The sequence below is a fragment of the Pholis gunnellus genome, assembly GCF_910591455.1.
Source record: "Pholis gunnellus genome assembly, chromosome: 2".
Taxonomy (NCBI): Eukaryota; Metazoa; Chordata; class Actinopteri; order Perciformes; family Pholidae; genus Pholis; species Pholis gunnellus.
In genome coordinates, this window is record NC_136536.1 from 24,165,490 (window position 1) to 24,231,268 (window position 65,779).

Here is a 65,779-nt window from a genome sequence, read left to right on the forward strand (position 1 = left end):
TACAATGCCAGTGCCAAGATGAGGCTAATACCAATAGCAATAACCATCATGTGAATGGAAGCTGTGTCCCACTGGCTGGCCGCCGCTCATACAGCAGTTAGTGCTGATATACCTTCCCATGAGCGTAACGGCCACCCGCCGATTCAAAACGGTTAGCTCGATCAGTGCTGTTGCCTTGTTTGCACTGTTAGCATCTTTAGCTGTGAGCCACCGGCTGGCATTCGCCATGTTGAGAGGCAATCATAATGCTCCCAATCTCCCATCTTGCACCTTTAAAAGGTATCAAGTACAGATACCCAGCCCTACTCATAAGTAATGATTGAGAGGGATTACGTTTGTATTGGCTTAGACACTGTTTTTCAGGAAAATCCAGCATAGCATTGAAATTTTACAAAATTACAAACTTTATGTTTGTAATTTTGTAAAATTTCAATATTATATAGGTGGAGGCTTCAAATAAGCCCAGTTGGCTTTCTGCCTCCTCCTGCACTGTGATATTCATTTATCTCTGTTATGTTTGTTTGTTTTGAATTTCATTGTTTGAATTGTGCAAATAAATAAATAAATAAAATAAAAAGCATACATTTAAAAAAATCATTTGATTTGATCAGATCTGAAAATGGTCGTGTTTCTTTGCTCAACGCAAACAAATAACTAAATGGTCTTTCTGTTGGTGCAAGAAAAAAAAAGACAATTCGATTACCAAAAACATACAACCTGTCTAATTACACATAGAGTGCAGGTGATGTAGAAGCAAACATGTTAACCCTATAAAACCATGTGAACAGATTGTAACATACACTGCTCAAAACAATTAAAGGAACAATCTTTTTTCAGGGTTTGGCATGGATTAAATTGCACTTCTCTGATAATGATCTGGTCAGGTAAGTAGCAGAGGGGTTTGTTAATCAGTTTCAGCTGCATTGGTGTTGATGGCATTAACAACAGGTGCACTAGAGGGGCAACAATGAGACGACCGCCAAAACAGGACTGCTTTTGCATGTGGAGGCCAATTCAAGTTTCTCCCTCTTGATCTCTTTGACTGGTTTTCCACTAGTGTTGGCTTTAGCTAGAGTCATTATCACTACTGGGAGCATGAGGCGATATCTTAACCCTCCAGAAGTTGCACAGATTGTCCAACTCCTCCAGGATGGCATATCCACGTGTGCCGTTGCCAGGAGATTTGATGTGTCTCCCAGCACAATCTCCAGAACATGGAGGAGATTCCAGGAGACAGGCAGTGACTCTAGGAGAGCTGGAGAGGGCCGTAGAAGGTCCTCAACCCATCAGCAGGACCGACATCTGCTGCTTTGTGCAAGGAGGAACAGGTTGAGCACTGCCCGAGCCCTACAGAATGACCTCCAGCAGGCCACTGGTGTGAATGTCTCTGCCCAAACAATCAGAAACAGACTTCATGAGGGTGGCCTCAGGGCGCGACGTCCTTTAGTGAGCCATGTGCTCACCGCCCCGCACCGTGGAGCTCGATTGGCATTTGCTATAGAACACCGGAATTGGCATGTCCGCCACTGGCGCCCTGTGCTTTTCACAGATGAGAGCAGGTTCACCCTGAGCACCTGTGATAGACGTGAAAGGGTCTGGAGAAGCCAAGGAGAATGCTGTGCTGTCTGCAACATCGTTCAGCATGACCGGTTTGGTGGTGGGTCAGTGATGGTCTGGGGAGGCATATCCATGGAGGGACGCACAGACCTCTACAGGCTAGAGGACGGCAGTCTGACTGCCATTAGGTATCAGGATGAAGTCCTTGAACCCATGGTCAGACTCTACGCTGGTGCAGTAGGTCCTGGGTTCCTCCTGATGCACGACAAAGCCCGGCCTCATGTGGCAAGAGTATGCAGGCAGTACCTGGAGGATGAAGGAATTGATACAATTGAATGGCCCTCACGATTACCTGACCTGAACCCGATAGAACACCTCTGGGACATTATGTTTCGGTCCATCAGACGCCGCCAGGTTGCTCCTCAGACTTTACAGGAGCTCACTGATGCCCTTAGACAGATCTGGGAGGACATCCCACAAGACACCATCCGTCGTCTCATTAGGAGCATGCCGCGACGTTGTCAAGCATGCATACAACCACGTGGGGGCAACACAAGATATTGAGAAGCATTTTGATTTGCAGAAATTGAATTTTGGCAAAATGGACTAGCCTGCCACATCATTTTTTCACTTTGATTTCGGGGTGTCTATACAATTAAGCCCTCTGTAGGCTGAAACTTTCATTTCCATCAAAAGATGTGGCATCCTATCGTTCCTAAGACATTAAACTGTCCATATCAGTAGATATCCAACATCATTTTTTTGAGCTGTGTATATATCCTGTGGAATAAAACTGAAAACATAATCCTCTTACAAGTGGTGTCAATGTTTATCAATGCAACCTCCCGATGACCTCGGGGTCTCCTGAGGTCATCGGGAGAAGAGCACACCGGCCCAGCAATCTAGCTACAACGTGATCGTGGAGTGATTGCAGCTTCATAGCTTAATTATTATTGGAAAATGAAGTGTCATTTATCAATAATGATTCTCCTTTGACACCGAACTTATAGTGTCAGAGAATGTACTCTCTGCAGAAAACGTGTTGTAGATGAATTTAGGATGAACGACCGCTGTCAGCACAATCTCTGGGGATTTTTCATAGTGACAATCATCATGACCCTCCCCCAAACAGGTGTGTGTATGCAATCATAGAATGTTGTATAACTGTACATTCAAGTGTGGAAATAACAGGTCCCACCCAGTGAGTGCTGCAGTTGTGGTGCTTTATTTGAAGCAGTGTCCATGTGAACGATACTTTACAGGATCACATTTCCACTACGTCTCTGACTGGCCTGTCCCGAACTCCTCTAACACACACACACACACACACACAACGCAAACTCAGCTCAAGAAAATCTCATCAGACACCAAACCAAAACCCACAGACAAGTTAAAAGGAAGTGCCCACTGACATTTAGAGGAGAACTCTGGATAGAAAGAAGCGGGCTCATTAAAAAAAGGATTGTTAAATAAAAGTGGAGACACGTCAGACCTGGAGGTGTGTGATTGTAAAAGGCTTCAGTGTGTGTGTGAGGCAGCGAGGCTGTAGAGCCCCTCCCTCCCTGTGTCAGTGCAATTCACCCCCCAACTAATAATCTCTTATACACAAAATAGAGTTGCAAAGGCAGTTTGTTACATTTCACATTATCAGCTTTTGTTGTTATACTTCATACTTCATAATTAATACAGTATGTACACTGGTTGATAGTATTGGTATGTAGCTCTATTTACATTTCTGTCTATTCACAAACACATAGAACACATGGAGGAAGTCTTCAGCAGTCGTTTAAAGACAGGAACAGTGTTTTCTACATAAACACAGACAAACCAACACTCCCTTGCATATGTTTTTATGTTGAGTGCATGGATGTGCTTTGCCAAACATCAGGTCATGTGACTAAACCAAGTGCACAGGTGTCTGATTATTCCCTTTACTGCAGTCTGTTAAAACTCGGAGGCCAACAAAAATCAATAAAAGTCATTGCCTTCTCAGGATTTCAGAGAAGTTCCTTGAGAAAAGTAATGTGATCAGGACTCGAGCAGCAAGCAGTCTTCGTTCTCACTGGCAGGCAGCATGAGCTGCTGCTCGTAGTACAGACTCTTAGCATAGTTGATTTCTTGAGAGATTTTGATGGCGAGGTTCTCACTCTTCACATGGACCTGTGGAGAGGATTGTTACACAGTGAGTAAGACTTAAGACAACCTGTACAGCAGCAAACAGCTCATTGACACGAGTCATCACTTATGTCTGAGCGCATGTCATCTCTCTGTTTGACATTCAATCCTGTGTGTGTGTGTGTGTGTGTGAAGGATATGCTGGAGTCTGTCCTCTTCCAGGTCTCCATGGTGGAGAGGAGGTCATGTGACTCAGGTCTGTCTAGCCACACCTGAAAGTTGCTTGCTTTTAGAATGACCTTCCTGTTGTTCTTCTTATTATTATTATTGTTCAGAGTAACAGTAGTTGTGTTTCCATTCAACTGTTTATATGCACATAAAAAAAAATCAGAAAGATCAGAAAGTAGTTTGTACGCTCGCCTGAAATAGAAAAGTTGATGTATTAATAAAAGCAAAACATGGAGAAGAAACATATTAAACGGATACATGACATACATGAAGCATGCAACTTCAGTTCCACTCTCTTGAAATGTGGTTAGAATTTGAGATCCATTTGGATGGAAACTTGCTTTCTAGAGACACATTCCTGTTGAATTGAATTGTTTTGTAGAAATGAGGTTGAGGTACAATCAAAGCACAACTATATCCATGGAGAGATTTAATATGCGTGTGTGATTTGGTCGTACTATACAGAGACTAATGAAGGACTAGTCAGAGGAGTGTCTCACCATGGGTTTCTGGTGGGAGGGGCCAGGCATGGCCACACCACTGCTAGTGCTCTCAGCCTTCTTGGTGAGCTGGACATATACCTTCCCATGATCCTTAGAGACCAGACAGTGGTAGAGGTCATCATACTTGACCTCCAGGAAGATGGCCTCGCGGTCCACATAGTCCCCCGGCCTCAGGAAGTAGACCACTTTGGAGGAGATGAGGACGCAGTAGCTGTCGATGGGCTCCACAGCGATGAAGCTGGGGGGAGACAGTGAAGAGTCAGTCTGATGGAACGGAAGGTAATCGGGGTAATTAGACATGCACCGTGTGTAAGAATGTAGAGAACGAGTGAGACTCTCACAACTCGGAGTGGATGTTGTCCGTGAGGCGGAAGAGCTGCTCCTGACCGTCAGCCTGTGTGCTCGAGTGTCTCGGCAGAAGACCCTGAGGTCCTTTACAGCAGCGAGGCTTCCTGACCCGCTGCACACTGAGCCTGATCAACACAGCAACCACACCAACACTCAGTTCACAGCAGACACCTGCTTAACATTCACGCTTCATGAGATGTTAACTACAAGCTGCAGCAAACTAATCTCTCAACGTTTGCTCCGAAGAGACCTAAAAACCTCTTTGACTCCGTAGAATACAGAAGGTGGAGTGACATAACAGGTGACAGACTCAACTCACCTGTGGTTACTGAGACTAGCCATGTCCCGGACCGTCTGTGCCGTCTCCGAGGCAAAGTCCAGAGCCCCAGCCACCGGTTTGGTCACGGTGCCGACCAGACCTTTACCCAGGCCAGAGAAGAAGCCGCTGACTCCGCCCTCCGTCTTCACGCCCTCCACAGTGGAAGTGATGATGCTTGTCATGCCTCCGATGATTCCTGGGGGGGTGGGGGAGGAGAACGGCTGCGATCACTGAGGGGTTAAGCCTGAAAGAACTGGGGCAGCTTTGGAGCATCTGATGAATGGGTGAGTGCTGACACAGCTCGGACACAATGAGACCATAAGAGCATACCAACATATGAACTGCAGTTTAAATGTGTGCTGATTGCTAACAGGACTGGCCTTCTTTGACACATTGTATACTTCTTCTCTGGGCTAAGGAGCAATAACTTCATTTCATATTGTACATTATAGAAGGATCAAAAAACGTTTTCCCATGAATCACTGGGTCAGTCCGACCAATGAACAGATCCAATGAAACAATCAGGGATGCACACGAACCATCAGATAGAGAAGTCATATGGTCCATGTTTTGAGGGTCTCGGATTGTCAACAGACATCAAGGTTACCACTCCGACGGCCCGCCCACGGGCTTTTGGAGTGTTAAGTGTACACTTGTGTTCTGTACACAACTGCTATGTATAGGTAGGCACTGATGTGACATGTCTTTGGAAAGCTAAGATTCTTGTGATTCTATTGATGCAAACCATTTCAAGATACAATCACAACAGCAGGTACACTCAACGCCTCTGTCAGACCACCAACCCACAAACAAACAGTTACAGAATTGAGGCAACTCACGTATGAAGCCTCATAATAATCCACTCATCCATAATATGCCGACAAAAACGGTCTTGTTACATTAACAAAGGTCCAGATGATCCAATCCAGTCAAATATTTAGTCCAAAACACATTATTACGTCCATAAACACCCACGGACTGCTGTGGCATCATTTCAAATATAACCGGCAGATATGCCTAATTATTGATGTATTTTCCAACGTAACTCCAGTTGGCATGTAAACATCACCGCTCTCTGGGTCTCTAAATGGCGGCTGCACTCTGACCTTTAGATGGACGCCTCACTGACCCAATAGGAGCTCCATGTCCTGTCCACAGCCTACAACAGCCAACGAGAGTCCGTGTTGAAGGACAGTGCCCGCCCCTCTTCTTTCGTGTAAAGACCGAGCTAATTGCAACCGATCGTTCTGAGTTCTGAGCTGAGTGTGAAGCGGCGGGGATGAGAGTCAGCACCTCCAAATCCGAGGCCATGGTGCTCTGCCGGAAACCGGTGGATTGCTCCCTCCAGGTGGGGACGGAGTGCCTACCTCAAGTGAAGGAGTTTAAGTATCTCGGGGTCTTGTTCACGAGTGAGGGTAAGATGGAGCGGGAGATCGACAGGCGGATCGGTGCGGCTGCAGCAGTAAAGCAGGCGCTGCACCGGACCGTCTTGGTGAAGAGAGAGCTGAGCCGGAAGGCAAAGCTCTCAATTTACTGGTCGGTCTACGTTCCTACCCTCACCTATGGTCACGAACTCTGGGTCGTGACCGAAAGGACAAGGTCGCGGGTACAAGCGGCCGAAATGAGTTTCCTCCGTAAGGTGGCCGGGCTCAGCCTTAGAGATAGGGTAAGGAGCTCGGACATCAGGAGGGAACTTGGAGTCGAGCCGCTACTCCTTCGCATCGAAAGGAGTCAGCTGAGGTGGTTCGGGCATCTGATTAGGATGCCTCCTGGACGCCTCCCACTGGAGGTTTTCCGGGCACGTCCAACTGGGAGGAGACCCCGGGGAAGACCCAGAACACGCTGGAGGGATTATATCTCCCAGCTGGCCTGGGAACGCCTCGGGATCCCCCAGTATGAGCTGGAAAATGTTGCGGGCGAGAGGGAAGCCTGGGTCAGCCTGCTTGGCCTGTTGCCACCGCGACCCGACCCCGGATAAGCGGAGGAAAATGGAATAATGGCAAAATAACTTATAAATGACTGGATATAGACATAAATAAGCTTTAGTTTGAATTATGAATACACATTTTTACACAGCCTAGGTATGTTACTATGGTTACCATGGGTCTCCAAATGTCCTTTTTTGGAAAGCGCCCAGACACACCCTCAGAAAAACCCTCAACACTTCATGCTGTGGTCCCATTGTGTTTTCCAGCTAATAAGTCACAGCTATAGTCATCTGCAGGCATCTGTTTGCAAAAAAAGATTCAGTGATTCTGACTGTTGGGGAAAAAACTTCAGAGTGTTACCTTTCAAAAGAGACCAAAAGCATGCATGGACTCCACATGGTTCAAGAACAGCTTTCAGTTTACTTTGGGTACGCCTTGGAGAGGCGTTTAGGCTCATTGTGCTGGAGTGGTAAGGCACAGGAGCCCCCTTACACATGAACTGTTAGCAGGTTTGAACTTCCTGCTGTTTGCCATGAAATTATAACAAGACACTAGATATAAACCATGGCTATGGAAGCCCTGAGAGGCAAGTGAGAAAAGAATGTATTCTAGTGATCCATACTCTACAGTAAGTCTGATCCATGACCTAAGATTCATGTTTTTAGGTGTTTGTAGTTGTAGTCATTTGGGCCACAAGAAGCAAAAGTGCACCAAGTTGTAAGGTACATATATGTTAATTATCCGGCCAAATCTTCATTTTTTTTATCCGGTAAAATATGTTTTTCCCCACTTTCTCACAGATGATTTTCTTTCAGGAATTTAGAGAGATTATCCTGATTAAACCGATTATCCCACCTGTTCTTAAGTCATAAACACAGCAGAGAAAACAATTTAGATCAGACTTAGAAATCATCAGAAGATCACCAATCACTCTTCCATAAATGTCTTCTCTTGTGTCAACACAGGATCTAATGACTTGTATCCATCAGCTACTGGATATCATGAGAATAAACTCTGTACACCTTCATCAAATATCGCTCTCAAGTACAACAACCGTAACAATGCAATACAGTCTTTATTCCAGTTTTTATCAGCTTCAGTTTCACACACTGAAACTGTAAAAGCTAGTTCTACTGATCACCAGAACAGTGATCACGGAGCCTGACCAACGTCTGCACAGCTTGTTCAGCCATGAACACTGAGCAGCAGAGTGAGCTGTCATTTCTCCCTCACCTGCTTCTTTCTAAAACTATCCACCAACCGTATTAAAATCCAGCGCTGAGACCAGATCCTGACACACTAATGGTTATTTCTGCTCTCTCAGCAAACCGGGAGGTTTCCTTCTAGGGGTACTGAACATTTTCCACACATTACAGTTTATGGCTGTAAAGCATGTTTTTTCTACTCGCCATGTCCATATGGATGTCATAAACTTCTCTACATCTCTGTTTCCATCAGTCTGCTGGGCAGCACAGGTACAGTGTTTCGTCCTGGCAGCCTTCTGTCTGTGTGCTGCTCCGCACCTTTCAAAATGCTAATATATTGTGTGCAGAAAAAATATTTAGTCCGATTTTTCAAACTTCCCCCAAAATGAGATTTTGGGGGTGCTAAGTGTTCATTCAGGCACCTAACACATGTTTCTTTGGCCCACTAGCTGTAATGTAACGGCTGAAACCGAACACAGAAATAGAGCCAGGTAGTACCGTGAGCCAGTCCGTGGATCCCTGCTACCAGGTGCTCTCCGCTGGTGGCTCCGTGGTATCTGATGTACTCTCGCTCGCTCTGGTGCCGGTTGTCCATGGTCTTCCCCAGCCCGTCTGATAGAGTCCCTGCAAACTGACACACAGAGAACAGGAAGATGTTCACACTACACGGCTTCTTCCACTTTGACAAGTCTCACATGCTTTACAGGTATATGCTCATGTGTATATTACACCTGTATAATATAATACAACAACGCAACATTCAAGTAATACATTAAAGAGAAAAAAGGATGTTGTAAAATATATAGCACAGTAAATACAGAACAAATATAGAACAGCACAAAAGTATTCACACAGAACAGCAGACTGTCAACTCTACTCTATGCAGAGGTGTACCTTGGCAGCAGAGTTGGACACACCGTGGGTCACATTGCGTATGAGACCACCCACATTGCCATACTTGATTAACTCAGACATGCCCTCAGTGACGTCGTTGACGAGGCCCATTGGGTTCCCCAGGAAGTCCACAGAGCCCAGGATCTGAGCTGCCTGGCTGATCAGCTCCTACAGACAGGAAACAGTCATGACCTAACAGGAGCCACACAGTGATCGGTCCATGTAGCAGCTAATAGGTGATGGAAACGATCTTTACTTTGCTGAAGTATAATGAAAAGGTATGTAGACTTTGAATATGCACCCATCATTCCATCTATTCCCACACAAGCCTGTGACTAGATGGACTGTATATGTTTGACTGATTGTAGCAAGAACAAATCTCTCTTATTGATTTTCTCACCAACAATCTTGGGACTCATTGTGGGTCAGACAGGTTCACTAAATATGAGTGAGCTAAACTAGTGCACATCTGGAAGTGTGTGGACATGTGTACATGTGGGAAAAGTATGAACAAGACCTATAGATATACACAGACGATTGCATGTAAAGAAGTTTAAAATAAAAGATATGAGGACATAAATCTAGAATGTGCACAAGAGAAAAAAAGAGCAATAATGCCAATAGTGATAATGTGAGTAAATTTGATGACAAAAAAAGAATATCAAGGAAGAAAAAATGCATTTATTTATAAAAGCTAAACAGTGTATGAGTGTATGAGTGTAGAGGTATATGCCGTTACTGTGTGGCCATTACTAGGAGTGTAACAATACGCGTATTCATATTGAACCATCCGGTAAGAGGCTTACAAACCGAACAATACCTTTGAATAATACTATTGCATTTGGAAAATACAGAAGCTTAAATTGTGGGAAATATAATGTTCTCAACATGGCAAACCACCCTACGTAACAGACAACGTGCTGTCTGACACTGCACCACGTAACAGACAACGTGCTGCCTATTCTTCTGACACGTTCAAGCATAGTGGAAGATGTCTTTAATCCATAGAAATGGGTGATTTCAGCACTATAAAGGTCTGTGTCCACATGGTGTCTTTTTCTGGCAAAAAAGTACCCGCAGGGCTCTGGGAGCTCTTCATCCCAGCGTTTCACTGAAAAGCGCTACAAACAAACAATATCTTGACAACTTATCACCATTCTAACCTCTGTTGTATGATAGACTTTGCTTTTTATTATTTTTTTGGGCTACTATGTTTTTGGTTGACTTTGTTTTTTCACCATGAGCACCAACAGGAGGATGCTTGCTTCATACTTTGTATAGGTGAGCTTGTCATCGCACAACCGTAAGACCAACGTGCACTAAAAGCAACACTCACCAGCAACATACTGCCCGGCCGATCTACTCCCACAAATGAGTGTTTTGGTCTTTGTCATGATAGTCTGTCTGAGATATAAAGTTCAGGATAGACAGACACAGCCAAAACAAGCTTCTACTCCATTTTTGACAGTAACGTCACCAGCACTTTCTGAAAAGTTCAGAGATTTTAAAGTTGAAAGGCTTAGAGTGGCCACACAACAAAGGAAGAGCGCTCAGAAAAAGGACACTAAGTGGAGCAGTTTTTCTCTTGGCTGCCGCATACGTTCTCTCCTCATTGTGAACAATTGGTAAAAAAGACGTTGATACTCAGAAAAAAAAACGCTATGCCGAAACAAATGCTACAACACCGGAAAAATGATTTGGAATGACTTGTGTAGAAGAAAGGATGCCAAACAGCTGCGGTGAATGTGCTTTGAGTCTTTAGAATCTCTGATAATGTAGAGAACTTTTCAGATGAGACTAACTTCCAAACCCTCGTACCTCTCTGAAGTGCTTGAGTATGTCGTTGATGATGATCTCCTGGGTTTCGTAGGGGTGCACTCTGGTGAATGGGTACATGTTGATGACTGCATCCTCAAAGCGAACCAGAGGGAAGCCCAGGGTGCCTTTCAGGGCCTATAGTGACAAGAAAACATCCACATGAGAAAACATTGGAAGGCAAGGCAGCTTTTTGTTTTTTGAATGTAAAAATCATCAATTATGATGTGTGACAATATGACAAAATAGAGAACATTTGGCAGCACACAGAAATACATATACCAAAACAGGCACGACTCCATTCTTACTAGGCTGACACATTTGGAAGGCTGTAGTAACAGGAAGTAACAGAGCGACATCTTGCGGTGACAGGAAGTAACAGAGCGACATCATGCGGTGACAGGAAGTAACAGAGCGACATCATGCGGTGACAGGAAGTAACAGAGCGACATCATGCGGTGACAGGAAGTAACAGAGCGACATCATGCGGTGACAGGAAGTAACAGAGGGACATCATGCGGTGACAGGAAGTAACAGAGGGACATCATGCGGTGACATGAAGTAACAGAGCGACATCATGCGGTGACAGGAAGTAACAGAGCGACATCATGCGGTGACAGGAAGTAACAGAGCGACATCATGCGGTGACAGGAAGTAACAGAGCGACATCATGCGGTGACAGGAAGTAACAGAGCGACATCATGCGGTGACAGGAAGTAACAGAGCGACATCATGCGGTGACATGAAGTAACAGAGCGACATCATGCGGTGACAGGAAGTAACAGAGCGACATCATGCGGTGACAGGAAGTAACAGAGCGACATCATGCGGTGACAGGAAGTAACAGAGCGACATCATGCGGTGACAGGAAGTAACAGAGCGACATCATGCGGTGACAGGAAGTAACAGAGCGACATCATGCTGTGACAGGAAGTAACAGAGCGACATCATGCGGCGACAGGAAGTAACAGAGCGACATCATGCGGCGACAGGAAGTAACAGAGCGACATCATGCGGCGACAGGAAGTAACAGAGCGACATCATGCGGTACTTTTTCAGAAATCTATTACAACAGGTTAAGTGATGCTATGAATTTGCTACATGTCAGCCCAAGTTTTAATGTTCCATTATTGTAAATTCCAAATTATATTTAAAAAATATGTCTGTAATAATGTTGTTCTTATGTGCCTTTTATGTACAGTATGTATTTCTCAGCAAATTAGAGCATCTGCAACCACATCTTAATGATTACTTTAACACGTTTATTGATATTACCGGAAGAAATACTTCTGCACTCATAATTGACTTTACTGAGTCCTATTACGGGGCGACTGTGGCTAAGTGGAGCGCAGGGTCGTCCCTTAATCAGAGGATCCGCGGTTCGATCCCCGGCTCCGCTAGTCGCATGTCGATGTGTACTTGAGCAAGACACTTAAGCCCAAAATTGCTCCTGTAGCTGTGCCTACAGTGTATGAATCTGATAGCATCTGATAGGCAGGTGGTACTTAGCCCCTGCATCAGTGTGTGAATGATGACAAGTAGTGTGAAAGCACTTTGAGTGATCGGAAAGACTAGAAAAGCGCTATACAAGTACAGTCCATATACCATATATTAAAGGAAGGAGAGTGGTTTCAGGTGGAGTTGCATGCTGGAACTCAATCACTTTTTTGACAAAAAATGACGAATATTGTCATTTCTGTTTGTGTAAAGATTAAATTAAATGATAAATGGGATGTACTTTTATAGAGATATTCTAGTCTTCTAGAATCTTCTAGACCACTCAAAGCAATTTAACACTACATGTCATCATTCACCCATTCATACTCTGATGACAGGGGCTACCATGCAAGGTGCCACCTGCCCATCAGAACTATTTAACATTCACATCCATTCAAACCGTCGGCACAGCCTACGGTAGCAAGTGTCTTGCTCAAGGACATAGACTAGCGGAGCCGGAGATTGATCCACCGATCCTCTGATTGGTAAATGGTAAATGATTGAAGCACAACCCCTTAGTCAGTCGCCCCCACTGCAACATGTTGATCAGCGAGCTTTAGAGGTGTTGGTAGGTGTATATTGGACAAAGCCAGGCTAGCTTTTCCCTCTCTGCATCCAGTCTTTATGCTATACGAGGCTAACCACTTCCTGACTCAGACTCTGAACATCTGACTCTCAGAAAAAGCAATTTCCCAAAATGTTGAACAATAAACTATTCTTTTAGATTAATACTAGCCCCTCAACTTTTTCTGTCTAAGAACATGCTGTTGTATGTGCTGTCAGGTGATGGAGTCAATAGAAGGAGACATGCTGCTCACTAGAAAAGGTGACGTTACTCTGCATCAGCTAGGTGCAGATTTATGAAGCGCGGCAGGACAAAGACTGATGTTGTGTAATGTTTGGTTACCTTGAGATCAGGAGGCAGCTTGTGAGAGGTGAAGACGCTCAGTTTGACCTGAGGAAGGCTGATCTTCAGGTTCTCAAAATAGTACCGTTTAGGAGGTCCTGCGTCCTCGTTGGGCCTCTCATAAATGTTTTCGTCCAACTTCTCCAGCTCTGCATTCATTACAGTTTGTTATATATGGAAGTGAAAACCACCTTCTTACTCACAGCATCATACAAATATTAACAATGACGTTCAACTGATGACCCACCAGCTTCTGTCTGTCCGTAGCCAAAGAAGCTGAGCAGCTTGAGCAGCAGTTTCTCCTCGATGATGACCGTGAAGCGCCGGGCCGTCACCATGAGGTGCTGTGAACACATCATGGTTACATCATGAATCGGTAGATTTCAGTACCTAATAGTCTCTGGCTCACTAGAAATGTCTAGTTTCAAGAAACCAGGAATTATCTGGTGAAGATCTGAAAACTGTGATTCAGCGTGTGACGCTCACCTTGAAGAGGTCAGTGAGCATGAGGCTGCTAGGAACCTTGACCGAGTTGACCTGCAGGGCTGGGCCGCTGTCGCTGACGCTGCTGTCACTGGAGCTGGGAGTCACACACAGCATCACAGGCTGGGTGGTACCCAGCAGCTGGTTGTCCACCTGATGACCAAAACATGAATGACCAAGTATTCACACAAAGTTCTTCTCTAAAGCACTGGATGGATTAGTTACTGTGAACAAAAAGATGTGATAGTTATTGAGAATGGAGCTTTAATTAAACACCTTTTTGATCATGGTTTTTGCATTTCTGAATATCTTTATGAAGCAGTGGATAGGAGGAGAACTCTAACAAATGATACGATTAATCACTGTTTTTTATGGATTGTAGACTATTGGTTTATGAACTGGATCAAATATACAGAGATACGGGAGAGGTCATCTAAATCAGCGGTCTCCAACCACCGTGGGTCATTTGGTACCGGGCCGCACTGAAACAATAAATAACTTATATTATTTCTTAATTGATCATTTGAAAATTGAAATTCATCAGAGTCTGAAAGATGTTTTATTTTGAAAAATGCCCAGATGCTCTCCCAATTTCATCTGCCTGTGTCTGGACATGTCAAGACGCTCGTCTCGGTCACGTGATACGTTACCTCAAAAGTGAAGCCCACAAGCTAGTGAAAATGAGTAAAACACATTTGGAGAGCTTCTTTGCAAAGAGGAAAAGGCCACTAAGGAGACAGAAGAAGAGCCGACAACTTCCAAGAAAAAGAAAGCTTCATTTAACAGATAATATCAGGAGTCTAATTAAATATCAGGAGTAATTCTGACGCGCCAAACCCGCTCTGCAGAATATGTGGCGACAGAGGAAGATCAGCTGCTGGAGATTGTAAATGCCGGGGGCCTTAAAAGTATATTGAGACAACAACTCTGCTGGTGCTTTGATTAAAATCAAGGCTGAATATCCTGAGATCGCCACTAAAGCACTGAAACCCTGCTTCCATTTCACACATCCTCTTTGTGAAGCAGGATGTTCTGCAGTGACAGCAATCAAAAAACGCAGTAGACTGGACGTGAGGAACACACTTCGGGTGTCATTGTGTCCCATCACCCACAGATGAGACCGTCTTGTTGCAGAGAAACAAGCTCAGGGCTCCCACTGATTGAGCGTTATTGTGAGTTGTATTTTGTATGCATCTTATATTTGTTTTAATGCCGATCGTATCGTTTTATTTCGTCGTGTTTATCCGCCACGCATTGAATGCCGGTCCGTGAACATATTGTCTTACATCAAACCGGTCCGTGGCACAAAAAAGGTTGTGGACCTCTGCTCTAAATGACTGGGGATGAAAATAAATTCACAGGAAGCTTCTGGATCAAACCAGCACAGTGGATATGGACTGCAGTAATGTAGCATCAGTGTCAATAACACTGCGTGTCATTTCCAAACTCTTTGATTCATTTGATCTGAATGATGAGTAGGACAGAAAAGGACATCGGTCAGCATTGTAAAGCAGCTGTTTTCTTCAGTGGTTTGAGTCCTCGCCGCATAATCTAAAATGAATTGTCCAGCAAACATGGCATACTGTGTGGGGTCCCATGAAGACAATCATTACTGATCATTTCACTGTCCTCTAATGACATGAACTACAACTGTAGGCTGCCTTTCACCATCTAAGACAAACCTATTGGCAGAAATGGAATATAATGTAATGAAGTATATTTTCTTTAGTGTATAATCACCTGCATATGTTGTGTTCCGCATTCTTTTTGATTACTAATTATCCCTAATTTGAACATCTTTATACAGGCTCCCCTCTAGTTTAACCATGTATTAAACATTGTATTACCATCCACGTCTGGTCCCCATCACAGCAAAGTGAAGCAGAATTTAATCTAAGTCTAAATCTAAATCTTAAGAAGCTGGTGGGTAGCATGATAGTCACCATGGAGAATGGAGATAGTGACGTGCTTTAGAGATGTGCTCCAGGAAATTGTGATCGGGACGGAAAACCTTTACAGTATTTCAATTGAGGTTCTGTTCTTCATTCCTTTTAAGAGCTATAAATACAGCCAATATAAGACAATTTTAGATTTTTTAGGCCTGAATTTCAAAGTAAAGGACCCGCTGAAACCATGTATTATTATCATGTGAAGCACCTTGAATTGCTTTGGAATGAAATTATTACTGAATGTTCCCACAGCTGTGGTGAGCTCACCTGGATGTTTTGAATGCTGAGCTCTAACACCTCGTTGGCAGCAGTGCGAATGAAGTGGACGTCTATACCAGACAGCGTAGTGAACACAAGCTCCTCAGGAACCTTGTTGACCAGAGACACACCCACCCCTTCCTCCAGGTTCACCAACACCTGTGGATGAAGACAGAGCAGATGTCAGAGGACACTTCTCTCAGAGAGACACAGTGAAGATTACTGTGGGACTGCTTCAGTACCTGGTACCAGGTACAGGTGTATTGTTAAACACATGTGATTGAAAATATACTGAATGAATGAGTCATGTCATTTGCCAGACATGAATGTCAGTGACAAGCTACGGTGCATGTAAATGAGTTCCTGGTACCTCCAGCTCCTGCTCAGGCTCTCTCTTCTTTACATCCTCTTTGCATCTTTCCTGTTCAGTGGAGGATGAGCTGCGTATCATTCTCCTCTGGTTGAAGTCACTGATCTACAAACAAACAAAAGGCTGTGAGGTTCAGCATCACCATCAATACAAAGTAGATAGTATCAGATGTTATCAAAGCACCAAATCTGACTTAGAGCGTGTGAAAACAAGCAGAGAAGAACTAAAGATAGAAAGTGCATTCAAACTTTGTAATATATAGAAGTATGTGTAAGCAATATGTACAAATCTGCAGTAGTACTACTATAATACCTGATGCTGGTAAATCCCAATATTTACTGAAATATTCAAAACCACAAATCAAACATGAAATTTCCGTAAGTTCATTATATTGTGTATTACTAAGTTGTCGAGTAACTTGAGACTGAAGTAACTTAGACTTGTATCTACAGAGGGGTTGTTTTGTGTTGGTGGTGTTGCCATCATCTGTTATGAATGTTAATTGTTTCTATGTTGCTTATGCACGTAAACAAGGGCTGGGCCATAGTTCTATCGGATCATTTGTCATCTTTCAATGGTATCATATCATGATGAAATCATAGATCCAGATATTGTGATTCACAATGTCAGCTAAATTGAAACAAGCGCATACTAACTCACATTACTCAGAAAACGGATTATTTTGCACTAAGTTTGAATTAAATGAGAAAATACTTTTTGATTTGTCAAGTATTTAATTGACACAGAGTTAACTAAACCATGTGGTTATTTCATATATATTAATGTATGGCATTACCATGAAATATGCTTTATCATGATATACATTGTCATTGAGCGATGACATGATCCATATCCTGAAGAAGAGTTTAAACTTAAACTTGATCATCTTTGAATCCTAGTTCAGAAAGTGGGTTTTAAAACACACCGTGTCATCACAGGGATAAAAAAGGTCCAAACATGGGAGTACTGTAGAGCAGTGTGGGGTGTCTCTTTAATGTGTGATCAAGTGCTTCACAAAGCACAGCACATGGACCTGCACCTTTCCTTTCACTCAAGACGCCAGGTTCTAGTAAATTTTGGTCAAATTCAACTAACTCATTGATTCACCAAAACAATACACCTGCTGCTCAGTATCAATGCTACTACTGTTGAAAGACTATTAATCCATTCATGCAGAGTTTTACTGGCTTGTGTTTTCACCTGCAGGACACGTGTGGGTCCATCTGGCAGCACCTGGACCGACAGCACGCCAGAACCAGGTCTCATCTTCTGGTTAATGAACTGCTGCTCGGGGCCGGGCTCCTGCAGCCCCGAGTCTGGTCCCAGCACCACCTCTGCTCCATCATACAGACCCGCCGTCCCGCCCTTCACCTGACGAGTACAAGTCGTACATAATGAAACAAAACTGGAGAACATCCAATATGTGAATGTCAACAGTACCAACATTCAGGACTCTGGAGTCCACAGCAGCGCATAGAGGAGAGGAGCTCCTGTCAACATACATGAGCTTGGTGTACTCACCTGCACTACCAGCCGGGGCAGGCCACAGGTCAGCATGCCTGAGCTGAAATACCACGTCTGGGTGGTGCTGCGGCGTGGGTCCGGCCTCCTCAGCTTCAACGGCTCAAAACTGGGAGAGACGGAGACAGCTCTTACATTTAAAATTGTCCATGATAGATGTCCACAACTGACTGTAAATGAGTCCTGAGAGAAGCATGTGTGTGTTGAGCTTAGACTCACCACAGCTGCACACAGTACCAACCTGTTGTCACTGACAGCTGCTAGCCCGGCGATATCCAGCACTAGGGAGGAGTCCAGTGGGCGTGGCTGTGCCGGCTTGCTCTGCGGTGGGGAAGAGCCTTCATGACACAGCATGCCGCTCCCAGTCATCCTCCACAGCTGGGAGCGCTTCCCCGGCTCCTGCACAAGAATCAAAGGACAAGTCACACATCCATCAATGGGCTTTGTCTCAATGCTTTTTCCATCAATGGATGAATATTTTCACAATAGTATACAGTATCATATCAGATTTTTTGATAACCAGTTCATCTTTGAGTCTATAAAATGTCAGACAACTGTAAACACCTGCAGGATAACGACTATTTAAAACAGCCCATGCTTTTTTCATCACCTAAAAACAGTACCTTCTTTTTCAGGATGACCCGTTGAGTCTTGGTGTCCACATCCAGAACCAATTCAGCACAGCTCACCAGACGCTTCTTCCCAACAGGTCTCTTCTCAACATTCCTGCATCAAGAAAAAAAATGCTGCTTAACTGTCATATAGAAAACGTGGTAACATATTATGACGTCATTATGAGTCATGTTGTTGGTCCGTACGGTGAGAAGGTGTGTGTGGCTGCGATGTAGATGAAGTTCTCGTAGTAGAGCTTGTTGTATTCTCTGAAGAAGTTCATGTCAGACGTGACCTCTGAGGATCCGGCGCCCTTCACAGTCAGTGTGAGGTAGGGGGGCAGCGTGGGCTCATCACAGGCGTAGTCCAGCACTGAGCCTGCCTTCACCTCAGTGTGCAGCCGGACGTCAGCCACACCATGCTGCCAGAACTGGATGGGCACCTGAAGGAATTCAGACAATGGAATCTATTCACTGTATTTAGTCATTTATGTTTGATAGTGTGCACTGGTATGCCCATAATGATTCATTCATGGAGAGAGAGGTGGGAGTGGAAGTCCAGGAAGTGATTCAAGTAAGTAGAAACAGCTCATGCTGTTCACCTCAGAGATGTTGTCGATGCGGAAGGGTGGAGGTAACTGGTCAGCATCAGAGAAGGAGATCTGGTAGGTTGCTCCCTTCAGGGTGATCTCTGTCCGCAGGAAGAAACAGTTCCCCAGTGTGTCCCTGTTTAAACCAAGATCCACTTAAAACATGTAAAATACATCAGTGAAAACGTGACCTAATTTGGTGGAATTTGTTTTAGGTACAGCATAGAAAGAAATGCCTAGTACACAGTGTCAGCATCACAACATACAGGCAGAAATCAGATATTACACAATAAATAATAATCACAATATTCCTCGTGGACAATGAAGAGTGGCATGTGGCTAGGTTAACTATAAACATGTATGATCCAGATGGACATGTTGGGAAGTTCAAGGTATCAGACGGCATTTAGCTTTGAAATGAGGGTTACACTTCTACCTCCATTTTCAACACCATAACGTCATAATAAAATGACTTTACTTCATTACGGACATAGTAAAGCTACTGAAAGGAAATGTATGTATATAGGTAGCTCACCTCATGTTGATGTGAAAGGACTTGGGCTTGTTGACCTCGAAGCCTCCAGACCAGGTGCAGTTGGGGGTGTCCATGAGGCGCACACACAGCAGCTGGTCGTAGTCGTTGCGGGGCCAGTGGAAGACGACGCTGGAGCCCGGCAGGGTGGAGATGTAACCCTCAGGGTTGGCCGTACCCTAGAACAAATGTATTCACTAATGACTAACAACTTCTGTCAAGAGAGAGTTAGATAGTGTGAGAGTGTGTGTGAGAGTGTGTGTGTGTGAGAGTGAGTGTGTGTGAGTGTGTGTGAGAGTGTGTGAGTGAGAGTGTGTGAGTGTGTGAGTGTGTGAATGAGTGAGTGTGTGAGTGTGAGAGTGTGTGTGCGTGTGAGAGTGAGTGAGTGAGTGAGTGAGTGAGTGAGTGAGTGAGTGAGTGAGTGACCCAATCTGTACTGAGGATGCTGCCATCACTGTCTAAGGTCTGCGTCTCAACCACTGAGCTACCAGAACTCACAGTGAACGTTTCATTTCAAGTTCAGTTCTCACCTTTCCTCTTGCAAACTCTCTCTGAGCGAAGGCCAGTTTGTGTGTAGAGCGGTTGTCCAGCAGGTAGCGCGGGGCAAAGGTCACTATGTGAGTGTCCCTGTAGCGTCCTTTTCCTTTCCGCACGCTGATGCCTGTGTCCATCAGACAGGGATCAACCAATGCCTGACAAACACTTTACTGATAATGTATTAACAGAGACATTTTAGCTTGAATATCAACAGTTGGAGAATAAAAGTCAAGATATATTTGCTACATGCATCAGAGTGCCAGAAGAAGCTGGAGCAGTGTGACAGAGAGGGAGTGCTGCTTTATGCCAGAAGATTATTAGCTGTCCATGCAGGAAAAAGATGTAGATCCAGTGCAATTTATAATATGATTTATATTGGCCAAAGAGAAGCTGCAGTGATGCACCCGACAACTGGAGTCCTGATGAAAGGCCATGAATACATTCAAATAGATTACTGCAATTCAGTATTTCATTCCTCTTCTTATATGCCTTTGCAAAATGAGACACTATGCACCCAATGATCAGGATCAGGGCCCATCCTGGGTATCGGATTATTATTCAATCAGGCACTAGTTCGGTTAGTGCTTTCCATTTGTACTGTTTGTGAGTGTACCAACTTGCCTATGTTGTATATGAGTCCAGGTCTGTTCCCGTGCTGGATAACCTTCACCGCCCTGACTCCACTCCCTCCGTCCAGGGAGAAGCCCTGGCACCAGCCTGGAACTCCGTCTGGGTGAATCCCTTTCCCGATCCGCATAGTACACCTGGGATCAAGACAGACGGGGAAAAGATGGAATGTTAAGGACGTGGCAGATGGGACTCAGGAGGTAGAGCGGTACCCTGTGCACATGTCAAAGGGACAGACACTAAACCACAGGCAGGCCGTTGCCATCGGTGTGTGCATCATTTACAATAGAAACACCAGAAGTACGTCTGTTGGGTAGAACATTGCTCACTAGCTAAGACATTATGGATGCTCAGGAACAGAGTGGTTTGGTCTCTCATAAACTTACATAGCAGGCTGCTCCTTGTCAGTGTAGCAGAATAGTAACGGACTGAGGCTTCGGGCCAACTCATGCTCCTCAAATTGGCCTGCAGCATCGGCTTTTCCATTGTCCTGACGGAAGATTAACGGCAGCCCTGTGGGAGAAAAGTGGCTTTAGGGAACGATAACAGTTCTTAATGCAAAGACTGGTTTGGGATTATTTTATGTAAAATGTACAACTGAAGTTTAGAACACCAACGAGAACATTACCAGTCTTGTTTATCAGCCAGTAGGGGGCAGAAATCAGGATCTTAAGGGCCCCCTGTGCTCGCAGGACGATGCGGATGGTGAGGCAGAGCAGCTGTTTGTTGGTGTCATACAGCCTCATGCGTACCACATAGTTCTGAGTGCCAGGTGGAATCAGCAGCTCTTTGCACACCGGGAAGCTCTCCAGCAGGACTCCTTGAGGACACACACCATGAGCACTGGGAGTGAGAACAAGGACAATGTCTAAACACTAGCCAGTGAAAGACTTTCGGTAAGTCCTGACCTAGCTCCATGTTCTGCGAGGTGTCTGCAGCGTGAAGCACGGCCTCTTTTCCCGGCTTCAGAGCACCTTTGATGGACGTTCCTTTGATGAAGTAGTTGAGGTCACAGGGCAGCAAGTTGGCCAGAACCATGGTGGGCAGCAGGTAGATGGTGTGGCCTGGCTGTCGATAGATCTGCTTGGCGCTGCCAGAAACCGTCTTGGCAGGTTGCTGATCCGGGTAGTTCTCCTTTTTGATGACCACACAAAATCTGCGAGAGACAGAGAGATGAGGGGAACGGTCCCAGATATAAGGAAGAAACAAGAACTGAGTCCGGCTGACTGGATTTACCTGAAGTTGCTCTTGAGGCTGTCATCAAAGTCTGCTGACTGACACTCCCTCTTGCTGCTGCTGATGTCTCCGGGCCGCTCCACGCTGGTCCAGTGGATGGGAACCTTACAGAAGAACAAGCCCAGGCCTTTGGGCCGAGACTGCAGCCTCCAGGACGTCAGGTGGAGTGGGACCGCCAAGGCCTGGCCAGGAAGGATTGGAGGCAACACCACTGGTTCTGTCAACACAGAGACCGTTAGCTTCATTAGAATGACACAAGTAATAAGATAATAAAAATGAAACCAAAAAAACCCGTCTCTACATGTACTTGACTTTGACCTAAAGTGGCGCAGTATCTTACTGTCAGGAGCAGAGGGGCTATCCAGTCTGACCTCCATAGGAACATCCAGCCGGTTCTTCACCATGAGGGCGGAGCGGACAGTGATGACCTTCCTGGCACTGCCCTCCATCGTGATGGAGAAGACCACTCTAACTGGAGGCAGGGCCGAGAACTGAGGGGTCCAAGGGATTAGGCACGGGATGATAGAACAATGTCATAAACTCATACTGAGCATTTCTGCTGTTTCATGGGCATTCACCAAGGCTTTTATTTGAATAATAATTATCATCATCATAATTAAAAACAGACCCTTTTTTCTAATGTCCCAGTTTTATTAGCATGTGCCATCATACAGTATTTCAGTTAGAGGGCTGCCTGCTTTCTGATCTGCTCCTGTTTGGATGTTGCTGTTCCTTCATGTTCACCTGAAGTCTTGACACTTTCAGTGTGACGTACATTAACTCCATCAGTACTTCAGAGTCGTGTCATACTCACCACTCTGCTGGTTGACTCTCATGACTGTTGTTGTACTGAATCACTGCTGTGTAAATGTACTGTACATTATGTGTGCTAAGTTTATGCTAAACTATTATAAAATAATGAGTTCCATCTCCACTCAATGTACTATACCGGGTCTTTATTAGTTCATGCTAGACACTATTTGAAACCGGTCTTTTACTTGAAAATCTTTATACTTTTATGTTCTTTATTTTTGCTTCATTAGCCAAGTTGTTCTTTATCTTGTTTCCTGGTGTATAATGAGTGTTACAGCTGCTACTGTGGCAGCATATGCTTACTTAGGCTGCTCACTGATTTAGAAACATGACTCACATAAACATGCGGGTGGATGATGTTGGTTCTGCTAATAGGACTGCCAACCTGTGGAAGAGTAAAGGAGAAAAACAAAGGTTTCACATCAAACTCTGGGCCAATTCGTCAGAAACATCATCAACATGAATGTTGCTTTGGAGGTTTGGACTTGTGCTCACAGTATTGGACGAGTTGTTTCTGTCCGGAGCTGCGTAACGGAAGAAAACGCCCACTTTGTCCACAGACACCGGCTTCACTTGCTCCCATCCACACACCCGCACCAGCAGCTGGTGTAGCTTCAGCTCATGAGTGTGTCTGCAGAGGAACAGGGATACATAATCATTATCTACTGAATGCACAATTCACCATCACTCAATCATTATACTAGACTGTGGTTACATCACTGGTGTTTACATTGAACATGTACATGAACACCAGATTGTTGCAGTGGTTCTTGTGTCTATATGCAGTTCAAGTGTCATCACTCTTAACAGGTAATCAACATATATATATATATATATATATAGATATATCTATATATATATATATATATATATATACACATACAGTAGTGGATTTCAGCTTCAAGGGAACATACATATGTATATATTATTAATAACCTGGGGTTCATTTTAGCTATCAGTCCTATTGGCTTTGATAATAATTGTGTTTATTAGCTTTACTGTAGAATCAATGCTAACAGCAAGAGTTGCCATGTCCTACTTATAGCATTAAGTTGATGTGTAGTTGACATGTCTCCAAGTCCCTACAATCAAGCTGATGTAGAAGACTTTAAAGCAGGGGTCCCCAAACTTTTTCCTGTGAGGGCCACATCACTGAACATATCGTTTGACCTAGGGCCGCCGCACGATTATGGGGGGGGGGGGGGGGGGGGTGCTACTCGCAGGTGAGCGACTGTTGCATTGTGCGCGCTGATCGGGGCGGAACACCGCCGTGCGCGATACAGAGAGCAGGGGACTTGAAAACGCGCGACCATGTAGTGACAGACATGACATGCCGGCGTGTAAATAAATTAAGCACAAGTACTCGTCCTTCAAGCTCCCGTCTCTCTGCTCTTCTACTTCTTCTACTCTTCTACTTCTACAGGGTGCGCGCATGACAGCTCTCATCTCGTTCGCCCCCTGGTGGTTGGCTGATTCAGGAAGCGTTTGATTTGATATGTAGCAGAGCACGTATTTTAAACGTCAATATCGCAGACGATCATGCTCATTTAATCGTGGCAGCCAAAATCGTGATCGCAATTAAAATTCGATTAATTGTGCAGACTGAAAAAAAATCATAATGCGTCTCTGGTATTGTTCAGGGGGCCGGACCAAATGTGGAGGCGGGCCGCATCCGGCCCGCGGGCCGTAGTTTGGGGACCCCTGCTTTAAAGTATAACAGAGAAGGAGAAACACAGAGAGACTAATGTGACAGGACCTGAGAAGAAAACCCTCCTATCTATTCATAACGACCATTTCAGTTTCAGACAGATGCTCGCCACAATTCCTGCCCAGTTAAATGTAATCAAACCAGTAAGAATGATGGCCAAACTAACCAACAGTTTCATAAACATGTTTATATTCATTGAACAAAATCCACAGGTGCTGTGAATGTGACTCAGGTCTGTACCGGTGGCGGAGTTTCTCGCGGGCTTCAAACTCGAAAGGAATCTCCTCTCCAGGCAGCACCTCCCTCCACTGGCTGACATTGTGAGTGTCATCAGTACCTGGACCGTGGACCTCTGAGATGGAGTCTGCACTACTGCTGTGAGACAGTGCCACCCTGTGGGGAACATGTGGAGACATTTATCTGAGGTGAGTTTGAAAGAGACACAAAACAACCAAAAAAAGAGACTTAATAACTATTAAGTCTGTGTGTCTTGCTGCTATAGAGGTACGGTGTTGGGGCCATTTGCATGTATGTGCCCATTGTTTCGTAATCTGCCCACGGCCAAACTTACCTTGTGGGGGTTGTAGTCAAAGTGGCAAACCACATGGTACATCCTGTGTGGTTGCGCAGAGCGTATGGAACAAATGGCTGCCTCCTCTTGGACAGCTTGACATCGGCTGGAAGCACAAATGAAAACTGAATCAGAGAGAAGCGGAGTATGCTTGGTCTTTATTATTATTAACTTTAGTAGTGTATGGTCATGCGCTTGCTTTCTTCTTGGGTTGTGAGACCTAAAAAGCAGATAGGGCACAGGTGCCTTGGAATCCTTTCCTTTAAAAAGGACCTCAACTAATCACCCTGTGAAAACAGCTGTGTAGTATTCTCTGTGGCTCTGAGACAATAACTTGGAGATCACAAACAGAAACCGAACACAAAGCCTTCTTTATGAACTCGGGGTGTGTTCCTCAACCGTACTGAGTTGAATACTAAGAGTCATGATATCTCTGCTCCTGCTGCTTTCATTTTGACCATTACTCTTTAAATGTGCCCTCAACTTTATAGAGATCACTGGAGTACCCCTTTCAAATGCATACAATCAAAGATTAAGCACAAAGATAAAGATTAAGAGGCTTTCAAAGCTTAAACACTTGGAACAGACACTTGGCTATTCTGGTATCTTTCTATTCATTTTTCACTCTTTCAAATAAATGAACATGTTATCTAGGAAGCCTTACCTGGCCATCCGTTAAATCAATTCCAAACATATTGTAAGTATGTCTGTGAAGAGGTTCCTCACTACCCAGTGATTTCTTTGTGGTACTGTGTGTTGCTGGAACTCACTTATTCCGAAGCTGGGTGGGTCGACTGAGGAGCCCATCCAGGGCAGGGGGGTTGAAGACTGGGGTGTGTGCTCCTCCTCCTTACAGTAATCAGCTATCCAGGCGCTCTTGGTGGTGTTGTATTGTTCTGGAAGGATCAGATAAGTGGTACTGAATAATCGGACAGGATGCTGTTCAGCCAGCTGTGCAGGTCTGTGAAGAGCATGTCCAGAGGAGCACTTTCCAGCCTTTACTCACCCAGCAGGACAGACGTGATGTTGACGTCCAGTCTCTGCTTGGCTCGGATCCCCATCTTGAAACGTGGAGGATGGAGACGGCCGGCGGCCTGCTGCTGCCAGGACAGAGAGCAGGGCCAGGGCTCGATGAAGGGCTCCCAGCCTGGCATGCGCACACACACGCAGACACACGCAGACACACATACACACACACACACACACACAAACAAAGATGTAAGTCACTATCCTAACCTAATGCATTATGGGGAATTCCCCAAGAAATCAGCCAACAGTGGACGTAGTGATCATCACCCTGCAGCTTTAAACTTAGATAGGCTTTGTTATTGATGAAAACATTTCCATTTCTGTTGAACCACTGCAGTTTGCTTATTGGTCCAATCAATATGTTGATAATATCTCACTTGCTCTGCACTTTGCTGTGGAAAATCATGATAGATGTCAGAATCCTATTAATTGGTTTTATCCCTAGTTTTAACACAGAGCCATTCAGACAGAGATTCATGAAAACGATGAATCTGAACATGAAATCAGTGTTCTAATGCCACCAGTTAATCAGTAAATCATACCCGACAGCTCTCTGTTGTAGTAGTCTCCTGACAGAGAAAAGCTGGCTTTTCCTTCCTGAGTGGAACCGATGCGCTGCAGCACATACAGCCCTGCAACAACAAACACAGACACAAGATGCTCATCTTTAACTTCCTGTAGGTGGAGTTATTTACCTACTAAACCATTTGATTGTTTTTTTGTGAAGCACCGTTGGTTGTGTAAGTAGTGCAGTGAAAGATTCAAAGAGTTCTGAAATTCTTCTTAATTAGACATGAAAGGGACAGTCGTGGTATTTACAAGTGTGGTTGTATCGTTTTGTTCCATCACTTCGTTGGTTGTGTTATTGTGTTTTAAGGGTTAGTTTGGATTTACCAAAGTCACAAACAGGAACAAACTAACTTACTGCAATGTAAAATGATTGTCTTTGTAAAGAGGTGAACATATTCTAAACATAGCTACAATTAAACTGATGTTGATTCCTTTATGTGTCTGAAACGCATCACAGCAGTACATGACTTCGCTCCTGTCTGTTCCTCCAAACTCCATCTCCTGCAGTAACACACCGAGTATGGAGAAGAACCTCATACAGCCTCATTTCTAAAATCTGAACTATCCCTTCAAAGTCTCTTTGCTTGTTTTTCAGATATTATTTTACCAAAGTGGCTATATTTGATCGTGAGAGAAGAGATTCAGACAGGAAATATGGGTACAGAGAAATAACTATGAGCAGTGTAGGGCAACATTAAACAACAATAGCCACTGTTAGTGAACACCAGAAGAATGACTCCTAATTACATTGTAAAAGCCAGGGGTCGGCAAACCCACGGCTCCGGAGCCGCATGCAGCTCTTCGGCCCCTCTGCTGCGGCTCCCTGAGGCTACATCCACACTAATACGTTTAATACGAGTTTCAGCATCGTTTTGGAGATGATCTCCTTTCAGAATAAAACGCCTGAAAACGAATATCACGTGACTATTCACGTACACTGGGCATGCAGTGGGTGCTGGTGCTACTGGTTTTCAAACCTACTGGTTTCCTTCCGTGCATGTGTTGTGTTCGCGTAACAGCAGCAGCTGTTTTCTGCCTCTGTTGCCAGATTCGTCAAACATTCACAAACATATTGTTGGAGATCTAATAGCCACATCTCATATATATTGCAGGGATTACGATTGTATAAGTGAGCACTACATCACAGCCACGTATGAAGAAATACATTGAGGAAAATATATTTATGGAAAGATCGCATCAACCTGGATTCAAACTGTCGAGCAAAATAGTAAAATATTCAAAAACGGGCGCACTACGCGATCCGCCACTTGCATCTTACGTTGCTGTCTAGCGCCTTTCCCTGCAGGTGGCTGATCATTATTTTCAGACCCCCTCCCTCAGTAAACTATCAATGGATAAATCCAAAAACAGAAAAGTCACGGAGGACAATAGAGTTTAATTCTGCGTGGACGTATTCATTTGCTTTCACTGCGAACGATGCTGGCTTACCTGTATGCTTGATATGTAGCGATAAATTTGCAAACAACAAAAAATGTAATGTTGAAAGACGCTTCCAGAACAAACGCACAGCATTAGCTGGAAAGGTTGCCGACCCCTGGTAAAAGCAATGTTTGCTTTGCACCAAACACTGAGGGCAGATAAACTGAATCTTCCATCATTATAATAATATGGGGCGTCATTTTAAGTCCTCATCATGCGTTTGATAGTTCAGCTGTATCTTGTGTAGATGAGACTTACTGGAGAAGGTGAGCTCAGCCAGTGGTATGTCACAGTCCAGACAGTCGTCGATGAAACAGATGCACACACTCTCAGCCTTCACCTCCACCCCTGACAGAGGAGCTGAGTGGCTGCTGCCGGAGTCAGTCCGGGATCTGGCATGGCCCGCCATGTTCTCAGCGTTCTCCAGCAGCCACGTGGCAGCCTGGTCCAGCTGGCCTGGGGGACGCATTGTCTGTCTTTATATAGCCTTTCATTAAATAATGGTGAAAAGACTACAAGGAGTTGGGAACAGTGTTTAAGGTCTCACTCACCTTTACAGTGGATCAGGGCCCTTTTGCAGTCCTCTTTCCTGAAGCCAAGGTCTTGTAAACGGGTCAGCTGGCCCTCTGTGGAGACAAATGAGTTTTTCAGCAATAAGTAGTGGACAGTATGCCATCACTGCAGCTAAACTAACAATTCAAGATGTATTCCGACTTCAAAATGTTGATGTATTTTGGCCACTGATGGTAATTGAGACAAAAGAAAACAGTTTTTGAAAAGCATTTAGATTCACCGTCATTCTTCATGTTATTATTAAATCCAAAATGACTCTCACTGTCTTCACGTACCTATGAGGGCCTCAGTCTTCTGCCTGAAGATGTCTTTGGGTGTAGCGGGCTCGGTGCTGGGTGCAGTGCTGGTATCACAGTCAGAGGGCAGAGCAGAGCTGGAGGTAGGGATGGACTTAGCGATGGCCAAGAAGAGCTGAATATCGTTGTAGGACAGACGGATGTCCAGAGTAGGAAACTGAATCTGCCAGAAAATTAAAAAGCGTCAATCCAACCGGTTTACATGTCAAAGTCTTTTCACTACTAACGGTGAGCACTAGCCATCCTGTGAAAACAGTTGTATAATCCTCTATATAATAGTAGTTTTGCTTCGTCGAGTCTGAGAAAAGGACTCGATTGGCGTGGCTGTCTCAGCAAGGACTTGGAGACTACTTGAGTCTTCATACAGGCAGAATGTTGGGCTCATGACCAGAGGGAACACTTTGAACATTTGGCAAAGCAACATCGTCAAACATTCGAAGGTAATAATAGATTGAACAATGGTGGATGTGTTCTAGGGAGAGAATGCTCATTTATATGGTTTTGTTTCTACAGTGACTCCACTACCTCACAGTGACACAGTGGTTACATGTTCCATCCATTTGTTAGCTGTACCTGCTGATCCTCTGGAGGGCTGGAGCCCATCTCAGTGAGGTGTGAGGCAACAGTGTGAAGTAACTTCTGTATTTTTCAACCCTAGTTTTCCATATTCTTGTGTTTAAGTGACTTATGGGGAATGTTTTTGTATTAAAGTTGTTGTTGTATTGAAGGAGAATGTTGCAGCCGCTAAACAGGCTGTAATGTAATCATATCAACTCCTCATTGTCAGTTTATGTCCAATAAAAGTGCTTGGTTTGGCCACTGTCAGGCTCAGATTGTTATAAGTTTCTGACAATGTTATAGAAAGGACCCTACAGAAAAAAAGCTTTTTTTCTGACATTTCAATTTCTGTTCATTCTCGTGTCTAACCGAGTTTGGTCGTGTGACAGGCGACATGATGCCAGACGGTTGAGACGTGAGTGAGAGTTGGAGAGAGCAGTGATGGTGTCGTCAGTGTTTGTTGAGTTGGAGTACAGAAAGTGTAGCTTAGTGTTATCTAAAAGAGTATCAGTGTCATGGCTAAATATATTTTGAACAGTGTGGATGAGGTCCAACTAGTGTGCAAAATACACTAATGACAAACTGCTGGGCATTAGTGAGCTTTGAAAAGACATTTTAGACACAATTGCAAGAGACAAATAACTTCTTTTTTTTAAGATTTCAGAGACTTCCCAAAATGTTGCGTTTGATGCTTTCAGGGGGTCTATCAAGTCTCAATCAAGTGAAGCAGCGTTATCCCTAAACACTGGACCCATTTCAAAAGCTGTTGTCCCTGTTGTTCACTTAGACACAAAAAGATGGGTAAATAAGGTCCAGGTTGAAAAATACTGAAGCTACCCTTTAACTACTGTGCCTTCCTCAGTTACATGTTGCATATCTTATTTTGGTTGAGGGTTCATTTCTGACCTCCAGCAGCGGTGGGATGTCCTCAACATTGAAGGCATCCAGTAGACCGGAGCTGCTTTGGTATGTGGGGCTCCCACACAGCTCCACCTGAATATTGACTGGGTCGATGATGGACAGCGCCGTCTCCTGCTCACTGCCCAGCCGACACGAGAACACCTGAGGCGGAGAAGATACCTCTGATCATAGCTAACAAGAGACGATCTGAATATTGGGTCAGTAGTTAGTTGCAGCAGTAGTATGTATCACTAAGTTCTGATCTTCACTGTATGCTTTTTGGCCATCAAAGGGAGGAGGAGGAAGAGGAGGAGAACATGGAGTTGTAGGGCAGTACTGGTAGCAGTGTTAGCATAGCAATAGTAGTACAGTATTTGCAATAGCAAAAGTAACACAATTAGTAGCAGTTCCTTGAGTTGAAATAATAATATTTGCAAGTGTTAGTACAAGTAGTATAGTACAGCAATAACAGTAGCAGCAGCAGCAGCCGTATTTCAGTGCTTTCACATCTGTTTAACACTTTGAGATTGGGATTCTTTGATTAAAAGAATCCTGATAAATAGTAGCAGTGGTAAAACTAGTTGTCTCAGTAATAATGTTTGACCATGAAACGGTGCTGTGACAGTGGGAGAGCTCACCTCTATTCCTGCGAGGCTGCCAGAGAAGGGTCTGTCCAGCAGACGGGGTTTGTAGGTGAGGACAGTGGTGCCTTTTAGAATGATGGCGTTGGTATCCAGACAAGAGGAGTCTTCCACGACCACAAACTCTGTGCCTGCAGATACACACAGACCAGGAGCTCATATGATAATAAGAGTTACAACCTATTCTGGGCCGGTCCCATGGAAGTTACAAATCCAAGAGGGAGGGATTGAATTTTGTCAAGGTACAGCTTAATGACATTATCAAATTCAATAAAACACGGCACACAAAAAACAAATGATTAAAATGTAAGTGTGCTTGCTGACTAAAAGGAGACATATCACGCTCATTTTCAGGTTCATACTTATATTTTGGGTTTGTACTAGAACATGTTTACATGCTTTAATGTTCAAAGAACACTTTATTTTTCTCATACTGTCTCTCTAAATATACCTAGGGTGAATATATTACCAATCAAAGAGGTTCAGGGTATACTCTTATCTTCATCATTCTTCTCTGACCTGTGACGTTGATCTTGACCTCCAGGCAGCGGTCCTGGGTGACCGGCACCGTGGACCTCTTGGTGACCACACCGCTCTTGACTGTCTTTGGCATTACGGCACCGATGGTGCTGGTGGTGGCGGTGCCTGAGTCAGTGCTGGTGTTGCTGGGCCAACGCCGACGAGGCTCAGCACCGCCGGATGGCTTCTCCACCGGCACCCGCAGGAAGTCTCGCACTAGCTGAAGCCAGTCGAAGATGAGGAACACCCGTAGGTTGTTGAGGACCACCGTGAAGCAGGAGGAGTCACGTGTAGATCTGTCAGAAGGTGGAACACATCACGTGTGACCAAGTCTTTCCTACCCAACACTACTTAGATCTCAATTTCTATTTATGTTTGGACATGTTTCATTAGCCTGAAAAATCCCCCACTGTACCTATAATGCAGCTCCAGCTGCAGTGATGCCCGGTTCGTGCCTGTTTTGGAGGGCTGGAGGATGCAGTCAAAGACATTGTGCCTCGCCCCATCAGCTCTACTCGTGCTCGGCTCGGCGCACCGAGTGTCGTACGCCAGCAGGGAGTGAGACACCAAGTTGATGGACTTGGATCCATTGGACAAACTCTCAAAGAGAAGCTTGGATTTCATGAAGTCAAACCTTTGCAGGAGAAATACAAACATAATATCAAAATGACAACGTTTTATCTTTGTTGTAGGTAAAAGGTCAAGTTTACAATTCTCAAGTCTGACACAACACAGCAATGCAATCTACAACTGGCCCATCAAAGGTTATAGATGAACTCGCTACTTTGTTGAACATCACAATAACTGAATGAAAGCGTATGTTAGTCTGCCCAAGATCTGACCACATTTTATTCAAAATGACTCAGCAGATGTTATTAAACTATCACAGTGTTTACAGCTACAGTAGTTAAATGCTGATGGTAAATGTTTTGCATTAATATCAATAACTTAAACACTTTCATTACAAAGTGTTTTTGCATTTAACATTTAAGTGGACAGGAAGATTGGGGGATCAAACCGCCAACTACCGCCTGAGTCACAGCCGCAGTTTAGTAGAAGCTGTTAGAATTTTAATTTCCTGGTTGGAACACATTGGAAAACGTTGGAACACGTCTCTGAGTAGGCGTTTGAAACTGTACTGAAATGTTTTGTCAGACAGAAATAGGACCAAACGGGAAACATTGCTCTTCTTATGCCATTGACAGGTCATTGGTCTCATTGGTCTCGAGAGAAGGCAGCTTGCTGACTTTTAGATAATGTGTAACAGTGTACACGATAAATGATATAAAATGTAAGTGCATGTGTTGGAATTTTGCAGAGCTCAGCGTCAGGTGAGATTTTTCAAATGACTGTGAATTGACAGCTATCAGTTGTTTTTTTAGCTACACATATTGTACTGTTCTAGCTATGGCTTTGGGTGCACATGTAATGCTTGTTGGCATCGTTAAATAATGTCTTGTGGCCTTAAATACACACACACACACACACTGAACCATTGGAACGCAGCACCACGCACTGCATGCCATGTGACGAGGAACAACCAATCACAGCCAGCAGAACTCTTCTCTTTCCTCCGTAAATGTTTTTAGTCCACAGTACATATGGAGGAGAAGTTGGTGGTTTTAGTGCAGGGCTACCCGGAGATTTACGATCTGTCCCACGGAATATCATTTAAAACACACTTAAACAACATTGTCACAGTGTTAAGTTATTATTCAGGGTGGCTGTGGATTAACGGATAGAGCGGGTTGTCCTTAACCAAAAGGTTATAGGCAAGAATCTGGCGATATGATCCGTATCGTGACACAGGGGTTACAATTCAATGTGTTGAAGCAAGGCAAAATCCTGCAATTTTTCAAAATTTCATTTTATGAAAATATAGTATAAAAGAAAAGTTTTCAATCAGAACAGTGGGATCTGCAGCCCCTGTAACATCCAACATCATAGCTCGACTGTTTATGCTATCTGAGCAACTGTTTGTGTAAACTATTAATTAAAAACTCAATAAAGTATATTGATATTTTCTTACAACCCTGTTGTTATGTAAGAAGGCCCACCTTGCTAATGAGCGCTTGTGTTCTGTAGGTGTGGGGCTGTCCAAGAGCTCCAGACTGACACCCATCATGTCCACCAGGAATGACAAGCTGGTGTAGACATCTCCACCTAACACCGTCTGAGCAGAGACAAAACATCAGTCCATGAACTAGGACATACAGGGGACTATTTGGAAAAATGACATGCAATTGACAAAACGATCATTAAAAGAGACAGAGAAGAGACATCAGTGTTGCTACAAAGATGTCGACGGACTGCAGCAAACCGTCCCAATGGTTGGTCTCTCACATAGGTGCTGGGGTCCTGTAGGTTGTAGGGTCTCAGGAAATCTTCAACAGGCTCTCCCAGGTTGTTCTCCAGCAGCCCTCTGATCAGCTGGTAGTGCTCCAGGTCCAGAGAGCAGTGTACTGAGGAGAGGCTGCCGTGGATGGACATGTCGGGTACCGCATGGCTCAGCTCCCTGACAACATATCATGAACACAAGCCTGAGTTTGGATTACGAGTATGGTCCTATACTGACACTGGGTACATTCATAACTACTGGCTTTTTTACAGAGAAAAGGGCGAAGTATCAAAGTAAAGTAGGCCCAGTCTCTTTGTGAACTACTGCTCTGCATAGCCCATCCCCAATATTCAGAAACATGAGGCATGAGGCTCCACGCCTGATGTACTAAAGCTCTGAGCCAAGCAGCGGATTGCTCAAGTCTTACCATAGACAGGTTATCGTTTTTATGGGGGGAGATGATCGTTAGGGGGAGATAGCAGCGCAACAGCTTATGCTCCATAGAAGTGCCATCATCTGAAAGCTGGGAACCTGAATATTCATTTGAGATGCAGCTCAGCAGTGCAAGTCAAGTTCTTCTTCTGAAATAAACAATGTTTTCGGTCAAATGTTGAAAGTTTAGAGCGTATAAGGGCTGAGAACATTATGATTAATGTATATGATGGCCATTACCATGCTCTATTATCTCTCATAAGTTGTAGCAGTAATGTCTGGACTAAGACAGAACACAGTTCATTAAAGGACTGGATTTTAGCCGAAACAGATCCTTTAAAATCTGACCAGCTCAGCACAGATGCCAATCCTTGGAATCAGTTCAGGACATCTCTACATTCATGAATATGTGATTGATTAATTGATTTATAAAAATGTTTGTTTTAGGTTTGTATCAGACAGCTGGTGTCATCTTTAGTAAATAAAAAGAGTTACAGAGGCTCCTACACACAGGATAGAAAGTGACCTGCTTTATACTGTTATTGGAGGGCTGGCTTTGGCCCACGGGCCACTAGCTGACTGTTGTGCAGTAAGAGGCGTATAATAAAGTATATATATATATATATATATATATATATATATATACATGTATAAAGTATAACGTTTCTATCAAGTATTTTCCTCAGACACAGAGATACCTCTATGACCAAAGACAACAACATATTTTGCGAGGTCACAGTGACCTTTGACCACCAAAATCTAATCAGATCAACCTTGAGTTGGAGTTGACGTTCGGGTTCCTGAGATATCGCTCAGCAGAATGGAACAAGACGAGAGGTCACAGTGACCGTGACCGTGGGAGGACAGATGGACTAACAACCCGTGACCATGAGCAGAACCACAACCGTCAACATGATTTCATTGTAAAGAGGCCATAACTTCTGCCACCGACGAAGTCAAAAGCAGGGCGTACTTGTCCAGGTTGCGTTCCACTTTAAGCTTGAGACGGCAGCAGTCTTTCAGCAGGTTGTCTCCGGTGCGGCGCACAGAGTACGAAGGAAAGATGAGGTCCGAGGACTCAGGAGGTTTACCACCGCTGTCCCTGGGCTGACAGGGCAGACGCTCTGCAGCAAAGATATCCATCTCCTGCAGGTCCAAAGCAATGCAGTCCAGCAGGCACACATGCTCTTCTGATGGGGGAAACACACCAGATGGCACAAACAGCTATTGTAAGAGTTTCTCAGGAGTAGATACACTGGAGGCATTTCTTCAAACTACGCAGCCATGCTAACCTAAGCAGTGAGGTTCATCCCCCTCAGTGGCCCTCCATGTGTCTGGGACCTGTGGCCTGCCGAGGGTAAACCCTGTGGAGGAAGAGGAGCTGGAGGTGGATGGGGGGGTCCGAGGCTTCTCCTGCTCACTTCTCCTCTCTGCTGATTTCTGGACACGGTCCTTTTTCAAGACAAAGGAAAGAGGAGAATCATACAATTGCACATTAAGTCCAGTTAGCAATATGCACATTACATCCTCACAATTCAGATGATGGTTTTTTTAAAAAGGGGAAAAAGAACTCAAAATACACACGACAAAATGTGCCATTGTTTTAATAAATACTAATGATTCCGTTTCTCTGCTTCGTTTTACTACTGGAAAGACGTTACCAATCTCTTCACAACAAAGCATTTTCAACTTCTTAACGTTGAGCACAGTACTAACGCTGATGGCATGGGAGGGCTGGGGCACGCATTTGTGCCAATGTATGTAAGAGAACACGTGTGTCTCTGGGGGTGTGGGTCTTTGCATATGATGTAGATCATGAGAAATCTAAATAAAACCTCATCAAAAATCACACAACACAAACACGTCCAAGGAACTTGGAAAGTTGGTGTATTCCTAATAAACAATATATGCACACACACACACACACACACACACTGCAGAAAGCTCAGTCCATCACATAACCAACCGCAGACATGCAAACTGCAAACCAGAGGCCTGTTTCACGAAGCGGGTTCAACATCTTTAGATTATCTGGCTTAACTAACACTAACAACCATGATCCCACTAAGCGTCCCACCAAACTGGTCATCAACTCAGTGAATCCACCAGCTTCTCTCTAACTGGTTGCGAGCACCTGTTTGCAGCATCTGACCAATCACAACCTTGGACAAGTCTGCTGTCAGCAGAGCGGCACATTTTACAAATAAAGAGAAAACTATGATATCAGAGGAATACGTCAAAGATAAACACATCATTCAGGAAGGACAGCTGGAGAAATCACTGACTGTGAATGTGTTTAAATCAATAGATTCATAAATCATTGCTTCATAGAGAACACCATAGATCTGACTAGGATTACATGTGTCTGTTCTCTAAGTTAATGTGTTGCTTGGATGTATTCTTATTCTTTCAGCTGTTAGGCCGCTGGTGTGAAACAGACTTGGTAACAATTCAAATAAATATAAAAACAGAATTCATGGTAAGAAGGTTTCCTTCCATAACTTATAATAAGCCGCAGCAGAGCAACGCTGCATCCATTCTGTGACTGTAAGACAAGACTCCAACACGTCACACTGCATTGTGACTTAAACGTCTTCGTACTTCTGTAATATTAATTCACGTTCTATGTACGGAGCTGTGATTGGTCAGTAGGCGGAGCCTTTATACGAGTCGATCTCTTATCTGGAACATCACCAGCTCTGGAGCAGGTTAGGTGTTTAGCGTAAGTAACCGTGGCGATTTACCCCGGTAAGAAGTGAACTCTGTCGTGGAACTGAAAACCTGGATAACCTCTAATCCTGCTTCGTAGTGCAGGCCTCAGGGCTGGACAATATTTACAACTAAAGCAATGTAACACCAAGTCAGCAGAGGTCCTGAAATACAGGAGCATTATGAATGTCAACACAAACGCTCTCACATCGCAAACTGCTACCAAGTGCAGTTCACTGTTTTCATTGACATGTACTGTCATCTGTCTGTAGTGTGTTATTGGGATAGTTTCTGGTACTGTGAAACTTGGTGAAGGACAAAAATTGAAAAGTAAAACAATTATATTGTGACAACTCTTCTTCACGCAAAAGCAAAAGCAAAAGCAAAAGCATGCTATTGTACCTTGTAATGGGATGGATCCTTGTATGAATTAGCATGCAGTATAAAGTTCTTCACAAGAAAACACAAGATGCTGATGAAAGACCAAAACAACATTTATGTAGCGTTCTCCTTCCAAAACCACTTCTCTCCCAAACAAATGGCTGTGTGAACAGGTCCAGGTGTAACAGGCCAAATTAATCCCCTCCCAGATTAAACCCGGGTATACTTTGGCCCGGGCCAGAGTTCCCTATAGGAAGGGCCGGTCCCTATAGGGATCATAATGTCAGGTAATCTTGATAGTTAGCCAATGTTAACGTTAATTTGTACTATTTATTTATTTTGCATATTCCATTTTGATTATTTAATACGTGTAACATATTTTACAATATATCATTTTAATTGAAAGCAAACTTGCATATATTCTTTTATTGTTTGTTATTATTATTATTGTTTGCTAGCTAAGTTGTCATCAGTTGAAGTTTCAGGACGTTGACAAAGCTGAACCCCCAATAAAATGTTGAAAAATGAAGTAATTCTTGTGTATATCACTCAACACTACTGATATCATGGGGGTGTAATCTGGCCTGAGGGGTATGAATTAGCCTAGGCCATAATATACCCAGGGTATAATCTGGCCTAGGCCCCTTTAACCCCAGCTATAGTCCGGACTGGGGGTATACTATGGCCTGTTACACCGGTTCTTCACACCTCACGGAGTTAGCTTCATCTGACTGTTGACAAGCCTGGCTTCTTCAAAGGTGGCTTAACATGTAGACGTGGTCAGAGGCTTAAACCCAAACTGACTTATTCACAGTAAGCTGGGTCATGACCAGGATTTCAAGATAAACTCTATATACATTGAATCATTTTCCCTTTATGTGAATCATTAGAAACATTTTGACATGATCATGATTTTGGAAAAGAACACGTTAAGTCTGACAGGACTTATGCAGTAGTAGTATAAAATATCATTACAATAAGAAAATGTAAAAAACAGTACCAACTGGTACACTTATCAGATATGCTTGAAGACTTCTCTGGTCATTTGTGTTTGATATTGTTTTTCCACAGAAAAAGGCAATAACCTAAAAAGCACATCTCCTCCATCTCCATTGAAAAGACCTGAATTTATGAATATGCTAATGTTTTACTTTTCAGAAGTTGTAACAGCAAGTAATGTAACAACCCACTAGTCATCAAACACCGCTGCTCTGTGTCATTCAAACGCTAAATGGTCTCAGTCAAGATGCAGAGTGGTGTGACAAAGTGAGGGTATTTTGTTTCAATAGAAAAGTGCATTAATAATCAAGGTACCGTCATCCGAGATTAACAAATCAATCTTTCAACTGTGTCTGGATTAGTTAAGCCAGGTTTGAAGAAGAGGGCTGAACCTCTTCTCCTCTGATGCTCAGTAACATAGCCAACACGCATAATATCACTAATGTTGGACTGTTTCTTTAACACATGACATCTAACAAGTGAGTGGTTACACAACACCAAGGACCATGAGTGTTGTTGACAAGGTTTAGTTATTGAAGCATATTCCAGTAAACCATCAGGTAATGCTGCATTCATTCATCATTTCATTTCAGATTTACATAATAAGGTCAATTATTTATAATAAATAAGAAGATGATGAGAAATCATCTGTGCAGGGTTCCTATTGGTTTTCAAACAGGAAACCCAGTATGTGGTATGTTGGCAGTATCAAAAGCTGGCGTGAATGTTTTAAGTTGGGTCACACCATTCAATGCATACATGAACTCAGAGTTAGAGAAGCCAGGGCACACTGTATGGATGGATGAACGGCAGTGGGACTCACCAGAGAAGGGAAAAAGGCATGTGCCATGGTGAGTTTCTCTACCTTGTCTCGGAGGGAAAAAGTCCCATGAGCCCCAGCTGGCAGGAAGCAGTTCTGCACCCTTAGCTGACCGAGGTTGGCCACAATGACCCTTGGCGAGCACGAGCTCTCTGGAATGACAATGACCGGGGCTCCGGCCTCAATATCCAGCAGAACCCTGGAAGCCCGCTGAGGATGATCACGCACCTGCAGAGAGAGACAGAAGACAGAGAGGACAGGTTTTGGAGGAAGAGAGGCAAGGGACAGAGAAAAAAAAAAGTAGGGGGGGGGGGGGGGGTAGGAGAAAATTCAATTTAGAGAATAAGTTGAGCAGGAAACAGCAGAAAAATATTATTCTGACATCAAAATATTGCTGAATAATAAATACAACTATTCAAAAGTTTGGAATCGACTATTTCAACAGATATAAACGGTATAACTCAGACCAAAACTCTTTCTGCCTTTAAATTGTCGGTCTAGTTGAACCATTGTACAGCGTTTTGTTCTCCATTCTATTACACAACATGCCATCTATTAGTAAAGCTAGCTAAACGCATAAAAGACCATTCAAACATCTGACTGGAACCAATCACGCTTTGTAGAAACTGGAATGGTAGTGTAAGTTGGACCTGTATGCATGCTATCTGACTCAAGCTCTATCAAACTACAATCAAATGATGTTGGTGCAAACAGGAGCACTCACAGCCTGGCCCTCCATTGCAGCTCTCTGCCGGCCCAGGACATCCTGTAGCTGTGTGAAATGCTGGATGAAGGCCACCACCTCAGCCTGGAAGCGCTGCGTGTGGACGTACTGCACCGAGGCCATCTGCAAAGACACCTTGATGTCACATTCCCGCTCCAGGTAAGGATCAGGCTGGCCGTACCTGAATGGACCAGGAAACAAAAAGGTGAGTCAAAGACAGACAGATTTTTCAGTGGCATGCAGAATAATAATTCTGTTCTGTGATGTATACTTATGGATGTTGAAAATAAGAGCCTCCCCTCCTCGTGTGGTGAAGCGCTCTCTGTAGAGATCACCATGTGGGGTAAGGTCGCTCAGGGACAAACTTCCTAAACTGCCTTGTAAAGCCAGGTCACCATCTATATCACAAGATATCATTTAGTAACATTAAACACATAATTATGGTTACGAGTCAACCAATTTACATAGAAGACAATGATGTTGTGTGGAGGGCTGTTTTTTATTGAAGCAAGGTAAATATACACACCCAACAGTTCCAGATGAGCAGATAATTTGGACACACTAGCTCTGGCAAGCTCGTTGAGTTTCTTGTTTAGTACAAGAGACAAAGAATGGACCTAAAATGAAAACATGGACAGGTTTAATCATCAAACATTTATTTCAGAGCTGACATTTGAAGTCACACCAAGAAAAGCAGAGAGAGACTATAAATAATGATGAAACACTTCCAGAGGAGTAAGTTCGTATTCACCACACTGGATGATGTATTACCATCCAATAATGCATCATTATAGAGAATGTCTCTGTGAAATAAAGCCGCTAAAGTCATATATACTATAACTATCGAGTAATAATTTGCAAATCTATCTACACGTTTTGAGATATTTCACTCAAAACTGTGAACCTGCTGTGTTGCTGGAGGAAACGTCAGTGGATCACCAAAGCGCCATCATTAATATGCTCTGGTGTTTCAGCGAGTGCAGGGCGTAGCCTCTTAGCATCTATTGCACGGATAGCCATTTCGGTCCAGTGACCTACCTTTAGGTCCACTTTAGTGTTGATGGCCTCTGTGGTCTCCTCCTCACTGAGGTCTGGCTCGTACAGAGGATGTCCGGGCTCAGCAGGAGGTGACATAGGGGGCACTTTCACTGCATGATTGTTGGCCGTGGAGCCAATACCAAAGAAGTCTAGGATAACCACCCAGGTCTGCAGTGTGATCAAAACGTCCAGGCAGTTAAAGTCAACGTCCACGCTTCGGCCCACTCTGCCATAGCGCGTTTTGAACTCTGGGTGGTTCTGGTCCACCAGCAGCACATTGATATGAACTAAAGAGTCATCAAAGTCTGGGGGTGGCTGGGGGGACGGTGTATGGTGGGTAGGAGAGGGAGGTGGAGTGCTGGGACACTCCGGGTCCCTCTTGGATTTGCGACTGTTAGCTGAAGGGGTGCTGGGATGCCTCTGGTAGAGCTGGAAGACGTTCTGGGCCTCTTCCATGTGAGCAGGCAGGGAGCGGGGCATGTCTGGGAACAGGGCATTGGATGCTGATGGACAGCTTTGGGAAAGGTACTCCTTTGGACTGAAGGTGGAGGCCTTGGGTGCTCCGCGAGACACCATCAAATGTTTGTACTTAGACTCAGGGTTCTGTTCCAGGAGGTCCTCCATTAGCAGCGAGCGCAGAGCCAGCTGGACTGCCAGTAGATGAGGGTGGTCTTTGGTAAAGTCTCCCTCCAGATCTTGGAAGCGCAGGCTGACCAAGCCCTGGGAGCCCTGAGTCAGATCTGCACTGAGCTGGACCTGCAGTTCTGCCACGTGTAAGGTGACTTTTAGCTGGGTGAATGAGGTGTGAAGAGCGGGTTGGTGAGACTGTAGAGGCAAAGGAGAGGAGAGCGACGAGTGGGAAAAGCTGAGATAGGGAGGGTCCCTTGCAAAAAGCCCTCCCTGGGGGTCAGGAAAACGGTGTGGTCTGGTGGAGGAAGGAGTTGGTGGAGGGGGTGTGGGCGGTTGGCTGGGTGTGATACGTTGCTCCTCAATCAAGGACAAATTGTCCAGTGTCTGGAGGACTTGTTCATACACAGGCTTGCACAGGAACACCTAGAACCAGAGTGTCAAATATTGATACGATTAATAACCAGTCAGTAACTCCAAATCAAAAACTTAATTGAACAGATGTTTTCACATATTCTGGCTGATTAGACCTCTGTTCAAGTAGAGGGGGTGGTGGAGCTATGCTGGATGGTCACCAAACCCCATACTAAAAGGTGAAGTGTCCTGCCCTAATAAGAGCTGATGATATGTGGTCTAATGAGCTAAAACCATTATTATTACCACCAGTGAGAGTTTACCATGGATGTGCAGGGCCTTGAAAAACTTTGATCAAAGATTCTATTCTAAGTCGAGTGTGAAGATGGCTGCTACATCTAAAGTTACTTTAAGTTGCAATGTAATCTACTATACTGTACTTTAAATGATCACATATTGTCTGGATTTTTTATCGATTTCAACTACAGAAGGAACCAGGCCTTTGTCTATAACAGGTTTATAGTAGAGACGGGTCGTTATTCCTAATTTTACCCAGTTTACTTCAGGAAGAAGCCTTCCACACTACCTGCTTGTGTGTTGTCTTGATTAATTCAGGACAAGTTTCATGTCCATAGCATTATTCTACAGCAGAAGTCATGTTATACTCACAATCTGTTGCTCTGAATTGCTCTTTTTACCAAAGTGAAAACAGTCACTTTCTAAATAATTCCAGTTGTTCTACTTGTCATTTTTCATTTTTTACTGATTACAGTATAACATGACTCTGTTGTACTGATGGAATAAGTGCTGTGGTTTACTGAAGAGCCATTGTAATAAAGCTAACTCCCTCTTTTTCACAAGGCCTTAACTTGGAACTGATGTTTCTTAGTTCAAGTTGGAAACTATATAAATACTGCTAGTATTTGAGACTTGTATATTATTTGAGAATTTACAGTATTGATATGGTGTATACCTGAACAGGGTTGACAAATTTGCCCTCAATTCTCAGTAACCCTGTGCTCTTGCAGGGCTCTTCTGCGGTGAGGAAGGAGAACTGTGTGTCTTCATCAACGGGAACTTTCTCCAGGGTGAACTGTATCGTGGTGTCTTTCAATATATGGAAAGCTGATGAAGAAAGTGGATTATGTGAGCATGTATCACAAGCTGCATATAAAACGTATGCTTGCATTATTTGCATTACCAAGCACATTTGAACAGATTTGTAACATTCTCACCTTTTCCACGGCTGAGGGATTCAAAGAAGTCATGACGTGTGAACTGTGGTTCATCCTGATTGATGCTTCCATTGCGGGATGGTGACATGCCGCCAGCCTTATCCCCTCTGAGTGCCCTCTTCAAGACCAAATGACTCATGTTGACTGAATACAGTCGAATATCCCTCACCAACACCTGCAACCTCTCTCCTTCGGAGTCTTGCCCAGCAACAAAATTCTGGATTGTTATGCTGCCCAGGTGACCAACCAAGAGCTCAGGGTGTCCAGGTTTACGTGGAATGGACACAACTGGTGATTCAATACTGATATTAAGGGTCAGCTTCACCAAGAATGTGTCTAAGGCGGATTCAGGTTCTTCCATTGGAAGATCCTCCTCTTCCTCAAATGGATAAGGCCAGCTCTGACTCTGAGTTCGAGTTCTCCGCGAGGGAGTCTCAAAGAGCGAAACCCTACCACTGTACTCTGCCGTCTTGGTGGCTAGAACTGTTGACACTTTTGTGGCAGCACTTTTCAGCATGGAGCGGAAATTGTCTTCTACCTCATTAGCAGACAGACTCAGCTCCTTCAGGAACTTGGCTGAGTGGTTATAGTGCAAGGATGCCATTTGAAGTTGCAAGGAACACTCCCCTTGGGATTTCTCCATGAGGCGAAAATCTAAAGCTTCTGAGGGAGAACCTCCTGTGTCAGCAAGGAATGTTATTCCGCCGAGAGTTGAGGAACTGTCAGCACTACCAATGCTGACCACAAACTGGCTTCTGCCTCCTTCCTGGGTCAGGTCCACCAACTGCATGGACCCGAGTGAACCATTGATGTCCAACCGACTGCCCATGGACACATTGACCTTGGTGCCAGTGATGCTGGCAGTGGCAATCTTTAACCCTTTCTTCTCAGCACCCAGGACAGTGCCAGTGGACACGGTCCGAAGGAGAAGCAGATTCAGACGGTGGATCTCCACGGTCAGCTCTTTGTTCTGGTCATAGGTGGCCTGATATGTACCCTCCTCTTCCTCACTGCAAGGCTGTGTTGTGTGTTGTTGCGCTGATGATGTCCAGGTGCTTTCCTCTTTGGGAAAAGACTTCTGGAGGAACTTGAGCAGCTCTACCATGGTTTCAGGGTTGAGAATGATGTCCAAGTTATTGACCTGCATGCTTGTCACCTGAAGGGAGCTGTCCAGGTTCATGGAGGGGCAGTCTGAGCTCACAAACTGGTATTCAAGCTTAATGAGGGCCTCTTGGTCTTTGAGAAAAGAACTGAAGGGTGAGATTCTATCCATGGGTATACCAGAGGACAACTCCGTATGATGGCCCTGATGCTCTGGGGACCTGCCATCAGAAGACACAGGGGACGAAGGCTGGCTCTCTCGGAGGCTGCCTGTGGGTATGTCAAAACTGAGATTCTTATGAGAAGCCACAAGGAGATCGAAGTCTGAGCCATAGGTCTGTAAGGTGTCCACCAGCAGAAGACCGTGGACTGTCAGAGAGACTTCCGCATCATAAGGGCGCTTGACAAAATGAGCATTTGTGCCAAATACCTTGAGAACAGATATGTAGCGGCCGTCGCTTTCTACACCAAGCTGCATGTAGTTAATGTTGAATTCAGCTAATAGTAGACGGGATTCCACCAGGACTTCACGTGTGTGCTGCTCCAAAGTCATCACGCTCTGGGTCAGGTTCTTGGCTGAGCCTTGCAGCTTCCAGGAGCTGTCCTCCCTCTGAAAAATCTTGTCATGACGGAGGGTAAGGGGGTCGGGTGACCTTATATGTGGGCTTCTCTCTTGGCTTTCGTCCCCTTCATCCACAGATGGACTGCTAAGCCTAGCCAGACAACTCCTAAGGGCAGTCATCTTCTCAAGGTTGATATGGACCTTGAGGTCTGGTAGAGTCCCTGACAGCACAGCCCCAGGGAGCTGGGGGTCTGATGTGTAGCGAAGTCTCTGCTCAAGCTGCAGCAGCACATTAAACTTCTCTACCACGTGAGTAGGCCCTACCTCACTCTCTTGAAGATGTTTCCAGTTGTCCTTACAGCGACCAACCATTATCTGAAGATCCTTAAAGGACAAGGAGTATTTCTCATAAAGCTTTCTGCTGTAGGCCTGTGCACTTTCAGGGGATCTGAGGCTGGGAAGGTCAGGGCTTTTGAACTGTTCTTTTAAAGGCATGTCTAGTTCAGGTGGTGGAGACTCTGGTGGGGTGGCAAGGGGTGTCTGGTACTCATCATCACTCATGTCTTCCCTCTCAGGTTGAGTAGCCTCTGAGCTGGCCTTTGTGTCATCTTCAAAGAAAAGGAAGAACAACAGGTATGACCTGAGTTACAAACCTCTATAAGCAAAAGAATGAAGATATTTGGGTATTTTTTTGGTAAAATTGTTGTCTGTTTTACCTTGACAGTTTGTGAGAAGAATCCTGCCTAAATCAACAACAACCAGCATTGGGTCCTCTGACTGGAAGTCATCAGGGAAAATCACCTGGGGTGCACAGATGTCCAATTTCATGGTCCAACGCTTACTGTTTTCCTGCAAAGCAAACACATCAGTGGCATGTAGAAATGATTCAACTGCCAATTATCTCATGTCAAATTCAGTGAATCACTCTTACGATAAACTCTCCCACGAGGAGCTGATCAATGGTTTGTCGGATCTCTGCCTTGGTCTGCATCTTCAGCTTATTGTACTGCCTCCTGGCAGCCTCTGCCACTCTCAGCTCCAGCTCTGACTGATATCCAAAACCTAATGGTTCAAATACAGGAATCTGCTGGTATTCAAATGTATCAGAAGTAAATGAGAAATTATACGACTATTACTTAGTTTGAATTAACTCAGAATTCGGGTGAGTAATGTTTCTTTGAAGCTATGGTGAAAGATTTAAAAAATGTCTTTACTTTTCTAATCAGAGTTCACACATAAATGGAATTTATGTTTTTAATAATCAGAATTGTTATCAAATTTAGTGGGACATTACATTTGACGACAGTCATTTTTTCAGCATTGTTGCACAAAAATCCCTTACCTTCCTTATCCTTTGAATTTGTTTAGTGTTTTACTTCTTTAAATCGGTTTATTTTACTTTTAAAAACAGCTCTGATGCAGATTGGTAGAGAGACTAGGAGTATGAAAAAAAATAACTTTCCTTCTAAAAATTAAAAAAATTCTGTAGAGGAAACCGTTCGAGTATCTGTCTGTGACTATAATGTCCATAAAATTGTGTTGAGTAACGTATTTACATTACAAAATGTATGTATGATCTCCAAAAAGGGGCAGTGAGGTTCAGTACTTACCTGAGGTATGAACTCTTCCTTTATAGAAGAACTCAGTCACTTTCTTGATTGCTTGTGGGTTGTAGATGATGTTCAATGGACTAGTGTTCACTTCCAGTCTCCTCTCAAACTTACACCTCACAGGGTTACGCTCATAAATCATCTCAAACACTGGTGATGGTGAGCACTCTGCATTGCATCCTGACAACACAAAAACAAAACAAACTGGTATGTATTCATTGAAAGCTGGTGGGAGTATGGTGCGTTAATGCTCACACGGCTCTACTTCACACTCAGTGGGTGTATTGTTGGGAACCCAAGGGAGTGCTTTGTCGAATTCAGTGCAATTTGGACACGCGACATATTCAATATTAATAAACTTGAGCTAAAGTTGATCAAACTGATGTTTCTGACCAACCTTCTGACCTGGGCATGTTTTTCAGGGGCAGATTTAGTGATTTGAAGGACCCAGGCAAAGGCCCTGGGAATGTTGGTATTAGCAGTGGTAGAAGTACCCCAAAATGTTTCTTAGGTAAAACTATTAATAGTACAACTATTAATACAGTACACAGTGAAATGTAAAAGTCCAGCATTCAAATGATTACTTCAAGTGACAAGCGAAATAACGTTATAATCAGCACAGTGTAGTAAAATGTACTTAATGTCTGTACAAGGTGGAGTTTTGTATTCCAATATGATGCTGGATTTGATGTATAATAATGCATAATGTTTTTAACTGTGCATATTTTGTGAGCGACGTAACCAGAGTTTAGCTACTCAGTACGGGTGACTGGGCAGAGGCCAAGTTACACCACAGTAAGGTGTAGTGATGAAAAAGCAGAACAAATTATGTATTTATAATGAAATATACTGATCAGACAAATCTATAACCACAAGCACCTAAAGAAAGAGTTTTTTTTAGTAAACTGGCATTTTATTACAAACACCACCAGCGAGGCAGAAGAGCTGTGGATTTCACCTTCAAATTCAAAACCAGTGCTGCCAGAAGCAAAGTCATGAAGTTAAGCCTTCAACTATTACTATTTATTAGTAACTATTATTAGAGACAGAAAGAAATACTGTGGACATGATGTAAAGAACGTGTGTTTAAGGACCTGCCAAGGGTAAAAATATCCTCATCTGAACAGCATTCAGTCTCTCAGATCTCACCAGCCAACTGGGAGATCTGCATTTTCAAATGTGAACTTTATTTCCTGCAATAAAACTCTCAACGCTAAAGCAAAAGCTCGCTCTTTGTGAATTTGTCTTTGTCGTGCCACATATTAAAAAGGAAAAGAGAAATCTTACCAGAGGAACTGCTGGACTGGCCGGATGGCTGGTTCATGGCAACAACAACTTTGTCCTACATCAAGCGACAGATGTTGAAAATACAAGAAGCATGATACAACACACAGTAGAAAATAACACAAATATCATGTTTTTTCTGGACCTTTTCTCTACATTATGAGCTCTCTGCCCAGCCCGGTCCATCACTGCTTACCGTTTTGGGAGACACCAGGACAGGGAAGATGGTGCCCTGAGTAGTCAAGTCTCTCAGGAACAAACCACCCAGCTTAACAGACAGCAGGGAGGACTCAGAGCGCGGGAGGGACTCCAAAATCACCTTCACCCCTGTGGAAGCATGGTCACAGTCAATGAGAGGCATAAGTGCACATGCTCTGAGTCTATGGGACAATAACACTGTTAACTCAGTGGACTAAGCATCCAGAGTAGTAGTCATTTTGTGAGGGGGGTTACAAATCACATACAACCCTCTAGCCCTTCATTTTTCACCTGTACAATCTCTTGGACTGTAACTAACGATTAATCAATTAATCTGTTCATTATCTTTACAATGATTTGATCCATGTTTTGTTCTCAATAAACTGTCAGAAAATAGTGAAAATTGCCCATCAAGGGTCCAAGATGTCTTGTTTTGTCCGATTAACAGTCCAAAACAGGAAGTCATTCAGTTAAATATACAAAACAGAAAAAGCAGCTTAAACCAGACAATGGTTAACGGTTTTCTTGATAATAGATCAATCAATTATCAAAATAGAACATTGACAATTAGGTTGGCACGTATGATGACATACTGTATGTATATTAAGATGATCATCAACCGGTCAACCATCAGATGTCCCGAGGTTGTTGTGGGCGATTCAATAAGCTTAACTACTTACATGGAGTTGGATTTACAGGATTTTGGCATCATTTCTTATAAAAAAAAAACACCTTGATTTGTATAATATTAAATGAAAAAAAAAATGTATGATATTGATCAATATGGTTATACAAAATGACGGTACAGCAACATTTCATCCATACCACCCACCCCTAACCAATGGGGCAGTGGTGGCCTAAAAGTTCCTAAATCTGGGTGTGGAAAGTGAAAAGCAGCGCTTGCCTCTCCCTTACTACCACCACTGAGTTTCCCTTGAGCGAAGCCCTTAATCTGCTCAGTGATCAGACTGTCTGTATTATTGGGCAGCTTCCAGGTGTGACTGGAACTGTGTGAATGTGATCACCACGTTCTCGGAGAGCATTGCTCTCAGAAAAACTCCCCCGAGTGAATAAAGGTGAGAGAATTTTAGTGCCATTAAAAATGTCTGACTCCACTGATATGGATCAAACAGGCATATTGATGCAATCTCAACCCAGAAAACCCTGTAACATGTGTCCATCTGTCCAAGTGTCCGTGTACCTGAGAACTCTAACTGGATGACCCCGCTCTCGTGCAGCGCGTCCCCCCTCCTGTCCTGGTGGAAGAGTGTGACTCCGCCCTTCTCCAGTAAGAACTCCAGCCGGGCAAACAGGTGATCTCGCCTGGTGAATGTGTTCAGAGTGTGAGAGTCCTCCAACGGGTCAAACAGGTCTTCTGTCTCTGCTGGAGAAGCATTATATCATCAGGGTCTGCAGCCAGAAGGCACACAATAAGATTTCAACCAACACTACAGAATATCAGATGTAAATGTAACTGATTATACCGGAGTCTAGACTTATGCTACCAATTATATGATGTAACAGAATATATAATGCAAATTAAATGAAATTTAAAAAAGCCCTTCTCTGGCCCCAGACCGGAGTGAGTCTCTCACCTAAAATGTCCCAGGAGGATGGGCTTGGCAGCAGCTCTTCAGGCCTGTCTGGGTCCTGGGAGTCTCCATACCAGCCCCCCCAGCCCGGGAACCAAGACTGCAGGTACTGGATCATTCCTGAGCTCCCACTCTTGGGGATGGATGCGGTGGCTAAACAGGGCTCGGGGTCATTGCTGGGCTCTCGCACATTCTGAAAAAAAAGGAATGAACACAGGCTGAAACTATAACTAAGACACCTTTAGAGGATCAGTGAATGTTCAATGGATGATTGTAAGTGGTCATCTTTGTGTCATCAGTTGAAAGCTAAGTTAACGAGAGTTTAATGTAAGGCAGAAGGGTATTTCTCGTCCCACAAAGATCATTGGACATGTTGGAACTTCTATTTTATACACGACTGACTAACTTGTGTATGAATCATCTCAACTCACCTCTGCCATCTCTTCCTGCTTTCGAAACCAGTCGTGGACAATTTCTCTGAGACACTGCAGCTCCTCTATCGTCTGCTCCTCTTCCACTCGCTCCAGCTCACTCTAGGTGATGAAGATAAGCGCAGACATCAGTGTACTGAAGTGTGTTTGAAAGTACATCATCTCTGTGATTGGTTAGCTGTGCAGAGGTGAGAAAGGAGCCGGGGTTTGAACTTCTTGACACAACTAACACCAAACTGTTTCCGTTATCTCTGTATCTAACCACTTCCACGGTTTGTTGTTCACTCCACCTTCCACAACAACTAGAAACATTTTTGATTTCTGACGTGGTCTGAAAAAACACTTCTTTTCTAGTACAATCCAGCACTTAGGTCGGCAACTAATAACTATTATCATTCTGGCAGAATGCGCAGATTTATTCCATAATTTAATCATTTCAATAAATGAATCACATCTGGTCTATATTACATTTCCGAAAATGGTGAAAAATGTCTAACACAATTTCTCACGGGCCAAAGTGAGTTCTTCGAGTAACTGGTTTTGTCGGACCAACAGTCCATAACTCAAAGACAACAGGCAAATATTCACATTTGTGAGCCTAGAAGCCAGAGATTTGACTTAAATAATGAATTACTTATCTGCACTTAATTGTTTCAATCAACTGATCCTTTCAGCCCTAGAAAGTTTCTTAGAGACACTTCTTAGTGTCTCTTTATGCAAATGTCTTTGAGTCAGACGTGAGTGTAGTACCTCTTCCTGAGGACTCAGTGGGACTCCTTTTAGCCTTCTGAAGTAGAGGCTGGTGTAGGTCTGGGCATCTCGTGCCCGCTGCAGGGCAAAGCCCCAGCTGCCTCGCCGCCGCTGCTCCCTGATCTCACTCAGGTTGGCCTGGATGGCAAACATCCACCACTGCCGGCAGCTGCAAGGAAAAACAATGTAATGCAGGCTCAGATCTGATTCAAGGATCACATGACCGTTTGCACCCACTATAAAATAAGAGTGAACTTACCTCCCAGAAATCGGCACCTTTGGTCTCCACTTCCGGTAAAGCATCTCTCTCTCCTGACGGTCCAGCTCTTTAAGGAAAGCCATGATCTGCTGGTATTGGACCTACGAGAGAACAAACACACACACTTAGTCACTGCTCTGTCAGCATGCTCAGTAGAATGCAGCTCTCCATCTCCACTCACAAACAAAGACTTGAATCTCACTCAGTTGTCCCTCCCGCCTCCCTTACAGTGAAGATGGCAGTGTAGATAACAAAAAACAAGATGTATTCTTCTTGTATCGTTCTCGTAAAATACTCTCGTCTCTGATACTGTTTGCATTCACTGATTAATTACAATTCTTCTCTACCCAGTTATTGGTCTCTAATTCCTGGCAAGAGATTCTGTCTGAAAGCAATTCCAATGCAAGTGATGAGGGACCAAGTCCACAGTCTTCATTCTGCTATCCTAGTTCAGCTAATGCTAATATGAAGCTTCAACAGAACTTTGGTAGATCCCTGCTTTGAAGCAGGTTATGTTTGAGATTAGAGATCAACTCGTATAAAGGATCTGATTGTAAGTGTTTGAGTGAGGAGTGTCATTGATGGAAGCTTAAAAAAGGCTGAATGGATGCAACTGTATGAAGAAAACAGGTCAACATGGAGAAGTGTTTGGATTAACAGCCACCTAGAACAGGAGCAGATCAAAAACCTAACATCAGATTCAATATTATAATATAAATATTATTATTATACTTTGAATCTAACCTCTGACCGTAATATCACTGGCTTTTTAGTTGGTCTGATTATACAGAAACCCCTCAGAAAAAGTAATTCAATAATCAAAATTGTGTGTTTCATAATCAGTGTACACTTTTAGTTTTGTTTTAGACCCGCATGTGAATACAGATTCCAAACACCAGTGCATCTGGGAGTCAATACAACTTGACTAAATAATAAAGAAAACCCATAAATAAGGTGCTTAGCTGACTTTGGAAAATGGAAAAGTCACACCAGGGGCCTACAGGTAAATGATTTCAAGTATCAAAATATGAATCGTTTATGAATTCAACAGTTTCTATTTACATAGGTTTATGTTTGGAGATGGAAAATGTAAAGAAAAAGTAAAAAGATCATTGGCCTTCTAGCCTGTTATAACACTCAGATATAGAACCTGTTGATTCAACTTCCATTGTTCACCACGAAGGGTGTTCAGGTGTTCATACAGACCTGTGACAGGCGTAAGCACATGGGCTCCAGCTGAACTTGGCCTTCAATCCGTGGGGCGTGTCGGGACCTCAGAGGCTCCTTGGAGGTGTTTCTCCTGAGCAGCACCGAGGCACACACTGGTTCAAAGATGTACTGATGCTCCCGGCTCTGCATGCACTGGGTCATCGCATCCTGTGCAGTTACAAAAGAATCAGACCACTCATATGGAACTTTACCTCTTGTACTGGATCATTCAAGCGGATGTGTAACTGGCAGGTCAGACCGGTCTTACAGTACCAATCATTCATTATTGAAAATCACCAGCTATGGTTAGGCATTAAATGATTAAACACACCTGGAAGCACAAGTCACTTCTAACCCCAAGTACAAACAACAAATCCCTATCGATCTAATACTCGGTCTCCTGGGAGCCTAAATGTTGAAGTCCATCGAGTCTCTGACCTGGATCTGATTTGCGGGCAGCTTTCCCAGAATGTCACATTGTGTGTCCCAGTAGACGCTGAAGTCTTCTATCTCCAGCTGCTTTTGTCGGAGGAGCTTCTGGACCTGCAAAAAAAAGAAAATCCCTGTTAACCTCAAATACAGACCTGTGGTCAACTACGACATTATAATACTTCCGACATTTGGCTCTCATAAATAAAGCGAAGAGCGCTCCGATGATCAGGACTTTTGGGCCGATCCCTGGGAGCAGTATTGACCGACACAGGCTCTATTTGAAGCCTGTTTATCGCGTAGCATTATTTATTTATCCAACTATTCTTAACATTTTGTATGAAGTGATTCCATTAAGAGATCTTATCATGAATTAACAACAGTTTATTTATTGGCAGGCAACATGTGCAACATTTTTCAATCTCTCTTAGAGACACAACTGACAACTGTGCGTAGAGAAAACGTCATCTGGATCGACCTTTATAGAGAGCAGCAATGAAACTATTTAGCACCAATATGAGCTGGAGCACCTTTATCATAAATATAAGATACTAAGTTATTACTACAAGAAACCCTTCTTCGGTGACTGTAATGTATTACTGGCTTCACTAAACGTTTGGGTCCTCTTGTCCACGAAAAGGCTACAGAAATAAGGAATGAAGTGTGAGTTTAAATCCCTTTGAGTGAACACTTACCGTCTCTTTGGAGGGGTTCTGAGCAGAAACGTTGTTGATGCAAACCCCAAAGGAAAAGGGCTTCTCTGGATTGGAGAAGTCATCTTCAAATCTAAGATGCACGTCTTGGATCTTCAGCTGCACACAAGCATAAGAGAAAATCAAAGTTCAGTCTGTAACAATACCAAATTATTATTCGAAAGGTATTTACTTATTCAGGTATTATGCTGTCTGTATGGGTTAAATCTTGTCTATGTTGTGTATAATTGCTTTGTGTATTTTTACAGCCAGGCACCCATATGAACACTGACTCAGGGTTTACTTGCTGGAATCGTTCCTCGTGTTCATACTGGTCATTAACAGATTAAACGATTAGGGCTCGATTCCTCAAAAATGTATTCCACAGTTCAACAATCTGAAAGTGGATGTCTTCCCAAGTTACAATGTTTTTAGTGCACATTTTGGAAGATAGATACTCACTTGATTAGACTAAGTCAGACTGCTAAAGCCTCATATTTTGTCCCCTATTACTTACATTGAGATCCCTTCAGGAAGTGATCTTTTAATTGCCAGTACGAACAGAAAGAATAATTACAGCAAACAAACCCTGTTTCAACGTCTGTATGGGCACCGGACTGTTGTTTGAGAACAGGCTTGGAATAAATGGATACTAGAGGTGTGGAAATGTCTCCATTCTAAGAAGCTGGTTATGTTTGAGAAAAGAGATCATGAAGGAGTCTGCATCCATGCAGTGACCAAACTTAAAATCAGGTTTCTTAACTTAATGAACGAAAAAGTAGCCATGTGCAGTAATATAGAAAATGGAGGAAGCAATACATTGAGAATCGTTGACAGGTTAAAAGTCACAGCTCTAAGGGACACATGTGTTGTTTTTGATACAGTCCCAGCCCAAGTCTCTAATGTTGGACGGCTTACCTCAATGTTCTCCACAATCCTAGTGACCACTGAGGCAGTGGCAGAGTACCAGTAAGACTCTCCCCTCTGTTCACACTCACTCTGGAGGAGACAAACACATACACACACACACACACACACACACACACACACACACACACACACACACACACACACACACACACACACACACACACACACACACACACACACACACACACACACACACACACACAGTTGAAGTTAGACACAATAAGTTAAGTGAAGGAGGCAACGAACAGAGATTAGTTCAAGAAGGCCAAGCTACAGAATTAGATTCCATTATTTGACTGAGGTAAGGCCGTCAGTAAGTAGGAATATAGGGATTCTTTTTTTATGACAATGGCGACATGTAAACCCGTTCTGCTGCTACCACAACAATCTAATAGCAATATCCTCTTTGTCTTACTTTTAAAAATCTTCGTGAAAACACCAGAAACAAGAGTTCAGGAACATAAATTGTGTTGTGTGTTGTGTTGTAAAGTGACACACAGCACAACAAATATGTTGCAAGTGTTTAGCTCCTCTGGAGGCTGTAATGCTCATTAGAAGGAGAAAACTTGATTGCGGGATGGATGACTACTTCGTACCATTAGTGGGACAAAGAAAAGCACATTCTATGATCCACAGTGTTTATCCACCTACTTTGAATTTGTCTTCGAGAGCCTTGAGGAGGCGTGTTTTGCGCTCCCTCTCCTCCTCTCTCTCCTTCTCTCCGTCATATTCCTGCTGCTGGGCGGGGCCAATGATCAGGTTGAGCTGGGACATGGAGATGACCCATGGGTCACTGTGAGGCCGGTAGAAAGGGATCTGGAGAGTAATCTTTCCAATGAAGCCTGGAGAGAGACAACGTGATGCATGGATCACACTACAGGAAACTGTGGGCCATTTCTGAGAAAACAAGATGCAAATCAGGTCTTTCTGATCCAGAGAAGATGGTGTTTGGGATCATCTCTTCCAACCGTGTGCTGGAAGTGTTGTATTGACGTTTCAACAGCTAAATGAGTTGTTTGAAATGAGCCTGTTCAACCATGCCCCAAGCTTTAACAGACAGCCTGCTTTAAAACTGGAGGCATGGGGTTTTGATAGATAAGGGCATTTCAGAAACATGAGGGTCAGAGTGCTTCTGGACCTTTTTTAGGCCTGGGTTCAGCTTCTTAGGTGGGCCTACCTTTTAAGTTCAACACCCTCTCCCTACCCACTTCCACTCTGCGTGTTTGTTATATTAAGTGTAACACCAAACCGATTAGCGGGGCGAGGAAGTTGAGTCTACATCCACGCTGACGTTAACAACTTTAAGGTTGCATTCTATTTAGGATCCAATATTTCCTTGTCATTTCATCGTTTAGTGTTGTATATAAATATACAACAAATATGTATTGATTTGTTTTTCCTGATATCAGCAGTTGTAACCCCATAACATATATCATCAACTGAGCAATACTGACTGAACAATCATTTAGTGCAATAATTCAAATGGCATTAAAACTGTATTTATTCATAGTGTTCATTTAAACGAATATTCTTATTTGTTTATACGATATATATTTCACACACTGAATCATAGATCTCATTTTTCATGAGCATTATCATTTGTTATATATTATATTATACATTGTTTAAATCTTAACTTATATTTTCAATATGTATTGTTGTTATATTGTAGTATAATGCACATATTTTAAATACTATTTATATGTTCTCTATGCTATATATTTCTACTCGAGAATGGGAGAAACTGGAACGTAACCCAAAGACCCCTGGGGATCAATAAAGTATTTCTGATTCTGATATATATTCATAGTTTCCCTGCCAGAGAGGAGGAAGCTTGTCCTGTATTTATACATTACACTTAAAGAAAGGTGCTTCATTCAGCTGTTGGTGTGACTACAAGCACAGTTCAGTGCATCATGGAGTCAGAGGGTTTTTGGAACCATACCATTTGCAACCTGAAAGACAACAGCGTTCTCACAGAAACATAGCTGCTCCTTCGTCCTTACGTTAGAGCACACGTCACCAGACAGGAAGATCCGGATTCAGTTTGTTACAAGAGACAGAACTTGCTGACGGGCTCTTTGAGATGTTTCAGCTACGAGTCAAAAGAGGAAAAACCAGTAGAAGCTTGTGGTGGAACAATACCTTTCTAGCATTCTTCATGTTGGCTTGTTCTTTCATTTGTTACTAATCTGTAGGATTTTAGTGAGCTGACTTTTGAAGACATTTCCTTTAAGACACTTTGTTGCGATTAATCTGTCAAAATATGTTCTTCTCCAACATACTGTGCTTTACTCACCAAACATTTTGTCCATCTTCTATTTTCAAGCACAATGTACACAGGAAATGTGTGAACTGTGCAAAGAACTTCAAATGAAACAAGCTGCTGGCTCGAGATCAACTATACCAACAAAATCAAACATAGTAGCTGACTGAAAAAGTGGGGCTAGTTAAAACAATGACCTGTGTGTGATGTCTATCTGACTATTGACATCATGGCCCCTATTAAAGATACAGGGCTCAACGTTAAAGGGGATGACTTCAACATCAGTCAGAAGTAATTCTCTGTGTGTGTTATCAGAGCTTCTCTGTGCTTTGTTGACATAGCCGGGCTGGCTTTTAGTGCATGTTAGTGCATGCGAGTGTGCCCCTCTGCACTGCTCTCATACGGAGGTTACAGCTGATAAGGTCGTCCCAAGCGACAGTATCATCGAGGCAGCGTAGCAACCCCCCCTCGGTAAACACCGTTAGCTCTTTCAGCACTGCTGTCGTTGATAGCACTGCTGTCAGCTGCTAACTGCTTTAACAGCTCAGCCGTCTCCATGTTGAGAGCTGTGTGGAGGCGATAGATATGCTCTGTCGAGCAAGTGATTCAGTACATTCTTTTTACTTGCTCCTATACAAATTGCTGTGTTTATTAGAGGTTATCAAATAAAGGCAAAGACTAAATTGTCATGTTTAATCGATATCCAAGTAAAAATGGTCGCTTGATCTTCAGCTCATAAACTTTGTCTGTAACCATTTTTTTCGTGACTGTCCCGATTGGTACTGCGCATGTGCATCACTCAACAGAGATGAGAAGGAAACAAGATGGCTCACTCACTGTCAGCTACCTTCATCATCAGCTCCTGTTTAATTGTTATTACCACTTGCCCAATCTGTCAAGTTACTAGTCCGACATGGCATTTTACTTTCCCCTGGCAATCCCTATTGCTGAGTCCTGATTAGATATCATGTTATTTCAGATTAGTAAAGTTTTAGTTCATCACTAAAATCCATCAACTTCCAAGAAACACTTTAACTCCTGCACTGTACTCTGAGGGAAATACATGGACCAATCACAGAGAGTTGATGAGTCCCCACTTTGGTTATAGTTTATAGGTTAGTTGTGTTAAAACTTTGTGAGGTCATCAGTCAGCGTGTCTCACCTGCTTTAACTTCAAACGGCAGGTCAAACTCTCGGAGGGCATCTTTCCTCAGAGGGAGGTTCTCCAGCTCCACTGCACCTACGGAACGACAGGAAACAGACAAACACGTCTTTGCCAAGTTTGGACTGACTCACTTTTCCAACAGCTGTTCCATCATTTAAATTAAACCCTTTACAATTGTTTATAACAGTGAGCGAATGATTGTTCCAACGTTCTACTGGTTTAAAATGATTTAAAACAGTTTCTGCAATAACAGACACTTAGTGACCAGTTTATTAGGGACACCTGGCTTCAATGAATCCTCCCTTCATCAAGATTATAATGTGCAGGGAACTGTTTTAGAGAGGCTTTGATTCAACTGTACGGTCATTTTGGTGGTGCTGTTGAACTGCACTGTGATGTTCAGAGATGTGCTTGTGTTATTCAGCCTTCCCTTATTGATAGAAATGGGATGTATGAAATAATACGGTTCAGCAGAAATCCTTTTCACTTTGATTGATTACTCAACCAAAGTGTTGAGTCCATGCAAACTGATTTTTGTACAGAAGAGGAAGAAGGAAAATGTTAAGTGTAAAACCAGTGACCAGAAAGATGGATGCGCGTGTTTACCTTTCAGCAGGGCGATGGAGAGCTGGTCTGTGTTCAGGTTGCTGACATATTTTCCCAAGTATGTGTTAAGCACCCAGGCAACAAGGCCCTCCAACATCCTGGTGGCTCAGGGCTGATGAGAGCTACTCCAAGGTGTGGGAGGAAATTCTGACGACCGTCTTATTAATCTGTAGAGGTATAGCGGTTTTATAATCTCATCAATGGCAGCATTACAGTTAGTTACAGGATGAACTAAAGGAGTGACGGTGTCTAATCACAGCCGATGGCTTACCAGTGACTGCCCTCTCTTATCTGGCGTTGGCAGAGATAGAGCAACTTAAACTTCAGTAAAGTTAGCATTGTAACATACAATGAGTTAGCAGTGATGCTAACTCACCGTCTAAGACGACAGTTGGCCGTTAGCTCTTCATCCACCCAGCTTTCCTGAGTCCATGCCAGCCAGACGCCGTTGTCAATAGCTGACCATGTCCTGTCAAACCCTCTGAGGACAGGACTTTACAGGGACAGTTAGCGTTAGTTACATCAACGTCACCCCGAGGACTGCCAAGCAGTGGTCCGACATTCACTAACATAAACAATGACAACGGATGCATTAGGAAGCTGTCACCATTAGCACACAACACACAACTCAGCGTTGTTGTGGCGACGGACAGGGCAAGGTTGTGATCTTACTTAGCTAGCCACTTAGCTCAAACTAGCTTGCGAAGGTTGAGTAACGTTACTCACAACCAAAAAGAGACAGCTGGCGGTAAAAAGGACTCATGGACGAAACCAACCTCGTGCGTTTTCATTGAAAACAGGCGTAATCCTTCAAGAAGTGATGGGTAATTGTTGTATTTCGAGACTTCAGAGCCGTGTGTCGCTGTATTGTAAATAGACACACTTCCTAATAGCGCTGAACGTCCGACACATACTTCCTGTCATGTGACCAAAACAAACCGTTATTCTCATGTGGCGTTGATATCAAACCGGGAAAAATAGCCACTTTTGTATTAAACTGCCAATTTGACCGTTATATGCTTAACTTTTAACAAAGACTGTATTCTCAGGTATAATTAACTGAGCTAACATTAGATGAAAACATTGCAATGTAATGCAATTACCCAAGTCAAAGTTATTTACAAAACATTAACTAGGATTTCGTAGTATTTTTGAGATACTGATCCGACGGATCGGTTTGTTTCTAGCTGGTAGTGGTGAGCATATATCCCTGACGTCTTTAACATTAGTTGGAACAGTAGTTTCCACTGGGAAGTTATCTGAATGATCTAAATGTGGTCCACGGCCAGACAATAAACAAAAGTCTGAGACCGCAAACCCCACATGTTGTCGTTTCCTCCGCAAGGGGGCGCTGTTGTACAGAGACCCGCTGGAACGAGAATTCAGCAGTTTACAGCATCTGTCAAATGTAAAAATAACCAACGTTCAAAATACTTAGAAGTTAAATTTGGTCTTTTTTCTGGGATTTCTGCCTCCACTCCATTACAATTGGGGTGATTATCAATATGACACCAATACAAGGTGCAGTTATATAAAATAATAGTGAGGATGTCTGGATACTTGTCTTCCTTATGTCTGAAAGGGTTCTCTGTCGGTTCAACAGGCCATAAGACGAGAAATGATCTTAAATAAGAAATAACCTTTTAGTATTTCCCCTCTTTGCTAAGCAGCAGTATTTATGACGCCTGGGGTGGAGTATACGGATGGCAGTGGCGGCTGGTCAATAGAGGGCGCCGCTCCGCCCCCCTCCCCTTTTAGACACCAAAAATATATAATAATAATAATAAATTGTACAAATTGTCAATGTTTGTGTTTTTGAAATATAGACTGCACTTACTGTGTAAAATATGATATCTGGGCAAAATATTCGCTTTTCCTGCATGTCCTCTCCACCTGTCTGCATGTCTCAGCAGCGCTGGGACTCTGGAAAAATCGCCCACAGGAGGCGGGTCTACGAAGCAGTTTAGCCAATTGCTGATTAAAGTAATGAAGGTATAACATACAATTTAGCCAATCAGTGTCCTCAAATACATTCAGCATGGGGCAACATATCGGGCGTAAACAGTTTGTAAACAGTTTGTCTCGACAGACAAGGCGAGCCTGAGCACTACTCCTCCAAGACCCGTTAGAGAGGAGAACTTTGGCGGAGAAACTACAGTGAAAGAGCTGATCCCAGATCAGCCTGACCTCACAATCAGACAGCAGACTAGCGAGAAAGGGAAGCAGTACATGAAGCTTCTCTAGTAGCTGCACACCAGACAGGTTTGGCTAGCTGGATGCTGTCATGCTAATAACTTATTTAACTTATTATTCGTTTCTTGGGCTGTAACTATACAACGTTACGTATTCGTATTAAACCGTTCGGTACGAGGCTTACAAACCGAACAATACGTTTGAATAATAATAGTGCATTTTGAATATGCAGAAGCTTAAATTGTAGGAAATATAATGTTTTCTACACTCACTAGGAGACAACGGTCTGTGTGACCTCTGAACCAGAACAAGAACAGCTGGCGCTTCGCAAGTGTTCTGGGAGGCTAGGCTAACTAGCTTAACGTTAAAACAACAGCAGAAACACGCATTCTGCTACACACTCAAGGGCCATTCAGATATTAGATGTAAAAAAACAAACCAGTTGTCTTACCAAATGCTGATCACATCCTCCTTTCTTTGTTGACAAAGATTAATCCCACAGTTAAATCCCAACTCACAAATCCGTTTATCCTCCTTCAGCCATTGAGTGTTAAAAAACAAAGCTAGGTAAAAAAAAAAATATCTACACCAAGCAAAATGCAAAAAATATCAATTTGAACTCTTACTACTCCGACTAAGCCTCTGCTGTAAGTTTCGTTTCACAATAGTCACGTGCTCGCCCACTGACCAATCTCACCCAGAGCTGCTGCTGCAAACAGAGCTGCTGCTAATGCTGACGTAGTTGTAGGCCCGCAGGCCGCTCTGGCGCGTCTAAGAATCTCAAACTAAAGATCTGATTGGTTGAACACTATGACAATCAACAATATCGTCCCCATTCACTTAACCTGCACATGGATTCACTGGTGAGTCTGCAGGCCTGGGGCCTCTCTTCTTACCTAGAGACACAGAGGTGAACTCTGATTGGATAAAAGCTCTACTTAAAACAAGCTGCACTGGAAGCAGAGCAACTGAGGAACACAGTAGCTGTGCAATGAGAAAATAAGATAATGGGAAAAATATTTTTATAATTTATGATACATGTAGTGTATTTAAGAAAAAATATTAAATTATAAAATAGCTATAACTTAGTGATTCTGTCTAGGCCAGCAGAGAAGGCCTCGCAGGCCCTGACGGCCCACCACTGCAGGGCACACATGGAGAACTCTGCCAAGCTACATATTTGGCAAAGTGAACATCTTTTCTTCTACATAGTTGTCCTCAGTCTCATCTACTTAACTTGGTCATGGAGGCATCAACATTTAATTTAGATGGTAAATTAACAGTGAAAACTCATCATAGCTTAATTTAACATCAGTATTCCTAAATACACTTCATGTTTACTTCTCCTGATCTTTACTTCCTATAACAAGGTCCATAGGGGCATCTCAATAAATAAACATGTTCTATTATATTGTATACATACCTGCAAACTTGTCGCTTTTCGGCGAAATTCGCTGTTTTGAATCAAAAATATGTCATCCACGTGAATCGTGTATATCTGTAGAGATTTTTTTTTTGGGGGGGGGGGGGTCAACTGGCCAGCCAGCGTTTCTCAGATTGGAGTGAGACGAGGAGAAAAGGTGATGTGGTGATCTTCACAATAAAACATCTTTGATGTGACGTGTCGAGTCTTGGCCAATCAGCGTTAATAAGATGTCTACAGCGTGCGTCTTTCCCTCCGTTAAAGTAATATAATAATAATAATATGTTCAGTTACTGTTCAGACTTGCTGGGTTAAGGCTAACGTTCATTGCATGCGGAACGTTGTTGACGTTCGTTATTATCGTGATTTAGGAGGAAAAAATGTAACGTAATGAAACATGCAGCCCCCCCGTGTTCCGGTTCAGTTCACACGGTCACTCGGATCTGGTTGCAGGTTCTTTTTTTAATGAGACGATTTCGTGGTCATAACTTTTAAGATAACTTAAAGTGAGGCCCAGATACTGATGAGATGATGAGGTCAAAGAGCTTCAGGGAGAGGACGCTGTTTGTGTAGCGCAGCTTGATGCAGGGCTGAAATGTGAAGGAGCTGGGCCTGGATAAAGGTGGAGCTGGGCCTGGATAAAGGTGGAGCTGGGCCTGGATAAAGGTGGAGGTCTAAACAGATGCGAGTACAGCTTCTGTTGTGTTCAAAAGTTTCTCAAACAGAGGAGAAGAAGCAGCCCCCCTCCCTTGCTCTCTTTCTTCCATCAGCAAGCAGGGCCGGAATCAAATGGTTCAGGTTAAAATCAAAAGTATTTAATATTTAACAGAAGCCAAAACAATTGCAAACTGAATTAAAGCTGCGAGCAGCATTGGTCGGGCCCTCGCACGTTCACGCACATCGAGGGTACTGGCAGGACTCTGGTTGATGCGGCCATGCATTTCTGTGACCATCAAACACTGCGTGCACGAGTTAGATGATATTTCCTGCGTCGACCAGCAGCGACTTGCCACTCTGAAACATTAAAGTCACATCAGATAACTACATTCAGGATTTTAAATGTGTTTAACAAGTTTTGAGCATTTTTAGCCCCTCAAAAACACCTTCATTTTTCATGGCGAAGAATGCGTCGCTACAGCAACAGCTTTTCCGTGGTTTCAGGAGAGTTGCTAGCTCGCTAGTCGCTCTGCTAAACCAGCGGTCTTCAGTGCATAAATATCCACCACCATTTGTGAAACATTGGGGACACATATTTAAAAAGTTCCTTTTGCATAAAAGGTGAACTTCAAGACACTCAATTTCACGCCTCCTGATACAAAATGCAGTTGTTTTTTTTACAAATTCAAAGAGACAAGATCATATTACTCATATCTTGCCTCTATTGATTGGTTGCTGGTCAGTTTTATGGTTGATTGATTTTTATATTTTTCTGATGATGTTTAAAACATGTAGTGGGAATGGCTGCTCCCCTACATACTAACACACTGTTGCCTCAGAGGCAGGACTCTCTGGCTGCTCCTAAATCCTGGATCGAGACCACAGTCCAGGGTCTCAGTTGTCAGGGCCTCAGTTCTGGAGCTCCCAGCTTGAAGATCTGAGGTTTGCTGCGTATTTTAAATCACTCCTCAAAACCTCTTAGATACACCTTTTATTTACATTAACACATGTTTTATTGGTTTCCTGCTCTACAGTGTCTTATCCATTTTGTTTGTTGAGTTCTCATTTTTTATTTAGTTTTTTTGTAGTTCTTTTAATTCCCTGAACTTATTTTAAAATATAATCATGTTTTGATCATGATTATTGTGTAAAGCTCCTTGTACCTTTGCTTTGAAAGATCTTGTTTTAGGCTTTTTTGCCTTTATTTGACCGTACAGCTGAAACACTTTTAATCAGGCCTAAAATGTTCAATGAAAAGTAAACAACACTCTATGTGTCCTTTATCTACAAATCCTGATTCACTTATAATTTATTTTTTCAAGATCATTGCTGTCAATATTATTTATTCGTATACCATATGTCTTTCACTATAATGGAGGAAAGAGCTTGAAAGTTCATTTAAAACTCAAATTTATTTTCATTGTTCAGTGTTAAATATCACATTATAGACTGAATAATTTGGCCCAGCCCAAGCTCTCTAAGAAAACGAGGAAAAACTCCCCCAAATCCTGATTGCAGGAAAATGAGAAGAAACCTCGGGAAAGGCAATTCAGAGAGAGATCCCCTCTCCTCGGACGGCTGGGTGTGCTACAAGATCTGCAAAAGCAGGAGTTCCTCACGTTCTCCTTCCTGTCAAAGAGAGAGAGCAGCATTAGTATTTGAATGACACTTATGCATGACATTAGATAATATTAATATAATAATTCCAATTACTAACAGGCTGTTCCTTTGTAGCATAACTTTGTCCTGCAGAATGACGATGGAGTTCCTCACGTTCTCCTTCCTGTCAAATAGGCAGAGCAGCATTAGTATTTGCAGGACAAGTTTGGTTTGGTGTATTGGTGTTTGTGTGTAGTGTTAGTTCTCTGTGAGCCATGGGTGAATGCTGAGCTGCTCCAGGATAGGACGCTTCTTGGGGTCCTTGATAAAACATCTTCGCAAGAAATCCTGGCAATCTGGAGAGAAAGAAGGAGAAGAACGGTGAGGGCGACAGCTACAGTGATCCATCAGAATGTCAACTGAAATCAACAGATATGATTCTGCTGACATGTTCGTGAGTATGTTTTTCTTACCTTCGGACAGCTTCTCGCTGATTCCCACAAGGTTTCTGAAGAACATGTTGGTGTTAAAAGTTGCATCACTGTGGAGTATTTCAAAGAGGACCACTCCAATCTGCCACACTGTGGTGGGTCCGGCTCTGTACCTACGACGATTACACCACTCTGGGGGTCTGTAAGCAAGGGTATCTAGAAGATATAGACATAAGGTAATGAGGATGAGGAGCTGTGTCTAATTGTAAAAGTCACAGATGGGTAAGTTAGTGAAGAGCAGGAGTAAAGCCAGACATCGTACCGTGGAATTTGCAATAAGAGGTTCTTCTCTTGATGAAGCGGCTCACACCAAAGTCAATGAGGCGAACTCGCGGGACGTCCGAGCTGGTCTCAATCAAGATGTTTTCACACTTAATGTCCCGGTGGAAAATGTTTTCCTCGTCAAGGTAAATTGCTGCATCTACCAGCTGTTTCAGTATGATCTGACAGACAAAAAGAGAGAGAAATGAGGGATCACAGAGGAGGATGGTTTGACATGTTTTCATGGCTGTGACTCAGATGACTAAAACTACAAAACCCAACGTATCCAGAACTTTCTTTAAGCCATAGAAACTGAAATGCACAAGACATTTTCAGTAGATTGCGTAAAAACCACATCTGTTTATTTTTCTCCTCCAAATAACTTTAGTTGACCTGGAGCTTTGTCTACCATCTGTTTGACTGCCTCCACTACTGTTTCTTGATCCATCAGAACAATTACTTTGGTGAATACAATGTTACCATGATCAACAGAAACAATGACCTAAAAACTAGGAAAATAAACCTTAAATTGCAAAAAAAATCCTTTAGGTAGTCTCCAAGTTCCTGTAAAAAGTTAAAGACACACAAGGATCCTCCAGCAGCTTACCTTGGCCTCCTGCTCTGGTAAGGAGCCTCTGTTGTCTTGGATGTACTTGCGTAGGTCCTCGGCGGGGATCGGTCTCTCCATTACCAGGATCAGCTCCTGGTTCAGATCGTACCAGTCCAATAGAGACACAGGTGCTGACATCCCCACTGATCTACTTGT

At 43.4% G+C, this 65,779-nt stretch overlaps 1 protein-coding gene across 2 annotated transcripts; it reads right to left on the reverse strand.

Moving 5' to 3' along the window:
• Positions 1–2,769: 2,769 nt before the first annotated feature.
• Positions 2,770–59,285, reverse strand: vps13d (vacuolar protein sorting 13 homolog D). Of its 2 annotated transcripts, XM_079173351.1 has the most exons (70): positions 59,166–59,285; positions 58,766–58,882; positions 58,390–58,556; positions 57,781–57,858; positions 55,004–55,194; positions 54,341–54,421; positions 53,426–53,542; positions 52,740–52,844; positions 52,299–52,469; positions 51,093–51,193; positions 50,834–51,002; positions 50,084–50,185; positions 49,656–49,845; positions 49,262–49,444; positions 48,059–48,189; positions 47,866–47,920; positions 46,579–46,758; positions 45,900–46,030; positions 45,685–45,817; positions 43,306–45,576; positions 43,044–43,195; positions 41,090–42,142; positions 40,578–40,668; positions 40,323–40,449; positions 40,052–40,232; positions 39,331–39,555; positions 35,711–35,870; positions 35,392–35,608; positions 33,992–34,163; positions 33,706–33,821; positions 32,064–32,282; positions 31,649–31,944; positions 31,127–31,260; positions 30,495–30,650; positions 29,010–29,193; positions 28,713–28,787; positions 28,420–28,617; positions 26,694–26,783; positions 26,129–26,269; positions 25,893–26,018; positions 25,123–25,228; positions 24,792–24,944; positions 23,339–23,474; positions 23,181–23,228; positions 22,371–22,521; positions 22,031–22,247; positions 21,703–21,950; positions 21,423–21,614; positions 21,181–21,307; positions 20,789–20,931; positions 20,161–20,291; positions 19,634–19,809; positions 19,111–19,234; positions 18,716–18,951; positions 18,521–18,623; positions 18,139–18,296; positions 17,898–18,006; positions 17,577–17,747; positions 16,377–16,481; positions 16,016–16,165; positions 13,803–13,952; positions 13,564–13,660; positions 13,317–13,465; positions 10,916–11,050; positions 9,098–9,265; positions 8,702–8,834; positions 5,071–5,266; positions 4,745–4,876; positions 4,401–4,641; positions 2,770–3,717 (listed from the first exon to the last, which is right to left on the reverse strand). In XM_079173351.1, exons 3-70 carry the CDS (start codon positions 58,484–58,486, stop codon positions 3,586–3,588), a joined length of 13,116 nt encoding a protein of 4,371 aa, XP_079029477.1. In that variant the 5' UTR covers positions 58,487–58,556; positions 58,766–58,882; positions 59,166–59,285; the 3' UTR covers positions 2,770–3,585. The 2 variants fall into 2 exon arrangements, with proteins under 2 accessions (XP_079029477.1, XP_079029478.1); XM_079173352.1 differs by having other exon boundaries at positions 39,373–39,555; positions 58,766–59,279.
• Between the last annotated feature and the right edge of the window lie 6,494 nt (positions 59,286–65,779).

Excerpts from the sequence above, each read along its gene's own strand:
- vps13d (XM_079173351.1), bottom strand. The coding sequence starts at position 58,486 with ATGTTGGAGGGCCTTGTTGCCTGGGTGCTTAACACATACTTGGGAAAA. Across the intron at positions 52,470-52,739 it reads TGCCCGCAAATCAGATCCAG|GATGCGATGACCCAGTGCAT; the intron begins GTCAGAGACTCG and ends GTAACTGCACAG. Across the intron at positions 51,003-51,092 it reads AAGGTGCCGATTTCTGGGAG|CTGCCGGCAGTGGTGGATGT; the intron begins GTAAGTTCACTC and ends TTTTCCTTGCAG.